Here is a 69,731-nt window from a genome sequence, read left to right as displayed (position 1 = left end):
GGCACGGTTGAATAGTTGTACATGGTCAGAGAATGGACAGTGAATATATTAAAAACATATATATATATATTAATATGGAAGCAAATGAGCTGCTGTGGTGACTCGAATAAGAAACATCTGATAGGAGATAAAGAAAAAGATAAAATTGTTATTCCATTAACAATGTTTACTAAAGATTGTTAATGTTTAACCACTGTTACTCTGTTTTTAGCCTGTGTATTAAAAACTAATTTCCTTATAGAGTTTAATTGAACTGGTTATTATATTTTAATATTTTATTTGTCCCAGCTGATAAGAAACAACAATAATTACACTCTAATTGGCTCTCGTATTATTTTTCACACTGTGTTATGACATTGCTGCTGGCATCTGAGCTTCTCACAAGGTGTCCTGTGGCATCAGCGTGATGACACATCAGAACAGCAGTAACAAGACAAATTTCACTCCCGGCTCGTTACGTATCGATGCTTCTTATAAAGACGCCTCCCCCGTCCCTCCCTCCGCTTCCTATTTTTACAGACCAGATGGCTTTAAGCGTCAGTGCTTTTAAGGTGCACTTATAATGCTGTATTTTCACCTAAATTAAACATAATCAAACAGCTAGTCCACACAAAAGTAAACAGTGGGGGAATATTCACTCATATTTGTTATCTTTAATGCTGTATGTTTTTATATTTTTAAGTTGTTGAGGATTTTTGGTACTGTGGATTTTCATGTTGTAATTTTATGGATTCCAGGCCATATTGTTGTACATTGTCTGACTGAGTGTTAATTTTCTTCAGATTCTGCCTTGTTTTGATGCCGTTGCCACTACACATGTGTATTTATACACTGGTTACAATATTAGCAATTTCACCCTCATATTAATCATCCAAGTGCAAATGTATGGGCTCAAAATGTGGTCATAAATATTTTGTACTTGTAAATCGGTTTTGTACTTGTAAATCAGGATTTGTATGTGTAAAAAAAATTTGTGTGTGTGTAAAAAAGATTTGTATGTGTAAAAAAAATTTGTGTGTGCGTAAAAAAGATTTGTATGTGTAAAAAAAAATTGTGTGTGCGTAAAAAAGATTTGTATGTGTAAAAAAAATTTGTGTGTGCGTAAAAAAGATTTGTGTGTGGCCTTAGCCAAAAAAACCCTGCAAGTTACAAGTACGAATTTTGACCCCATTTTTCTTCCTTTCATCTGATTGGTCAATGTCATGTCAATCACAAATGTAACAATCCAACCAGAGAACAGATGGGTTTGGCTGTCGGAGGGGCGCTTTTTTGAATTGCAGGTCCTTGAAGGGTAATACAGGTTGAAGCTGGAGGATCTCTATATAAATATCTGATAGCAGCTAGGTCCCCTAACTTTCAGTTGCTGTTGAAAGGATAAAGTTGTGGTATATCAGTGGTTAGAAATACCATTATTACTTTAGGAATAGTTTAACACAAAGTCAGGGCTGACCCGGGACCATTGCTGTGAGTCACAGTGCACAGCATAAAAGTCCTTTCACATCAGACGCAGGATGTGCTGCTAATGCTAACTGCTAACTAAAAGCAAAGGATCCAGAATTTGTTGCTGGCTGCTGAGCTCTGTGGGTTTTTGCAGCAGCTCTACCTGTACTAGATGCACCTGCTCCTTGTCTTTTCTATCTCTGACTTTATGTCCTCTACAAGAGTTTCTGGTTTTTTTTGCTAGTTCTTCAAATGTTCAATAAAAACATCTATGCTAATTCATAAGAAGAAAGCTTTGTAATGAAGACTGTCATTTCCAAAACACTGCCCGCCCCCACCCCGCGGTCCGCAGCGCTGTTGAAAAGGCTGTGGAAGTCCCTATATTAAACACGTAGACCTGTGACACAAAAATCACCAAACTCGGACGACCACAGACTGTTTCCCTTCGCGGTGATGAAGGAAAACGCTGGGTTGGCATGTAAAAGGGCATTTATTCCATTCAAAGGCCTGCAGTTCAAAAAAAGCGCCCCTCCGACAGCCAAACCCATCTGTTCTCTGATTGGATTGTTACATTTGTGATTGACATGACATTGACCAATCAGATGAAAGGAAGAAAAATAGGGTCAAAATTCGTACTTGTAACTTGCAGCGTTTTTTTTTTTTTGGCTAAGTCCACACACAAATCTATTTTACTCACGCACAAATCTTTTTTACACATACAAATCTTTTTTACACACACACAAATTTTTTTACACATACAAATCCTGATTTACAAGTACAAAACCGATTTACAAGTACAAAATATTTATGACCACATTTTGAGCCCATACAAATGCACTGTACAGTATTTCATTGTATTTACATTTTATAATGAGTTTTTTATTTAAGGAATATGTGCATTTATAATATTCAGTAGTTTATAAACAAATGATCAATCAAATTAGTAATTCTCAGTTCATTGTGTTGTTAACTATAAACTAAATATGAAATAACTTTCCAAGTTAACTTAAAGTGCAATCAGTGCTGTTAATTCATGCTTTAATGCACGGGAGACAGTTGATGAACTCCTTGAGTGTATGTGGCTGTGCTCTACTAAATGGACTGCAGTGCTATAGTATAAATGTGCTGGTACAGTACGTGGGCATTGAGACAGCTTTATTTTACAGCAGTGATAAGAGAACATGAAATACGAAATATTGTAATATTCTTAGCTTCTATTAAGTAGATAGTATCATAAATTAAACACAGATTCTTAGAGGTTCACATGGTAAGTTTAAGTTCTTTACGTATCACTTTAATTAGGAATAGCTCAGGTGCCTGACCTGTTATTTATCTTATGCTTGTGTGCTGCTGCTGCAATGCTGCAGAATGAAACACAGCGCAATGTGTTTCTAACTTTTCATCATGAGTCTTAAGTATTGACGTGCTACTGTGGGGCGACTGCAGGAGATGCGGTGCAGTGCTGTTTCTGCCCTTCACTGCTGCAGTCTCTGTGGTGTTTAACATCATTACTGCCCTCGTGTCACCACAGCAACCAGTCTGGTTACATCCTCAGCAAGGCCTTTGTTTAGATATTTATTATGGTCTGTGCATATGCGTGTGCCTGTGAATGTTGCGTGCTTGTTGATGCAGAGGTATATTGGTCACAACAGAGAGTCAATCACAGCTATCCACATGTCAATAAAGACACACTTTGACCTTTAAGTGAATGAATAACCATAAGTTTCATTACTTTACATCCTATCAGACAATCAGCTTTATTACCACTCCTCTCCTTCCCCCTTGACTCTCTCGTGGTATTTCCCAGGATGTAGCCACATGCTGTCTGCACTGCTTAAGCTTTAATAACACTAAAAGGTTTACTTCCCCCCTCCCTCCCAGCACCACCTCTCTTTTCTCTCCCTCAGTAACCATGGTCATTATTGAAATTATCACATCCTATCTAGTACCTTACCGATGACTCACAACAATCCTAGCACACAAAAGCAGGACTATGAGAAAAATCTTAAAATGATATTTCTTTAGCATCAAAATGTGGAATCAGTGAGATTAAAAGAGAAAAACCACAATGGGAAGTTCTCACTTTGTAATGTGGTACATTTGCTTCACTCAGGAGTCTTATATTGTGCAAGTGAACAGATTAAATATGTATTATTTATCAAAAGAAACCCAGAGAGTGCACTGATGTATCTCTCAAACATGTATCATTTCTCCGTGCTGAATAATGAATGTTAAAGCAGGTTTTGAGTCTATGCAGCTGAAAGCACAACATGATGGATTTACAGCACCTATGTAATCCACACAGCATGAAGCTACAGTACATTTAATGTTGTATCGCAATGTCATGTGTGCAGCTAGAAATGGAACTTACTAGCTTACCAAATTACTTCTTCTAAACCTTTACTTTATTAGTAGTAACTTATTATTGACACAATATCCTATGATCTCTGTCTTTTTTTAGCGCACCACTATTTTGGGTAATTTTATGTGTGAAAGTTTAGTTGATTTATTGATGAAGAAGTCGCTAAATGTGCAGCTGCTGTGACAGTCATGCTAATGTTAGCGTCTGTGTAACGCTGATTATGCTAGCAGATGTAGCCTCATTACGAGGTTACAGGGTTATATGTCAATAAAATCTTTTCATATCTGTGGTTTCAACATATAAATAATGCTAATGATATATATATATATATATCTTTAAAAGTAAAGGCGGGTTTACTTTTAAAGGAAGTCTGAAGGCTGTATCACAGGAATTGATGCTAACGAGATTATTTTTTGGCAGCTTCTTACAATGTATTTGATAAAAGACATTTAAATGGGTTTTAGTTTTGTATTTTTATCTAATTTCAAATACATAACAAATAATAATAGCTTTCTGTTTTAGACATTTTTTAGCACAACAAGTCATATTATGTTATTTAAGATTTTTATTTCAGACATCCAGCCAGCAGCAGGAACAGCAATGAATATAGAAGCAGCTCCCTCTGGAAAGTCACCTTCAACCACCACAGACAGCTACTTATTCTACACGCATGTAAGTTTCTGTTTTGCTTTAACTACACTGCTAATGCAGTTTTTGTTTAGTTTCACTTAGAGTACACTTTATGGACAGAAGTATAGGCCCACACCTCCTAACCTTTAAATTCTGGTGTTTTCAGTCCCTTGCTATGGGTGTATAAAAATCAAGCACCTAGCCATGCAGTTAGTCTTTACCAACACTTGGGTCATTCTGAAGAGCTTGTAATACTGTAATAGGATGCCACCAATGATATTGGCAATGTTTCTGGCGGTTAATTTTCTACTTATTTAAACAGGAAAAAGAAATGGACTAGTCAACTAGCCTAAAAGACAGAAAATCCTCATATAAAACCCCTAATTACATTTTCATTAGTCAAATCACATTCTAAATGTCGCTGAACATTTATAAAATAGGAATAACACATTTAACTAACTAGCATTTATGACAACAGCTAGCAAGAAAGGTGATGTTTAAACATTTAGTCACAAGAAATCAAATTTAAACCCTTCTGGATATTTCATGATAAGCTGTAAGTGGTATTGCAAAGTGTATAGTAACCATAGTAACTTACCCAAAAAGTGGGAGACCACATATAGTTTGGGGTCGGAGACTGCTGAAGTATAAAAGTCGCCAATGCTCTGCTGACTCAGTAACTGCAGAGAAACCTCCTGTGGCATTAACGTAAGCACAAAAATTGTGCACCGGGAGCTTCGTGGCACTGGTTTCCATGACCGAGCAGCTCCTGTAGGTGTAACGTGTAGCCGGTGTTCTGACAAAACATCCTACTTTGTCAAAACATCCTACCGTAGCGTAAATTTATAGTCATGTCTATCAATCCGTGCTACCTTATTAGAATATACTACCTTACGTGGTTTATGCCTCCATTGTACATATCTATAAGTAGGACGTTCTGATAGCCAAATCACACTTATCAAAACATGCTAACAGTGGAGCGTGGTGTCCACCAACTGCAGGAGGACTAAAATTAATTGGCAGGGTTTACGCTGTATGCCAGTTTACAGAAATTTAGAAGTACTAAATCAAGACTTGAAATATGACTTCAATTGAGACTCCAAATTGCAGTATTTTGGAAAAAAAAACAAAACGCAACTTAGCTTGAAAAGTTAACAAATTGACAACAGCTTACGGAAAACAAGTATCAACTGTAATAAAGAAGTAAAACACATAATGCTAACCATTTTTCACACGCACAAGATCGGGGTAGGATCAAATAATAGGCGTGTACTATTAACACCAAAAACATGGGTGTTTTGAGTTGTGCGCATGCACAGTAACAACATCTAGGACAACTTAATAGGTAGGGTGTTTTGTCAGAACACCGGCCCTGTACTTTTGTCCATATATTTTAAATGAAGACTTTTGAAACTCACCATTCTTTATGCTTGAACCTACACTGCACCGCATTAGCAGTAGTAATAGCAGTGAACATATGCTGATGTAGTGTTGTAGTGAAATTTCTTTTTGCATGGTGTACCTGCATGACTGTTATCAGCTAACACCACACAACGAAAGTAGAAAGGCAACAGTGCATAGTAATTATCACATGTTTGTTAAACAAAGCACAGCCAAAATCACTGCATAATGATTTATTCACATATTTTTTGTCACATACTATATATTATTATTATTATTGTTATTGCTGCAGTTGTGGCGCCTTTCAGGTATTTGCTTTCATTATTCCCATAACGAGATTCTATGCTCATATCTCTTTATAGTTTTCATCTTCATGCATGCTGAATATTACATTTCACAGGAGCAGGATGCAAATAAATTAAACAGTCTCTTTTTTAAAGTTACATCTCATAATCTATCCATTCTAATAATGCTTCAGTTACATGCCTTTTTCAGAGTCCATAGAGGGAAGTCACTTCTTGGAACATACAGTCTCCATCAGAGGGTAAAGGCATTACAAAGAGCACATTATTAATACATCTCATTAAAGCTGGCAATCTATGATTAATTTTCATAACCAACCAAGCCCCTATTCCCCCACCCAAGTACAGCCTATCTCTACCGCATAGTGAAAACACTAAGTGTAATTATAACATTTCATCTATGTACAGTAACTTTGAAATATGGCACCAAATCAGCTTGTGAAAAAAAGCTTGAGGTTACATGTTAAAATATTTGTGACTACAATACTTTTCCTGTTTAAAGTGTGTAATTCCATTCATAAGCTTTCAACAGCAATAACATTTTACAAGCCAAAGTGCAAACACTGGCACACTTTTCTTGATTTTTTGTTTTTTGTGTGTGTGAACGTAAACAGTGCCCTGCAGGCACTGGGAGCATTGTGGTGCATTGACACAGTGTTGGAAAGTAATCTACCTCATCTTCAGTGCACCCTGTGTCCTATTTTGAGCAGAAGCTCTCAGGTGATGTGAGTCTGCAGTCTGTTTGGCACCTAATGCGGTGAAGAATATGGAGATTTGTGAGAAATTTTAGGAAAAAAGTCTGATACAATAAATGATGTGTTCCAGTTTACTAAACATTTTAGTGCTGATCATTTTGTGTTGTTCAAAAGGTGCTTGTTTGTCCACTGTGTGGTCTTAACAGCGTGGACATTATTTTTCTCTCAGTAGCTCAGATTAGTTTAGCATTCAATTATCCTGACTTGAGTCAGAGATTGGCTTTTTTTCCCCACACACATGCGTATGCATGCACGCGCTTAAGCTCTTGCATATGCACACATAATTGGAAAATGAGAGGATTTCAAAGCTACAGCAAAGGCAAATAATGAAGAACTTCAGATAATTCAACCTCACACAACCTTTAAACCTACAGTCTATTAATATTATTTGTAATTGCTCAGTTTTGTCAGTTGGGTTCTGTGAAGGCACCTAGTGTCACCTAGGCAGAGCAGAGCTCTCAATGTTACAGCAACACAGTTACCTTTTTAGTTTCAAAGTGTCAAAAACTCTACTTGGTGAAGTAATGGTTCATCGTCACTACACAGAGTCCATCTGTGCTCCTGAATAATAATGCAGTTGTCAGTTTTGTGCCTACTGATGGGTGGTCTGCGGCCAGGGAAAAGCTCTTTTCCAATATTTAAAAAGTCTTTGAGCCCCCAGGCAGAGAAGCCTCTGTCAGACGTAGGCTGACTCACTAGACTGGGTCCTGCCCAGGTTTGGGGCTTGGGACATGTGTGAAACATCCTTCTTGCGCACTTCACAGATGGACTTTCTCCGGGCCTGCACCCCTCTGATGGCCGTTTTTATCTTCCTCCAGCCAAGGTGGTTGAGCTCTGCCAGGTTAAGTAGCACACATATGCCACTAACTGCAAACATAAAGACCAAAAACACAGTCTTTTCTGTGGGACGGGACACGTAACACTCCACCTCCTTCACGCATGGGTAGCGATCGCACTCAAACATCCCCGGCACGTTGAAGCCGTACAGGAAATACTGGCCCGCCAAGAAGCCGATCTCTAGCGCATTGCGGAACACAACCTGGATGACGTAGAAACGGGAGATGCCTTCTTGCCGTCGCACTTTGGAGCTCTTGTGAGCTGGAGGGAGTCCCCGGGGTCCGTTAGGGATCTCCTTGACCTCCAAGCAGTCATGATCCTCCTTACTACTGTCGGGGTGCACCAGGATGCCGTTGATGTTTCGGGCATGAAGCTTACGAGAGTGGTGGTCATGGTGGCGACCGTGGTGGCCATGACCATGGTGATCCATGTAAGGATGCAGCAGAGAGTAGCTTCGATCACGTGCTTTGGCTGACTGATGGACAGAATAGGTGATGAAGCACAGGCTTGGTGTGCACACCAGGATTATCTGAAAAACCCAGTAGCGGATGTGCGAGATCGGGAATGCCTTGTCATAACAAGCCTGGTTGCAGCCGGGCTGCATGGTGTTACAAATGAACATGATTTGCTCGTCCTCATACACCTTCTCCCCCACTATGCCAACTATTAAGATACGGAAAATCACCACCACTGTCAGCAGGATCCTGCAGAGACAGAAGGAGAGAGGGCAGGAAGGGGAAGTGGTGAAACAGGAGAAAGACAGCATCAGTTAATGAGGAGCAAATCCACAAAGGAACATTATATGTGGGCATGACTGTATGAGTGAGTCGGTATAAAGTTAATGGTGAATAGGTGCTGTCGACAATAGTGGTTTTGATTTTTTTGAATATGCGTTTCTGAAAATTAAAGGGACAGTGACACTACATTCACTTTGCATATGTGTGCGTGTGCACGCGTGTGCTTGTACGCAGCTGCCGTGATAAACAATACCCTGGGATAATGGAGCTGTGCTCTAGATAGCATGCGCACCTCAGGTCACTAATCATAAGATAAAGATGATTTCACACTCATTTTCACTGCTGGACTGAAATGGAACTGAATGGCAACAGCTATAATAGACACCCACTGATTTAAGAATCAGTCTCGCATGTTAGCATATTTCCCCTAGTGTTAATTAGCTTTTATCGAACATACCAAAATATCTCTGTTGCAAAGCAACTGAATAGTATATTGCTGTATAAATAACCTCCTTCTGTTTCATTGTTGACTCCCAAGTGAGGAAAGAAGCATGCACCATATTAAGGGGAAACAACTGTCACAGTTGCAAAGCTTTTAGATGTGTAGCTATTTAAAGAGCTCACAACAAAAGAACGAGTTGCCTCAACTATAGGGAGCTGCTCTCCCGAGGAGGTGGCATTTGCTAAAAACTGCATGGACTTCCCATTGAGCATCATTAGTGCTTTGCTGCAGTTATAGAAAGCTGTGTCCAGGGACCGGTGGATCTAGAGAGCAGTACAGCTGTTCTGTTATTTTCATGGTGTCGATCCAGTATGGGCACTGCGGAGGAGGACTCTGGCTTTAGGGCTGCAGTGTCAGCTCTTTCTAATGAGCGAGGAAAGCCTGCACATCATTGAGCTCCCTGGCATTTATGCCACAGCCGTGGATGTGAATGCTCCCTGTGTGGAAGAGCCAGTTGCTTAGCACACTCTTGTATCCAAGCACAAGAGGGGGCCACAGACGGGAAGTAAAAGGATAGAGATAGATGGGAGCTGGCCCTGAAGCGAAAGGCAGCTACGTAGGACAATAGCCAAAGTAATGGGATTTTGTTGTATTTTAAATATGCACGTGCATCCTAACTTGTTTGCTATAAAATGAGACTCCATACTTTATCTTTTAATGAGGGCTCAAAATGCCTACCGACCTTCAGTGACCAGTAACCACAGCAACCTGCAGAGGATGGCTGTATAGACACCCAGTATGGATAAAAAATAGCCTACAGTTGTTAGAAATATCCGACAAGTCAAAAAAAATACATTTGTTTGAATGATGTGAAAGAGGAGGCAATTTGCTGAAGCCAAGGGAAAGACGGGTGAAGGTAAGAGGTACACCAGGGGAACATGCGTTAGCATGAAACAGACTTAAAATAGAGCAGTGCCTTGCTGCAGGACTATCGCTGCTCCACCTGCGAATGCATGCCTGTGTGTGTTTTTTTGTGCGAGGAAGACAGGCACGAGGACACAGACACAAAGAGGAAGAGTCAGCCATGTGTATGACTTGTGCAAAATGGCAAAGACTCACAGTCGCCTGTGCTCAGAGCAGCTGCCAGCGTGTACGCTACACTGACTTCCATCATGGTTAAAAATCCAGCAGAATAAAGCCCCCCCCCCCCCCCCCCCCCCCCCGCATCTTTGGACTTTCAGAAGTTCAAATCTGGTCCTGTGTGTCATTCACATTAAGACATCTGTCAACATCTGCTCCTTTGCGGTGAGCCTGATGTGTACGGGCTCACTAGGGGTTTGACAGCAGTCGATATGGCTGAATGAATGATATTGATGGTTCTCTGCACCACAGGAAGATTTGACGCATTCTGCTCACAGGGACGGAGATCTGTGGTCGACACAGCTCGTCTGTATGCAAATATTTGTTTAAAAGATTGAGGATATATGACTAACTCTAGGTCAGTGTCAGTGTGAGAATCTGCAGTGCTGGATGTTCATTTAAAACCATGCAAGAGGCTCAAGAGCAGCTTTTCTGCATTATACCTTGATTTTCTAATCAAGGTAATAAAAGACAATGGCTGCTTCTCTGCTCAGTGATAATTACTTTGTCATAATTACAATTTAATACCACCGAATCTTCCTGCTGTCAACATCTGTGCGTAATGACACAGACACATGGGCAACATGTTTTTTCATGTTGAACTGAAATATTCTTAGTTCAGACTGTCCTCGGACTGAAGGTAAGAGGATTGAAGTTTTGTCTTCTTCTTAAAATGTCATGCATCGTGATTTCCGATGAGTGCATCCACATAGATGTAATATCAGTTCATCTCGACAAACTTTCCACTATGCTGTCATGTGTTCATCATTGTAACAGCTTTTTTAGTCCAGATCTGTTAACAAACATTTTAAATAGTGCTCTATACCAGTCTTTCATTACATCGACATAGGTCAGTATGTATTTGTCTGTAGTCACCACCATCTAAACGAAAAGACTGGGCTTTGTGATTGCAGTTCTCTTGTGCTCCTCGGAGTTTGTTCAATTTAAAAGTAAGAACATTCCAGTGTACCTATGGGCATTCCTTAGCGCAGCATTGCAGTCATTTAAAAATCCAGTCATTACTTCTGCTCTTTTTGTCATTACAAAAAAATCCCAAGGTGTTCCTTGTATTGAGTGCTGTGTGTGTTTGTTTGTGTGTGGTGGTTTTTGTGTTTGCTCTACTGCTGGATAACGGGATAATCAGCATGGGGCAGATTGCTGCATTAGCAGAAAGCAGCGCCTGAACGTTGTCTGCAAACATCAGTGCTTTAAGTCCTGCAGCATAACTAGCCAATACGGTAACTAGGAGGAGATTGGGACAGCGCGAAGGCCTGAACCTGCAGAATATTCAATAACAATCATGAATAATGAAAAAGATGTCAGAAGTTTTAGTGTCTCAAACCCATGGGACAGAATATTAAAATACTTGAAGAGTTGATTCATATAAGTGGGCATGAAAAAGATTCAGGCATTACGACATATCACAGCATGGTTCCTGTCACCAAAAGTTTCTTAAATGGCTGCTAAATTGTCTCCCACATCAGTCCCCACTCGTCACCTAATTTAGCATCCTGCTTAAAGCTAAGACTAATCATTACATTTTTAGATACCTTCTAAATCCCTACCACTGTCCAGGAGATTTGATAAGATTTAGAAGTCAATCCTTCTGCGTCTGTGGATCGTGTTCACGTCTGGATCTTCTTTTTTAATATCTGCTTTCTTGGGCTTCATCACTGACAGCTGACATTTTCATAAAGCGCAGAGACAAACAGCAGCTCATGGGCATGTTAACGTTTATGTCTAGAGGGACAGAAATAGGAGGAAGTAAAGATAACGAGGTGGTATTTTGTTGCGTTAACCTTCAAAGTGATCCTCAGGCAGCTGATTGACCTGTAAGATTGTGTGTGCAGTGTAATGTTAGCTGCTCATCAGCTGGTGTGTCGGCTGGACATGCAAGCTCTGTCTTTCCCAGAGGCTTTAACACACACACACACACACACACACACACACACACACACACACGTTCATTCATGCAGCAGCTGCTGTCGCCAGCCTCCAGGGAGAACAGAGGCCCACAAGCACAAATGCACCAGAAAACCTACACTTGCTTTCATACATAGATTGTAAATATAAGAAAGTAGCTGTTAATATATGAAGGTGCACAGACTGGCCTCTGAAGCGCTGGATAAGTGCAGTTAGCTGTGAAGAAACCTGGATAAAAATATTCCTGCCACCCATACGCTCTCAATAATAAGCTCCAATGATTGCTGATGGCAGCACATAATGAATAAAGACCTTACCGGGCCTTGAAATTAGACAGCTTAATTATCAGAGTGCAGACATTTCTATCCACCCGCCTCTCATCACTGCTCCTCTCTTAAAGTGTTTTAATAGTTTAAGGTCTTGCCCACATATCAGGCAGCTGTGCATGAATGCCTGAAGTGCAACTACGAGTCAGCATGACGAATACGGTAATTTAAGCTAAACTTGAGCTGCGGTGGTTCTCTTACCCCTGCTGTCTTGAAATACGTTACTTAGAGTGTGAAACAGAAACGGTTTTTAAAAATCTGCCCGAGTTTAGCGACGTCAGACTCAAACCATAACAGCTTTTTCATCCTGCTAGTTTCCACTGTGCCACGACTCAGAGTCAACATGGGCAGAAATGTAATTATATCACTTGCTCATTCAATATCTCAGAGGGAAATGGCCTCCAGCTGTTTTGCAGGAATAACGGAGGAAACGGGAAAGTTAATTGGGGGACACTCTACAGGTATCTGTGCCAATTATACCTCAGCTAACAGACAACAGCGAGATCGCAATCTTCACAGCAAAACCATTACAGCTGCGCTTGAGAAAGATGCCTTAGAACGGTTTATGATGAGTATTTTTATTTTATGCCAAACTACTTCACGCCACTCAAAGAAGGCTGGAGGAAGAAATTCCTACACACAACATTTCTGTTAACTCATTGCTTGGCCTAACCATGCGCAATGATAATGCAGAGCACGCCAGATGCAGCTTTCCTCTATCCCGTTTGTCTTTATGTCATCTAAAGTTACTCTTTCATCTCGACTCAAGCTAGCGGAGGCAAACATTATGCAGAAGTGTTTCTATCTAAAATAACTAGAAAGCTAAATAAATGGCATCAGCATTTCTTTGTGTATCCCGAACCAGCACGTTTTGCTGATCACATCAATATACAATTTCAGAAGATTCCATTTATATGACATCTTGGCCTACAGTACAGTATTTGGCGTAATGATGGGATTTTACACACATCAGATCTCCCATTTTATTCCTGTAATACATTTTTGTACAGATGGCCGCCCATCCCTGAGCCTGGTTCTGCTGGAGGTTTCTTCCAGTTAAAAGGGAGTTTACCTTCCCACTGCTGCCAAAGTGCTTGCTCATATGATTGTTTTTACTCTTTATGTATTATTGTAGGGTCTACCTTACAATATAAAGCCCCTTGAGGCGATTTTGATGTTTTTATTTGGTGCTGTATAAATAAAATTGAATTAAATGGAAATATTTAAATTTTTTGGTAAATAAATACACAAGGGCAACTTAATCTGGGCAAATGACTCAGCATCACTGTAATGGAAGTCTGGTTACTGAGGATGAATGAGTTACAGGAGATATTTTTTATATATTTATTAATGAAATGCTTGATATTGACGAGAAAAGAGATGATTACAGGTTAGGGCAGCTAAGTTTACGCAGCTCTGAAGTTTCACACAAGTTTCTCTCAAACTAGATAACAAGTAGTCAAAGCTATCCTTGATAAAAACAGGAAACATCACCGCGTCACCGAGCCTGACCTTTTCAGACCTACCCAAAATAGCAAGACTAGGAAATTGGACTCATACTTTAAATGGTATTTGTTCAGGACGTTGCATAAGACCCCTTTTTAATTTTGATAGTTCCCAGAATGCATCAGCTCTGCTCTGTCTCTCTAATATGTTTTAGTGCCAGAACTTTTAAGTCTTGCAGCAGACAAAAATCAGCTGCCTCATGTGGTTGCACTTTGTCTTCAGAGGATATCTTCTTAAGCATATAAATCTGGTGCTGAAAAGTAACAAATTGTTAGAAGTTTTTGTCCCTAATATTTCAAACAGCACTCACAAGTTTTCCTAAAGTAGCATATTTAACCTTAATTTTTATGTAGGGGCATTTCATCTGACTGTTTAATTGAGAAAAACTCATAAAATCTTAGTAAATGTCTGGAATGGTTATTTTTTATAAAAATATCTCCGCTGCTAGAATGTAGCCTCTACATAAGGTCAGTAAACAGAACCTTTGCTGCTTGTCAGCGCTGGTTAGATTGTGTGTTGGGTTGCAAAGATTTAATTGTAAGGCTTTTAGTAAAATTGTATGTAGCAAGTTTCTCTGTAAAAAGTATTAATGGAGCTTTAGCCTCGTGGAAAGAGGTTGGAAAAGCACTTATGATATATAACTTGCTAGTTATAAAACCAGCGAACACAGATCTATATTAGTGGGAGTTTACAGCTGTAAAAGCTTCTAATCACAAGCTAATTACTAGAAGTTACTGAAAGACCATATAAACACTTTGTGATTTCAGATGCTTTGTTCATCACAACGTGCGAGCTTTTGTTAATTTAAACAGTGGCTTAGAGTTACATACAATAACCTGTCTATAATATTTGTGTTTGCATATGTTGGGGTGTGAAACAGCTTCCTGCCTCATGGCTTTTCTGGCAGATTATTTAAATTCTAATCAGTTGTCCTTTCTGAAAGTTAGAGCACACTAACATGATGGTTACTTTCCAAATCAAGTGGCCTACTATTGTAGAGTACTGTCATTATGTATCACAGTAAAATATGATTCAATCTGCACATTAATGAATGTCCCTAACTTCCTTCTAATGTGTGTATTAATTTCTTATTTCAACTGAGGGAAATGTATTTGTTATTAATGAGCCTCAAACTGCGTGTTTTCTTTCCTAAACCTGCAATGTGCCATTAAAGACAGTCAGACTCCAGTAACGTGGTTGGCTCCTGTAAATTGACTTCCCACAATATATATATTAATATAACATGACAGCACCATCGCTCGATGTGCAAGGTGAACGCTTATTTCATGTCTCTCCCACTCAGCCATGCCCACGTCCTAACTCTGTCCATATTTTAAACCTTCACTAGCTGATGGCTAAGTTTGTGATTAGGCTAGTGGTGATACTGCAAACTTTGGTATCGAGCTGATGCCAGATCAATACAGGACCGATACTGCTGATACCAATACTGATACCGATACTTTGAACCTATAAAGACAGCATATGGAGGGGAGAGCAGTGGCGTCGTGATTTATGAGTTGAATCATCATCATTTTGACAAATGCTGAACACATTTTAATGACTACTAATTGACTGTGAATTTTAATTTCCACAATAATTAGTTAACACAACAAAACGCGCCTTTCAGCTTTTCACCTTCTGTTGTTTAAATGTGCCATAGGCTGTGAATACAATAGATAACACAATTCAATGGTCTACTGAACTTAGGATAGAAATAAGGCATTGATGCTATCGTGCTTGCATAGATCTAATACCAATACCAGGGTTGGCATAGATAATATCGATATTGGGATTGATCTGTCCACCTGTAGAATAGGCTGCTTATTACTTTTTACTGATTTATTCTTTTTATTTTAGATTGGAGCTTTACATATTGTATCATAGTATCATAGATTTGTTAGGTTATCGGTGTCAAACATTTCTAGTTAGACATCTTTGCCACTGGGATTTACCCAAGAGGAAGTTAAAGTTTGTCTTTATTTTAAGCAATGAATAATTAGAACACTGCAAATCGCAGTGCAGCCCACTTACACGCATGCTTCACTTCACATCTTTTAAATCAGCCCTTGTTTTTGTTAAAGAAAAAGAAATAAGCATTTACATTAGTCATTACTTCGGTCTCTGGTGCACATTTTTCTTGGACTACATTTTTACCTTAAAAAACAACATCTTCACAATGCTTTCTTTAAGGGAGTTTGGGTGTTTAATAACAGGCTCACAATTCATAAAAGTTTAACAAAACCTGTCAGAATCGAATCAGAAAATATCACTACATGTGGGAAGTCATTAAATATACATTTAGGCTATGCATAGGGGAAACATTACATGCCTGATAAAACTCTTACACACACCGCTGATGTGTTGCTGAAATGAATAATAGCCCGCGCTGAGTGAAAGCTGAGCTCAGCGCTAGTGGCAAACTGTGCAATCAATTTCATTCAACATCAGGGACTGCTGCACAAATAAACTAATGACAACTATAGATGTGCAGGAAAATGGTTTAATTTGAACGACAGTCCTGCTCCTTGGCGAACGATGATGGATTACTAATCCTTTCTAATGCTGCAATATGGACGCCGTTGTTTTGCTTTGCAACAAAACCTTCTCGGGTGGAATAAATCTTATCCAGGAAGATGGTTATCAATGATACATGAAGTATATTCTGTCAGAAGGGATGATGTCCTCAATTCACGCAGAGCATTCCTGCATCTCTGATTATTTTGGGAGAACTAGGGTGCCCTTCTCAAAGTAGGGTACCGCCTTCTTGTGGATATCCTGACCCATTTAGGAGAAGAACATGACCATGAAAACTGCAGGAGTGAACAACTTCGGGGCAAAGAGTGCATCTTGCTTTTAAAGCCAACAAACAAGAACGCAGATATGTTCGGTCACGTCAAACCTTTCCGGGCTGCCTGTCTAAGTGCAGGTTCTTCCAGCCATATAAACAGCACTGCAGAGCAACAAGGTGTATTTCATACACCACTTTGTTGCATTAAAAGGCTGGTCAACTCTGCATACATTTTTAATGAATGACTTGACATCAGTTGCAACGTGCAACAAGAGGCACGAAGCATTTATTATGATTTTATGGTTTATACTGCTTAAGTGGGGAGTGATAGATGATGAATAATGGATCATTTAGAGCTTCATCACAGAGGAAAAAACAAATAAAGGGTAAATAGATGCAGAAATCTAAAAGTGCATAAATGAATAACAGCAAACAGCACTTTGTAAACTAATTCTTAATCTGATTGAAATGCAGTTTACAGAATGTAATCTATGGAAATGTACTTTTGTGGCTTTAACAGCATAGACAGTGACATTTGCATGTACTTTATCTCAGACTCAACCTGAACATTTAAAAGAGCTGCTTCATGAACACTGCTGTCAACATTGTGTGCCGGGTCAGCCAGCAACTTCAGATGAAGGATCTCTGACACAGATTCCGAGCGATAAACCTCTGCAGAGGGAAAACTTTTCTTCCTCCCTCTGTCTCACCCCCACCCTCATCCATCCGTTGCAGCTTTTTTGTTCTGCCTCTACAGCGCCCATCATCTCCTCTCTATCCATCCGGTTACCTTTATTATTTTATCTTCCTCGGATCACTCTAGTGCTCCATTATCTCTGCCTCGTTTTTTTTCCAGCTCATCTTTTGCGCTGACCTCACTACAGCAATGCAGTCAAGGAGAGGCAAGTTATATATCTCGCACCCAAAAGGCTTGATCTTCACACGGTCGGACGCATTTTTGTCACGGTAGACATCACAAACATTCACACCTGTGATCTGCAAATGGTTTGAGCACCACATGTGAAACACACACATACACACACACACAAACTGTATTACTGTATGTGAATATTAAACCGTTTATTGCCTGTAGTTGTGTGCTTTAAAATATATTGTAATGATGTGATTTTTGTATACAGATTAAGGACTGGGAAAAATGACGAGCCTAGGTGTTAGATGCATGCCCTCCACATTCAGTTTGCAGTATTATATGGACATATAAATTATTTGTCTATCGCACCTACTTAAATACTTAATTTGTATGAGATTGTATAGACAAGAGGTGTTCATATGCTCGTCTGAACAGCAAGAATTACGAATAGGACAAAACAAAAAGTAAATTACTGCTGTAACATTTTTATTGTGAAGGCTGTAGATGTACAAAAAATGAAATTATTGTTTTAATTGTAACCAGAAGTCAGTTAATATGCATAGAAAACAACCACAAACATTATCAAGGCTGCTAGTGTCATGTTTTACACAAATGTACACAAATAGAGCTGTGCCATTGGCATAAGAATAAAATAACAATTTAGTTTTCCTAATTTTGGAGCCTGAATGTTTAAGTTGGAGAGGATAGTGCTAACAAACATCACGTATTCAGTGCAGATTTTGTTATATCTTTATTAGGTACAGAAAATAGATATACAGGTCTGTGTGCTGACATCCATTCTTATCAGAAATGTCATGAATTTGTTACAATTAACAGACTAAGACTGACTATACTATCTAATGCAAAAGATTTCAGGGTTATCATAACTGGTTTGGGATAGAGGTGGATTACTGCAGCCTTGACAATGATTTTCATTTCCATGTTATCATGAGTACAGTCATCGGTTATCCATGCACACATTGTACATTGTGCAGTTAGAAGTCAAGCTTATGAAAATTTCACAATACACAACATTAATAACTGAATGAGTCATAATACGCAAGGCACCTGTGGTTAGTCAGAGGCACAGAAGCAACTCTCAATTTGTCTGTCTCGATCAAAGACCATAATTAAGCTAACCTATGCCACAGTGTAGAGTTGGTCCGTTTCTATTTCAAACACTCTTCTGTAATCCTGGGCTAATTATCTATCCTATGCCAGGGCATAGGTTAGCTTAAACCTACAATTAAGAAAAAGCTTAATTGTAGCTCAAAAAGACAGTCTAAACATCTGAAAATGCTGTCGGTGTCTCACGGTGGATTTACATCCTCGTGTCGGCACTCAAAAAAAGATGACTGACATGCAACCATGTTCCAAAGTTTGGATGCAGGGGAGACCTTTTATGTCGAAACGTCACTGTTCTGTGCTTTGGAACCGCATCCATTAAAACTGCAAGCGAACACATGCAAACGTTGTCAAAGTAACGACACACAGGCTGAACATCCTACTTGTGATGCCATCTACCAGTCGCTGCATGCCACACCCTGTGAAGTGCAGGACTTCACGACGCACAACAGTGCAACACTACATCACGGTTGTGTTCACGAGTGCAATGGACCACAGCCAACAACCATTGTTGGCTGTGGTCAGTGGTGCAACAGACTTGAACCTTTCAACCCATAGAGGTCAGTGCAACAATTTTGACTCCACACATAATTTAGTGTGGGGTTTGGCATTAACAATCTAGGAGGCACCTTGACAGCACAAAACTGTGCCAGTGGTGAACAATTCTCCAACTTGCTGGTACATCCAGAAACATGATTCCTGTCTTTTAATTATTAAGTGTCACTGATTTCCTGACCATGCAGACACATGCTTAGGTTTAGGAGTCAAGGCATTTTTTGTTGTTGTTGTTTTTTGTCTTACTGCTGAGATAACCTAGGAATGTCTAATGTTTTCTTTTCCTTTCTATAGTTGAAAAGCAATATCACCACTTAAAAATAACTTGCTACAAGCTAGTCCACAGCCTCTCTGTCCAAGGTACTTGTGAGTTTTCCTGTACATCTTCAGATATCCTGCACACATGCTAACTAAAGGGACAAAATCGAAAGCGGCGTAGAGAAAATAAGAAGTTGTTCGGGGGCCTAAAACAAAAAATGCTAACAAATAATGTACAGAGAGACTCAAAAACAAAGGTTTCTTGGCTTACATAGCAGATGGAAGAAAAATGGAGGAAACCCCGCCACTGGGAAGCAGATAATGTTACAGCTAATGCTCTAGGGTCAACTAAAGAGCCTTGTAGGACAAACACTCTGAGGAAAGCCAAACACACGGGGATCATTTACAAAGCATTTCACTGTATTCAGCAGAGTCGAACATAGCTGTGGATTTCATACTACTATATGATGGAGATGCCCTTTTTTCTTACTATCATTTAACTATCCAATGTCACGTGTCTTTGGACAGTTTGACACATAATAGAAAATAAATATAGTAAACGCTATCACATCTCACACAAAAAAGTGCCCTGTTCTAAACTGTACCACTCGATTTACTAAACACATCTTTGGTATTCAGGATACCCTTTATTAGTGTTCAGCCAGTGAAGTGCATGATCAACAAATAGCTCAAACTATGCATATAAGAAAAAACCAGTGCATCATGAGAATAGTCTTTATGACTTCTGAAAGAGGTAGCAGACAAATTGAGAGTTGCTTCTGTGCCTCTGAAAATCTGTAGGTGGCGTGAATCATCCAGAGATTAATTTTCAGCGTTCTTTGTACCCTGTGCTCACAGGATTTTACTGATTCAGCTTCCAGAACTGTTATTTTAAAGCTGCATTAAGTAATTTTTGACCACTAGGGGGCGGAAAGACTCCAAAACAAGTTCACAACAGTTAGCATCTAGCTTATCAAGGTGTTATGGCTAACATGTTAGCAAACAGTTGCCTACTCACATATCCAGCAGAAACAGAGCAACACGGACATCCCTTCGGTCTCCTTTATCTGGCCACCTGTTGAATGTAATTCCAATATTCACTGGCGTTTTAGCCCTTGTTTGCTCTTCCAACTCATAATTGTTTGTTTTTTTTTCATTTGCTAAATCTCCAACTTTGCTTACCAGTTCCTTCGGCTTTTTTTTTTACACAGGGCAGTTAGCTTCGGTACCGGGAGCGACTGCCCACATTCATTCGAACCAGCATTGTTTTGGTTTTTCCACTTAAAGAAACCAAAACAACTAGCTGAAAGCTGTGTAGGGCTTCCAAGTGGGATATTGATTCTCAGTGCTACAACAGTACTCCCAAGTCATCAATGGGAGGGACTCACAAGCCTGTGAGATTGCTTAATGCATCTTTAAATCAAGTCAGCGTCCAGGTTATTGTTCCATATGAGGACTGGACCAGATGAATTCGTTGGTTAATGCACTTTTAAAATATAGAAATTAGTTGACTGAAATGATTTGGTTGGAAGGAGGATCTTTGTCTTAGCTTCAAATTGCCGATCAGCTGAAATTTTGGTATAAATGTGTAGCTCACATCATCTCTGTTACTCTGACGCAGTTCCAGTGCCACTGGAGGATGTTGGCTTATTCACAGACAATGAACACATGAGCCATTTTGCAGTCCTTTAACTTACACAGGGCAAGAAACACACACACTCACACAAAAGACCACTGAAGCAAAAAGAAGTTTATGCCATGCCCTTGTTGAGTTTGAGTTAATGAGCACAGCAGGGCGATCACAGTCATCACTGTTACTTTTTGTTTTTACCAAAGCAAAGCAGTTTTTAAATGGCCGACATATACATCCAGATTTCACAGGCTGAAGCATGTTGACTCTTCACTTTGCCAAATGAGCATCCAAGCGGGACATTTGGATTGTGTTCACTGGGTGGAAAATTCCACTTTTGCAATCAATTAATCACACAGAGATGATGTGGGGCACGCATGTGGGGCACGTATTTCACACCAATTTTACAGCAAGTCTCCGTGGCATGTCTCCACTGCTAATCAAACTAAAAGCTCGTCTGTTCAACTCTCCGCCACGAAACACTCTCACGCCAAATATAACAATGTCTGCTGGTCAAAACTAATTGGATTAACTTTTTTGTTTTTTTTAGGAAATAAAATCACTCAGAGTTCAGAGTCATTAACTCCCCCCATGATTCTTCCTCCACACCTGCTTGCTCACCATCCTTTCATCTTCCGCACCTCTGCTCTCCCCTCCTCTCACTCCTACTCCCCTCTCCTCCTTCTGTCCTATTGGTCTGTGGCCAGCAGCATCAAGCATAATCTATCAATAGCTTGGCTATTAGCTAGTAAAAACATAGGAACCTCTCTGAATTAACTGTAATGCCTGCTGCTGACTATGTGCAATTAGGTTATGCCTTAACTAATAGTGGGTGTGGAGGATAAGAGTGAGGAGAGCAGGGAGGAAGAAAGGACGGGGAAGGCAGGGAGGACTGTGAGGGATAGTGGAACAGAGGAGAGCACTGGGACAAGCCTTGAGAAGGGTAGTCTCTGTACAGATGCCATCCACAGATCCATACAAAACAGCATGTAATGTGCAAAAAAAAAAGAAAGAAAGAAAAAAATCCCAGCTCATCAGTTGACATAAAACCGCGGACACAAAACCAGAAAACACCACCTTCCCACTTAAATCCATGTCTTACCTTCCGATCATAGTAGAGTGCTGCTGGACAGCCGCCTCCAGCAGCCTCTCCAAAATCGTCCACTCTCCCATGGCGATGAAGAGGGGTCAGAACGGTCAGAAGAAACAGGGCTTGGGGACCTGACCCCCCTTTCCTCCAGGGAACTCCTTCGCCTTGCTCTCAGGACCAGCAGAGAGTACAGTCAAACCACCCACTCACTCCCGTCACACCTCGGCTCCCTTTGACCTCTACACGTTGACCTGGCCGCTTATCAGTTAATCTCTGTGCACGTGAATGAATGAGTCTCTTCTGCTGGGCCTGTCCCGCTCTGCTCCTCTTCCAGGTGCTGAAGAGGTGCTGAGCTGATCGCCTCCCCACCACACACACACCACTCCCCCCACCTTCTCTCTCCCGTAGTTTCTCCCCCTCCCCTGTGCAGTGATGCTTGTCCTCCCCCTGCCGCACCACTCTGCTCTGCGCTACAGCATATGCTATAGCTCACTGAATGACAGCCATGATCACCCTCTGTTTTCCACTTGCCTCTGTTCTCCTTCCCCTCTCCTTCTTCTGTCCCTGCCTTTGTCCTCCACCTTACCCCCAGGGCACTCCTTGTACTTTAGCTGCACTCACTGCCATCGGTGCTCCCCTGCAATCGTCCTCGCATTGTGTAGAAGCTTTGCCTTTGCTGCACCCTTGCTACTCCAACCTAAACACACACACACAACACATACAGCTGATCCTCCTTGGCTCACCTGAGCAAACGGCACTGTAAACACACACACACACTTGCACTCGATGACAGCTTTGAATCCCACTCTCGCACTTCCTACTGAGGACTGCAGATCCACGCCAGCACACAAAGCTCCTGCCTGCTGAATGTCATTTCATGACTGGAGGAATGGTCGCTCCCACAGCTCTGAGTGCTACAAGGACCCATAAAAACCTGCATACACACACATGCACACACACGTGCGCGCTCAGAGACACACGCTGCCACCCAGCCCCTCAGTAATAAATCAGCTGCTTTGCTGCATCCAGTAAGGCTGAACCCAGTCAATGTGCTGCAGACCTGCTGTCCTCTGTTGTCCTGTGTTGTCCCCCTGGCTAAATTCAGCACAGTCCAACACCAAGAGTCATGTCTTGCAGGGATGAAAAGCTGTCCTGAGAAACCTATTTCTGGGCTCCATCATCTTGCACCCCCCCCCTCCCTCCCGCCTCTCTCCCTCCTGCTCTCCTTCACCTTCACTCTCTTCCTCCTTTTCCTCACGTTTGTTCTGCAGATCTGAGTTCTTCCAACTACCTCTGTCTCAGCGTTCGGTTCCCATCTCTGCTCTGTGCTCTCCCCTCTCTCTCTCTGTGTGTCTCAGCATCGTTCATCGCTCTATCTCTGTCACACTGTGTGAGCATGCAACACCCCTCCTCCTCCTTTCATAGATCTGCTCTCTCTCATCCCTCCTTCTCGCCCTCCCTCCTTCTCTGCCTCCTCTTGTAAATGTGCTTGGATTGCTACTCTGATCTCTGCTTCGGTTATGCTTGCAAGAATGCCTCCCACTGTACTGCTGTGCCTGTTCCTGCCTGATGTTGCACAGAAAAGACGGAGTTGTGATCTAACTGTGCCTCCTGCCCTGTGTTCATTGCAGTCCTTTGTTCCAGTCTGGAAGCTTGACGGTGTTTCCATTCACTTCAAATGCTCTCTTCCTGGTCCCCCCCCCCTTCCCTCATCATCTAACCTCATGATTCCAGGGGGAGGATTACAGGAGAATTGTAGCTCTGCTCCGCCCCATCCCCCACATATCACCTCCCTTTCTCTAGCTTACTGTATTGGGGAATACAACACACCTATTTTAGCCTGGCCTAACCTTCATACCCCTTTTTTCCGATTTCCCCTTTTCATCTTCTCTCTGTTCATCAGTCTCTCCTCCATTAGAGCCCTTGCGTTCAGTCTCCCTCACGGGAGAGATGAGCACAGTGTTGTACTTTGGTGTGACATTGACATTAGATCAAGGTGGTGTGAGAATGTGATGGTCTCCATCCATTACAGTCAGATTCATACACTAATGCACAATAATCCCCTATACACTCTCTTTATCTGAATAAGAGAAGAAAAAAGAAGAAACAAATAAAGACTTCATAGCAAGTCATAGCAAGGTTTTCCCATCTAGAAGACTGAGTCAAGTTTTGCAGAAGTAAATGATGCGGTGGCCTGACATGAGACCAGCGCACCAGGATGAAGTCATGGCTTGAGGTGACAGCTTCGATTCTTTTGCACCATGCTTCCTTTTAGTCATGCTCCTTTGATTTTGGATTACACGCTTTTCAAGCTGACAGCTCATTTCTTGCAGAATAAGGTGCGTGACTTTGAGGAGCTTCGGGGGAAATTTGATAGCACCTCCTCAAATTCATGGTGCTGATGGATCTTTCAAAAATGAGCAAAAGGCAGTGACGTGAGCCCATTCAAAATGCACAACCTCTACAGAGGTCTACAGCGCAATCCGTCTTGCTGTGCGCGTGGAAACACACGTGCCGCATCCCTCTGTATGCTTATGCGTGAGAGACGGAGAATGACTGAGTGAGGGAGACCGGGAGCAATGGAGAATTTGTTAATTCAGCATCTTCAGTGGGAGGGGCGGGAGATTTGGGGTCTTTCCCTGACCAAGGACATGTGGCGTAGGAGTGCTGTTAAGGGGAAAGAAAAGAGGGAGGGGAGAGGCAGCCGGCTCAAGTTGATGGCTCAAGTTTAATGAGGCGTGGGTCGCAACCAGAGCAGATGAAGGGCTGGCATCAGCCCGTCAGCTGCTCTGCAAAGAGACTTCAGAGCTGCATGGCACATGAATGAGAGCGGGGCGCAGGTGTGTCTTCTCTTCAGTGACTTAGAACAGCTGGCTCAAGCAGGCATGTCCTCACATACTGTACCCATACACTAATAACGCATTGCCTTTTATACTTAAAACCCCTAAAATGTAAATGTAATCCAGGCTAGTGAACAGTAGTGTGAAGTCAGTTTCCTCTGGTTAATTAATAGTTGAAGAAAACACTTGCATCTGTAGGGTTCTGACATTTTAATTTATTTTCTGTTTGAGCTCATCTTTGATCTCATCAGGATGGATATGTCCACACAAATAATACATGCCCTTACACAGCACATGTATCTTTAATAGGAATTATGTAAGAATTAAATTACCCTAAAAACAAGGATGCTGGAATGACAAAATATTGAGACCAAAAGTGGTTATCAGTCAGTGGGAGATTATAAGTATCTTGATTTGGTATTTAAATGACTGCAGGTAAAAAAGCAGAGGTGTACTGGTCATACATGCTGTATATGAGAGTGAATCATTTATAGAATTTATTAAAACACTAACAGAATTAAACAGGTAGACAGGTAGTCATTCATACATCCCTCTATCCATAATCACATGCTGTGTATGCTACCGTTGTGTATAGTGCATTATTTTACTTATCTTGTATTTGTTTGTATTTTTTTTTTGTATTTTTTTGATTTTTCTTCTGCTATCTGTGCCTGATCTGAGGTAACGCACAAATTTCCCTGCTGTGGGATCAATAAAGTCTTATCTTATTTTATCTTATCTGTCCTTGGGTGGAGTAAGTAAACCACCTTGTATGTTGCCTCGGGGCTTCATCCTTCAGGACAGCAGCTGTCTGATGAGCTGAAGGTCATGAGTAATCCAATAAAAGCTACACAGGGTCCTGTAAACATCAGGACCCTGTAAACATCACAGCTTGATACCAATTTTTAAAAAGTGTCTGACATAATAGAACTAACAAGTCAGACATCCACTTTCACAGCTACAAACTGCTACTCTCAACTGTGATTTAATTTCCTTCACAAGGACTCTTAATGCCAGTTGGCTTGATGCTACATGGTTGCCAGCAAAACCTGGCATTAATAGAGCGAATATAAGGCTGAACATGTGCACATTGCAGTGAGGTTTAAAAATAGGCTGAACAAAAAGAATGCTATTCTTTCAGCACCAACAGGACTGATTAACACTGTCGAATGCTATATAGGAGTGTTACACAGTTTCTTTAAACAACGTTTATTCTACATTGAAAAAAAAAATGAAATAAAGTTTACCTAAAAACTCTGAGTAACAAAGAAAGAAATTCTAAAGAAAATTTTACTCACTACTGGGGACTGTTTTTAATAGAAATATTCATGTATTAGTGCCTGTTCCTTAATCTTCTGCTTCTGAGGGATTTCGTCATAAGTGCTGACCCCGTGTTTGCGTGGGTTCTCTCCAGGTACTCCGGCTTCCTCCCACAGTCCAAAGACATGCAGTTAGTGGGGATAGGTTAACTGGAAACTCTAAATTGCCCATAGGTGTGAATGTTAGTGCGAATGGTTGTCTGTGTCTCTGTGTTAGCCCTGCGACAGACTGGCGACCTGTCCAGGGTGTACCCTGCCTCTTGCCCTGAGACAGCTGGGATAGCCCCCCTCCCACCTCCCAACCCCGCGACCCTGAACAGGATAAGCGAATGAATGAATGGATGGATGGATGGATGGATGGATGGATGAATGGATGGATGGATGGATGGATGGATGGAAGGAAGGATGGATGTTAAAAAAAATCTTTCCATGTAATTTAACCATCGGTAAAAGTCACCGTCTAATTTTAAACTTTATTTTTAAACATTATTGGGGTTCCCATTAAAGTTGCTTAGTAGTAAAATCTTACCTGTGATGAAAGTGCCCCCTCTAGTGGGCTTTAAAAAAAACACACCGTGCCTTTTCCTTCTGTTCTTCTCTGTCCTTGGCGCGGTAGTTTTTTTCCCTCATAATTCCCTCATGCTTCCAACTTTGTGAAATAATATAAAAATAAAATCTACTAAATCAAATGTGTCAGTGCGTTGCTCTGCCAAAGGAGCAGTCTGGTTTTTCATTGTGGGTTTTTTGCTCCACCAGCAGAGGGCAGCACATCAACATGCCAAGACACATCTATCCATAAAGTTGTCTCTGAAGAAGAGCGGCCCGAGGTGGCTCGTTAGTTGGGTGTAATTGACAGAGTAGAAGAGTAACGCTAACTTGGCCGCAGTAGTTAGTGCGGTGCTTAATATTGACTTGGACTTTGAAGGAATACGCTTTGAGCACAAAATTTGCTCAAGTCAGCCACGAGTGGGGCTGTTCATTTTCGCTGCCTCTGGATATTTGATAACTGACAACAACTGGTTAGTTAGCATTAGCTAACTAGCTAGGAAGCTCCCGAAAAGTAACGTCAAGGTTTGATTCAGTCATGTCTTCGGCCGGAGACTTCGGAAACCCTTTAAGAAAATTTAAACTGGTCTTTCTTGGTGAACAGAGCGGTAAGTCTGTTGGTAATTTTAAATGTTGTGGGATGTAGGATATACATTTTTGCTCTGTTAGACATTTAGCTAACACCAGAGTTTGGTGGGTGATTAACGTCAACCAGCTAGCTAGCTAACGTTAGCCACGTATCGTTAACACTTGGCAGTGATGGCATTACGACACAGTAACTTGTTACGAACAGTTTCTTCGCCTTGGCCTGATTAAAAAGGTGATTCATTTCCTTCAAAATGAGTCAAGTCTGTAAAAATGGACTCTTACTTCAGTTGTGTGACGGGCTGTGATAACACATCATTAACGGAGGCATCGGAAATTACCAAGTGTCATTTAACAGGATGTTAAATTATGAAGCACCAGCATTATTTTTTTGGTATCTCTTCGTTATTGAAGGATAGGTGAACTCCAGACATACCCTGCTGTGTTTAGAAGATGTTCATAATACTAGAGTGATCATAAATTCATAATTTCGACCCTGGAGCAACTTCCAAATTGGCCGATCTTGCCAAGCAACATTCCTGCGATCTCCCTACTAATTTACACTCCTTCAGTGTCCACACAGAGGGTTCGTGTGGGCTGTTTTTCATGTCTTAGGTAAAGCTGTGTGGCTGTTCGTTGTGTCGTCCGCGGTGTCCACAGATTTTAGGGTTTAAAGTAGAATTTGGGTTATTGGTCCAGCGTTGTCTCTTTCTTTGGAATCTACTTGCAACATATTTGAACTAGCTGTTTCATGTTGCTTTATTAAAACAGTATGAAGTTGGAATTCCCGGTAAAGAGAAACTTGGATCAAACGTGAACTCAGATAGCCACCAAAGGACAATAGGGAAGACAAAAAAGGGGCTATTGTCAAGATGAGATTTTGCACTATTTATTCCTTCTTTTCCAGCAAGAAAGAAACAAAGAAGTCGTGGCTTCTCCTGCTGTGATGTGAGAATAATAGCAAACCCAATCACTCATAAAAAAGGAAGCTAAATGCATAATAAACATCTAAACTGAAGAAATTACTTACAAGAAATGTCAGAACCATTACATTGCACAAATATTTATTATAAAAAATACCCAAGAACATTAAAAAATGCAAATGTAGAAAGAGGCCCTGCACACCTTTTTCCCAAAACATAAAACTTGTCTTTCAGTCGCACTGTGCCATAGACTGCATATAAAATAATACAGATCTCTTTGGAAAAGATGTGAGTTGAGAAGCTGCTATGATAAATGAAACTAGGAAAGAATTAAGGAAGCCAAAATTTGATGACATTATTGACAAAACTGTAATAAATGTTTTTGCTGTAATATGACCTGTAAGTCCCACCAAGATGGGACAGACACACTGCGTTTACACACAGTGTGTGATAAGCTGTGGCTCCTTTAAGCCTTGTAAACAGCAGTGTTGTCTGTAGCCCTGTTACCATCCCTTGATGGACATTGTAACTGATAATGTAACTCGAGCTCAGCAAAAACAGTCTGAGAACTGGCAGCACTGTGCGAGTACTCAGAGCTGCTGTGTGACTGTCCCTGATGTGTTAAAGGTGTTCATAAATGTTTTTCTACGAGATCAGAAAAAAATTGAAGCATTTTACAGCTGCAAAGTTTGTAAAGCGTAGTTTTATGTGTTAAACAACATTACAGAGTTTTATTTTACATATGGACACAAACCCTCCATTGTGGATCAAATCAGCACCCTGGATACACGGGTGGGGGGAGTTCAGACATAAATGGCAAACTTTGCTTACAGCCCTTTTTCTCTCTCTGCTTTGCTCAACCCTCTGACTCCTGAATTACTTTGAACAGCTGTGCACTACACGCTTCGTGGACAAGAGGGCAGTGGGAGTTGTGTGACATGAAGTGGCTTGCTTTACTTTGTTATTAGTGGTCATCATCTGTGGAAAAGGGCCACAGCAGCTGCTTCGGGTTGAATAACTTTAAACACATTTCATTTCTGCAAGCTTTCAGAGATCTGCGTAGTTTTTATTTAGCCCCGAAATAATTATTTTGATTACAGCTGAAATTATTAGTGAACCAGTTAAAAGCGGCTGGCTAGCTTTATGTTATTGTAAATTAGATATGTGTAGGTTTTAGACAGTTGATCAGATAAAATAATCTGTTTGAAGACTTTGGGTGCTCAGAAAGTGTAAAAAGCATTTTCAGTTTTTAAATTTTCTTCGAATAGGGGGAAAATGTAGAATAGATTCAGTTATAAATGCAGTTCTTTTTTCCAGGGGAAAAGATGTACCTAAGTCTTCTCCAAAATCAAAGTGATCGTGTGGTCATTGCACTCTTTAAGAGTTTCTTGTTTGTGTTTGTGCAGTGGGAAAGACTTCATTGATCACCAGGTTCATGTACGACAGCTTCGACAACACCTACCAAGTGAGACTTAACACCTTCACTTTTAACTTTAATAATCATTGATGATGCCTAATATCAACAGCAATACTCATTGGAAATGACTGTGGATATTTGGTTAATTCTTTGTTTTTTTTCTTCAGGCCACAATAGGAATTGATTTCCTGTCAAAAACCATGTATCTTGAAGACAGAACAGTAAGTTTATTTTTGGCACAACCAGTAACTCCGTTTTTGTTTTTCTTCTTCTTGTCCAGTTACTTTTCTTTAGCCACTGAATTATGCTCTTTCTAACACACACAGAGACAGCATTTGTACGTTGCTACTGTGATCAGGAGTGTTGTATCCCCCTGGACAATCCTCCTTTTCTCTGTTCATTTCCTCCCTCAACACGAGTTTTCTTCCTCTCCTTCCTACCCTTCCATCTACTTTCTCATCACCGTTTTGAAATTAAACACCTTACTTGATCCAGTGAGGAGGGCTGATGACAAGTGAAGGGTGATTACTTCTTTCTTCCCTCCCAAAGGCCCAGACAGCTAGCTCTCTCTGGTGCTTATTCACTGCCTGCATGAACTACGTGCTCACCTTTCTCTCTCTTTATCTTTTCCCATTAGTCCAACTTTATTTCCTTTTATTAATTTTTTTGTCACATAAACTTACCCCATTTGTCTATTTGTTTTTCTTGTTTCATTTTCATCTTGTTTTTTTTTTTCTTTTTTTTTTTTTTTTTCCTTTCCATCCCCTTCCCCTTCCTCCCCCACAGATTAGGTTGCAGCTGTGGGACACAGCGGGGCAAGAGCGATTTCGTAGCCTCATTCCAAGTTACATCAGAGACTCTGCAGCTGCAGTCGTAGTTTACGACATTACAAGTATGTGGCTCACCTGTCCACTGGGAGTGCCCTAGGTTATTCACATCGTTGATGCTGAGGAATGCATTGATTCCATTTAAATACACTAGTATGACCGAAGCATATTTTTCTTTTTAATTTAAAAAAAAAGTTGCACATTTTACAGCTTGTAACTCTCTTTGCTTATTGCCTTGCTGTCACTAACCACTGTGTTTTCTCACCTGAGGCCTTTTATCTCCATCTGTCTTCTAGATGTCAACTCTTTCCAGCAAACCACAAAATGGATTGATGACGTGAGAACAGAAAGAGGAAGTGACGTCATCATTATGTTGGTGGGAAACAAGACAGACCTTGCAGATAAAAGGTAATCTGTGTTTCCCTCCTTCTGCCTTTGTTAAAGTAGGCACTCCATGAAGATCATAGAAGTGAAGTTATTGATTGTTACTGGTTACTGGTGGCCTCACTGATTTTTTTTCTTTCATGCATTATACCTGAAAGTGTCCTGTTTTGGGTTTTTTTTTGTTTGTTTTTTTTGTTTTTAAGCCTTTTTTTGAATTTGTATTGTCTCTTGCTGTGAGTCTTTTAACCGTTTTATCTACCACAGGCAAGTATCTATTGAAGAGGGTGAGCGGAAAGCCAAAGAACTAAATGTAATGTTTATTGAGACTAGTGCGAAAGCGGGCTACAACGTAAAGCAGGTAAGAGTGTGTGAGCCGTGCTCTGACGCCCTGCTGTAGATGCTGCCTCCTGGGTTTCACCTCCAAAGGTCTCCCACTGAAAATATAAGTCAGACTAGGTTCCTGAAGTTGCCCCTTTTCAGACATGGATTGCATACAATTTTTGATCTGGTAAAATGACGGCATTTTCTTATTTGGACATGGAGCTTTTCTTTTACATTAATACTCATCAAAGCTTCTTTCAAACATCCCCACTCTGACAGAACAAGCTATGGTAATCATGATTTTATTGTGTGCTATGCGCCAAATTTCACACTATAGTAAGTAGGATATAGTGTCCCAAATTATTCTGGGGGGTTATTACGCCACATTCTGTATATATGCAATTGCAACCAATTTTATAATAATAATAATAATGGATTGTATTTATATAGCGCTTTTCTAGGCACACAAAGTGCTCTATGATTCCACTATTCATTCACTCTCACAGTGAATGAGAGTGAATGAATAGTGGAGGCGAGCTACAGTTGTAGCCACAGCTGCCCTGGGGCAGACTGACAGAAGCGAGGCTGCCATATTGCGCCATCGGCCCCTCTGGCCAACACCAGTAGGCGGTAGGGTAAAGTGTCTTGCCCAAGGACACAACGACCAGGACAGAGAGCAGGGGGATCGAACCGGCAACCTTCCAGCTTCCGAGCTTCCCAACCCCCTGAGCCACGGTTGCCCCAATTTTACTAAAGTAGTAGCTTATAAATGACCACTAAGTGAACCACTAAATTCACACTGTGGGTTGTGATTTTTATGGACCAGTGTAGATGCTGGACTTTGTCCAGTGTGGAATAAAAAGCCTGTTTAACATATGTAACAAAGGAGTGGCTTTGTGGCTTCTGCAGTATTTCTGGCAGTGAGACCATGGAAAAAAGCTGAAAGCTGATGTCTCATGCCAAAACTTTATTTTTTCCTCCCCTCACATTATTATAGTTTAGGAGATTGTCCACAACAATCATGTCTTTTAGTGAGCTGAGCAACTCAAAGGTGGAGAAGTGATGTGCGTTTGTAACCTCTGCGTTGGGATGCCATCTGATTAACAGAATTGAGTGCATGTCTGAAAAGGGCTTCTTAGTCCAAATTGCTCTTGTTTGTACGTATTTCTTTAAATAAAACAAGTATTCATCACTTTCTTGCTAAAGGTGATGAGAGTGTGTGGGTGTCAGTCTCGTGTATGGCTTTTCCCTGTTACCTGCAAGTTCCTCTAAAAACTTATTTACAATCTTTTTACTCGTCTTGGCCTAGCAATGCCTTGGATCTCCAAAACCCTGTTTTTCAGCCAAACACAGAGAATATAACATTTATGGTTGAGATGTTGGAAGTTTCACTTCTCTTCCTGTTTTGCCAGGAAGTTTACTGGGAAACCTTTGGTGCTGGGCAGTGGTGGCAGCCGCAGCAGGAAGGGCACGGCTTGTTAATGCTCTTCAACATAATCACAGTGTCTGTGTTTCTTTTCCCCTGTCTCTGTGTTGATGTTTGTGGGGGTATGTGCGTGTCCTGGTGGGTGTTTGTGTGTTGTTCGCGGTGGCTCATCACAGACAGATAACCACAGAGGAGGGAGAACAGAGAGCGAAAGAGATGAATGTTCTGTTTATTGAAACAAGTGCAAAGACAGGCTACAATGTCAAACAGGTAGAGCGTGTGCACCTACATGTGTATGTGTTCTCATAGTGCTCTCTTCTGATTGGCTTCTATTTCACACGCATGTGTGCGAAAAGGTGTGCTTTAAACATCAGTTTCCACTGGTCACTAGTGAAGAGAACTGGTTGTTTTTCAAGCTCTCTCCCCCCTGTAATGATTTCTATTGGCCAACCTTTTATCACAAAGTCTTAGAGATGGGGACCAGAGTTTGCAAATCAACAACCTGCACAGCACTGATCACCACAGCAATAGTGTTACTGCTGCTGTGAACTCTGCATGTCATAAATCTGCTTCCATGACGCTCTTTGGTGGGGGCAGGGGATGCTGAGCATCATCATACATTTCTCTTGAATTTTATGAATGGATCCATTCATCGCTTAAAATCCTCCAAGCTTTGTCAATGGAAGATGTCACTAAAGCTCAGCTCCATCCTCTTTTCAAATCACTGATGCAGCACAGAAATTGGTTTATAGTGTCAGAGACACAAGCTGCTAAACTGAGATCAAATTTGATAAATCTCTCTTGGGTGTCTTTCTCTGTGTGAGTTTCAAGTGGACCTTATGCTCGATCAGTTAATATTAGGATTATACACAACATGCTGTGCCGATTTCATTTTGTATTTTTTTATCATGCCCTCAGTATATTCCTTGTCTGAAAGAATACATGCGGTTCTCTTTCCCTCCAGCTTTTCCGTCGTGTGGCAGCTGCCCTCCCTGGCATGGACACCACACAGGACAAGAGTAGAGAGGACAGTATCCTTTTGTGTACATGTCAGTGTCTGCATCTGACATGACAGAACAGAGTCAGAGGTCTCTTTGCCCTCTTATGTCTGTCATATGGATAAGCACGGCCACAGGGAGAATCAAGTGCAGAATTGTGACATCTCACTATTGTTGCTTAACCCACATGTCGTTCTAGATTTGTTTTACCAGTGAGGACACCTATTGAGATTCAGCTGGATGCCTGTTTTAATGAGTATAATATCAAAGACACTCTGCACTGATGGTCTATTTTTGGAGGGTATGAAACAGACTTGAAAGGTTTTGAAGTTTGTCCTGATACAGATCAGAGCAGACAGTGAATGCACATTAGTCAGTCATGCTCCTAGAAACGTGCCTAAGTCTGAACTCAGACTGAGTTATAAAGATGTTGTTATGATGTTTACTGACTTCAGCTTTGATAAGTTTGCCATGTAACTATAGCATAAGCATTCATGTGTCCATAAGAATATTTAAGATTACTTTAATATTCTGTCTGGTCTGTGTCCTTGTTGTTAGCAGAATATCATCTTATAAAGGACATACCTGTGCACCAACATGCTAAAAAGAGCACTTTTTTCAGCTAGCAATACGTGGTGAAATACTGACCTCAGTTAAATGGAGACCAGTATGAGTCGTCACATTGAGTTGAAGCATCTGATCTTGTAAAATATCTGAATGATGATAATTTATTCCTGCCATTAAAGGGTAAACACTTCAGCTAACACCCACAGAAGTTCATGTAGAGCTGAAAGACTTTCCAACTTTGGCACGCCATATACACAGTACAGTGGGTGGATAGCGCTCTTAACTCCCAAGCAGCCCAACAACTAGAAGCTTTTCTGGTGGAAGACAAGCTTTGCATTCTGTGTCACAGTGAGAGAGAATGCAGTATATGTTAACAGTATTAGTTTTAAATTGTCTTGCTTAATGACTCAGCAAATAGAAAAATATTTAGTTGGGGGAGGGTCTTTAAAATTAACAAGTTCATTTTTGGAACTAACAACTTTATTTTAAAACTTAAAACCTCAACCCTTTTGCTGCCTGGTTCTGCCAGAGATCTCTTTCTGTTGAGCTATTTCTTACTTCCCACCATCAACAAGTGCTCCATTATAGGGGAGTGCCTTTGTAATTTATTGTGAATGTGTCATAAACCGATACATGTGAATTGGGCAATACCACTGCTGGAGTGTGAAAATGGCCTCTACCTGTACAGCACATGTGGTCATGGACTACTTTAATGATCATGAAAATAATGTAAAACGTGCTGGCATTTACAATCACGGTCATCTCAGGCTAATTGAACATCAATGGGACATTTTGGACCATTGTGCCAAAAAAGTGTGACTGTCTTTCATTGAGCAGAAATATAGAGCTATTAATTAATTAATTAATTAATTAATTTGTTTAATCAATGCCAATGCATCTTGACCTAGCACCAAGGTAGCCCATATAAGACCTACTTTTTATTAATGTGTTATTGTGCACTTTATGCAATATTTCTGTCTTGGAAAGACTTTGTCTAGTTTTGTCCGTTTCTGGCAGCCATTGCATTTCAGAGTTCCTTTTCAATGTTGTTTCTTAACTCCTAAACCTTTCAGTGATTGACATTAAGCTGGAGAAACCACCAGAGCAACCTACCAGTGAAGGAGGCTGTTCCTGCTAATGTTTCTATCTAATACATTCAGTTTTTCTGCGCCCATATCCTTCACTACACCCTCCACTGTCCCCCAGCCTGAAAGAGAGCACTACATCCGTTATCCTCGCCATCATGGAAGTCTGGTAGCCCATCGGGCTGCTCTGAAAGTCACTTCAGTTGTACTTAAATTGAATATTTGCACTGTAACACACATTCATTGAAACATATTGAAACATTGCCTATTTATGCTTGAACTAAGCCTTCTGTCATTTCAGCAGAGATGGTAGTACAAGAAAAATGAGAATAGTTTGTGCATAAAGATGATTTTGAACCAAACTGAAAGACTATGTGCATCAAAGTCATCAAATCAATGTATTTGTCTAAGAGTGAGAATCTTTAAAAAAAGAAAAAAGAAGTAAATATTGCTTTAAGCTTAATAAGCACAATGTGAATGTGTTGTGTGCATTTGTCAGTTAACACAATAAGTGTTTTTGTATTTGATTGGCCCAAGTTAATTTAGGTGTTTTCTTCAAACTATTTTGTTTTTAACATTTTGGGATAAAATGAGGAAAAGGTTGTAGGATTGTTTCAAAGTAAATCATTATTTGGAGTGCTGGGTGTAGACATGTATACTACACCCATGAAGTGTGAGCTAGGAGCTTATTTTAAACTTGAGTCACAGTTCTCCCAACACGACCTGCACAGTCACGCAGTCTCACACCTACACACCATGGAAACCAGCACAAATGCATAACATGACTGCATCAAACACATTACCGTCCTTCCTCCTCTACCCACACGTCTATTGAGATGAATTATTTTTACCTTGGCTTCCATTTTCTATTACTTTTTATTTGGATAGATTTTTTTCCCTAAAGACTTTAGCTGACATAGATTAAAACTTTCTTTGATAGTGTTTGTAGATTTTCTCATAAATCCGACAATAGACATTAGATGTGGAGATATATGCCTTTTGGATTTGAATTGTAGAGGGCTTCCTTGGCTTTGGATTTATCTAATTAGGTTTGGTATGCCGTTTTATCAACACTTCCTTGTTTTTATTTTTTGGCATTGATCTCTTGTTAGTGATGATTCTACATATGTATTTAATCCACAATGACTTGTAATATTTATTTCTATCAGATTTCTTTTGTATGGCTGTTAATATCTTCACTTTGGGTATGAGTCGCTAATAAAATATGCATCCAAACTGGACCACCTTTGACACTCAGCAGAGAGCAACTGCTGTTTCACGTGCTGCCTCGAAGTGGCACTTTGATCATACTGAAAATATTGTGCAATTTTTGTGTAAAACTACAAGTGAGAGTTCAGTTTGTATAGCTTTGTAGTCCTTAACGTTTCTGGAATGGATTCAAATGAAAGAATAAAAGTAAACTGTCAACGCTGCTGGTATTGATCTGTGTTTCTGACATGTATTTTTGATAAATCAGTTCAATATTTTAATTTTTTAAGTGCTGAGATGTTGATCTGTTTCTGTATAATTTCTGGCAGCAATTACTACAAGATAATGAAAGTTACAGAAATGTAGATGTTTAGCTGTGTACTGAAAAAGTGATTATAGTCAGAGACATTCAGTGTTCAAATCACATTTAACTTTTTGATTTTATACATAAAGGTTTGATGTCCAATAATATTACAGTTAATTTACATAAATTCTCAAAATGACCAAGGTGCTTCAAGATCACGGTATGCTGAAGCTAACTGTAACTGGCTTGACTCATTACCTACTGTTTGTTCTGCAAGTCCACAGAAGAAATAATGCAATAGTGGCCCCCAAACACGAGACATGCCAGCAATCCGCTATGCAAAATGTCAAGTGACCCTATTTACCTGACCTAGTTGGGATCTAGCATCAGATTGTTGCACAGCTATTCATTAATATCGTGGTCCTCTGCATATGATTCTAGGCTATATTACAAAGCAGACAATAACTAACTACGCGGAGACATTAAATAATGCCACATTATAAAAGCTTTCGAAAGAGGTCAGTAATAATTACTTCACTGCGAAGTAGCAACTCCCGTCAACGTTTATCACTTCTAAATTTCTTCTTATTTATTTGAAGACGAGCAGTCTTCTCTGGACTGCAGTCTGTTTCTTGTTTTTTCATTCAATCGTTTATTTTAAATCAATGTCCGCGAGTGTTTGCAATTCTCGCGAGAGTCTCCCAGCAGCCGTTTCCGTGGAAACCAATTCACCCACCCGCACTCCGTGTTTTAGCTGGATATTTCTTTGATGTTTAAATGTGGTTTTAAATACTTAGTTTCACAATGAGTAATGATTACTACGAGACTTTGGAAATAAATAGAAACGCAACAGATGCAGACATCAAAAAGGCGTAAGTCATTTAATACATATGAAACTCACATGTTTATTAATGAGGCTTGTTCTGTTTTTCCTCAGTTATTTCTTTCTCTTTCTTAGATATCGACGCCTTGCACTCAAGTTTCATCCGAAAAGAAACAGAGAGCCTGGAAGCTCCCAGAAATTTACCCAGTTGGGTGAAGCCTATGATGTTTTAAGCGACCGTAAGTGGAAGAATATCGAGACTGAAGTGTGTTTTATTTTGGAAACCGCACGGATAAAAACAATAAGGGGACACTCGATGATCACAGTCTAAGGCATAAGTGTCAAACTCCCCGCAAATGTAATTAGGCCCGCAGCCTAATTACATTTGGCCTGTGAAGCCATACCAAATTACTATTAGAACTGGCCTACTGGTATTATAAAGCTAATATATATATATATATATATATATATATATATATATATATATATATATATATATATATATATTGTTTAGTATTAAGCTTTGCTTGTTCCATATTCAGTTTTTCAGCAAAACTTGTTTGACTCCATAAGAAAAGATTCATTCTTTTATCTGGAGGAAGATTTTTTTTTTCAATAAATATTAATGTTAGCCCGCGACTTTGTTCCAGTTTTGAATTTTGGCCCACTGTGTATTTGAGTTTGACACCCCTGGTCTAAGGCAAAGTCAGTTAATCGTGGTGAATCCATTTCAGCTGCTTTGGTGCAAATGAAAGTGGTCGTTCCTTATCCCTCGTGATTCAGTTCATTCTAGCGTTGCTTTTTGTGACTTTACTTTTCACGTCTGGTGGAATGACATACCTGCAGCCCATTCACCTTGCACAGCTGCTCCAGGACTGCAAATCAGGAAGAGCCGATGTAAGAACGTGTATCTGTCAGCAGTGTCAAGAGTGTGGAGCTGCTAAGAGCTGGGCAGTTAGGGGCATCACCACAGCAGCAGTACCCATGTCTGTTCCTTTGTATAAAAAGGGGCGGGAGGAACATTTCCAGTACTCTCGAAAATTACCTCAAGAAGGCAACAGATGTGTGTGTTTCTTGGCAAACTCTTTTATCACCTACCTAACAGCACGTGGAGGTCTGTGGAACCCTCCAAATCTGTCATGCTGAAGGATCAGGCAAACAGCCTAACATTCACCACAGTGTCTCAAGACCCTTTCATGTCTGTCACATGTCCTCACGGCTTGTGTGTGTCTCTCGTGTGTGAAGAGAACTGAGCTCGACTACCTGTGCAACCTGCATGAGCTGCATGTATGTCTCACTGACAAAAACAGCAAAAACAGTCAGGTTTTTGGGTGGGTTGTCTCGTTGATGCTTCTCCAGCGTTACTTTCATTTGGACCAAAGTAAGTGAAACGGATTCACACGGGTTCATGTTTCCCAACTGAACAGACTGATATCCCTGAAGTTTAACTGATATACTGTTATACTGTGATGATCTATTATTATTCTTTTTTAAGCAGCACAAATCAATTGAATTATCAAAGGAAGGTGTACAACATTCCTGCAATACGTGATTTTGCATTCGGTTGCAACCAGCAACCTTCCTGTTCTATATAAATAAAACCAGAATATAGCCACTTGGGAGCCGGTTGAGTCAGTTATTTGACTTTCTCTCAGAGAGTGATTGCAGTCAGTCTAAGTCAGACTGAGACTGTTTGCAGAAAAGTTGCCTCCTCTCAGGTGACCTCTGCAACTGCCTTCCAATCAAAATTGACCATTTGTGTTCGACACCCTCATGTTCTGGGCAACTGTTTAGTCAGTTGCAGAATGTGAAAAAAATTCAATTCTATAACCAGACAGTCACCGATTCTTAAAAAAATATTTTGTAGCTGCAAGGAGGTTGCTGTCCTGTTTTTACTTATGAGCCATAAGCTCGCTCATAATTAGCATGTAGCTTTGTCAAGCTAAGTGTGTCCAGTCCTGCGTGGTTTGTCAGTGGAGCTGATTTTACATTCAATTCAATTCAATTTATACGGCACCAAATCATAACAACAGTCGCCTCAAGGTGCTTTATATTGTAAGGTAGACCTACAATAATACATACAGAGAAAAACCCAACAATCACATGACCCCCTATGAGCAAGCATTTTGCCGACAGTGGGAAGGAAAAACTCCCTTTTAAAAGGAAGAAACCTCCGGCCGAACCAGCCTCAGGGAGGGGCGGGGCCATCTGCCGCAACCGGTTGGGGTGAGAGAAGGAAGACAGGATAAAAGACAATGAGATACATAAAATCATCTCAATGTAAGATGAGTCTTACTGTTCATAGTACTCCCTGAGTATTTATATTTCTTTATAAAATATCAATATTTGGTGACTCTCTATCGATACAATATCACCACGCAAAGTATCGCAATGTATTGTATCTACCCTCCCACTCACGGTTTTAAACAATGCTATAGATAAACCCACAGCTGCAACTCAGTTTAAAATTGGTTATATTATAAGCAATACTAACATTTTTGTAAAAAGAGAAGTGGAAATAACTGCAGATTTGTATTTAAAGCTTTTTGTTTAAAAAAAAACATTTAGCAGGAAACTGTTATAAGGATCAGAAATAGAAAGCTTTTTTTAAATACCAGTTAATATTAAAATAGTAATACAGGCTTATATACAGTGAAGTGTATTTTGGTCTGAGGAAAGGCTGTATTTATTGTATGGAGAATGTACCATATGTGTGTGAATCAAATCCAATTTTCTGTGTGAAAGCTCAAAAAAAGGCAACTTACGACAAGTTTGGAGAGGAGGGCCTGAGAGGTGGTATTCCACTTGAGTTTGCCAGCAATGGAACTTGGTCATCAAAATACGTCTACCATGGGAATCCTGACCAGACATTCAAACAGTTTTTCGGGGGTGACAACCCATTTGCAGGTGAGAAAAAAACATAATCAAAGCCCGACAGTGAATGTGCCTTTTCGATTTTAATCCTTTAATCCCTTTTTTTTTTTTTGCTAGACTTCTACACGAATGATGTGCCGCTTCAGTTCGGTGGCCTGCAGCCACAAGTGGCGAAAACGCAAGATTCCCCAATAGAGAGAGACCTTCATTTGTGCCTGGATGATCTCTTCCATGGATGCACAAAAAAGATCAAGATATCTCGCAGAGTAAGACATGTTTATATTTTCTCCCTCCCGTGGCTTTTGTTGGATTCACTCATCTATAAGACTGCAAGCTCCTCATGGGGTTTAGAGCTAACTAAACAACAGCATTAAAAAAAAAAAAAAAAAAAACGCCATCACAAAGACATACTACACCACTGATTTTGCCTCATATATTGTGCGATGCTTTATTCATTTTACAGGTCATGAATGACGATGGATGCACATCCAGTATCAAAGACAAGATTCTGAGTATAGATGTCAAGCCTGGATGGAACGAAGGCACAAGAATCACTTTCCCCAAAGAGGGAGATCAGGTAATTAACCAGCCTACACATCATTTTAAAATGGGGGGTTTGAAAGTGAGCTTATGAGTTGGTATAGTGTATTATTTCTATCCTTTTATACATAAATATTTCCTACAGAATGAGTTGGGCTCGTGGCTCTGATGCCGTTTCCGAGCTAATACTGTGTGGGCCTAACAGAGCTGATTAAATCCTGTGTTAACAGTTTAATTCAACCCTGCATTGTCACAACACCTCACCCTCTGTTACATTGAGTTTTTTTTACATTTATTAAATCATTTTTATTTTGTTTTACGTTGATTTTATTCATTTATTGTGCTATTTTGCTTCATAGAACCAGCACAGATCTATATTGTCTTGCATTGTGTTTTGTTTTGTTTTATTTCGGGATTTTTATTTCTTTTTTTCATTTTCTGTGTATACATATTGAGCTGTTTTGTAACCACCCTTGTATGCTGTATATGGCTGCTATAACCCAGAAATGTATTTTTTGCTGTAATCAATCCTAGGCTTCAGTGTGCAGTTAGCTTTAAAGGGAAATTTAGCAGGTTGCCATTGTTATTGTGGTCTATACATTACTGCAGTGCAGCAATTAGTGAAAAGATAGTAGAGGTAAGCATTAAAAAGGCTGAATGCAACAAAGGAGAGGGGAATTTTTTACAAATTATAATTATAATTTACTCCTTTTTCTGCTATTGCAAGTATAACTGATGACTAACTACTTGTGAAGGTTCTCCTGAAATTGGCACTTTGCATAGACTGCACACAAGTACGTTGTTCCTGCAGATCTTTTATAGGTTCACTGAAATGGAACACGCTTACTACCAAAAGTAAGCATGTTTGGTTTTAACACCCGATTACAATAAGCAAAAGGCATTTTGGTTATTGTACTCTGGGCAATTTTAGTCAAAAGAAATTATGCGCTCAAAGCTATTCTTCTTATTACTCTGTTTTTTTTATTATGATGATGTGTACTGACTGTACCACTGCCTTGTTTGTGTATATTCTTTCCTTTACCCAGAGAGGGAATGTATAAAGAACTGTCTGTAAAGACTGCTGCATGGTAATCTTTTTATTTTGTTTTGCTGTTTTACCTTCAGGGACCAAACAGCATTCCCGCAGATATTGTGTTTATTGTGCGACAGAAGACTCATCCTCTGTTTGTGAGACATAACAATGACCTCATCTACAAAGCAAAGATTACTCTGGAGATGGTGAGTCATGTCATGGATTGATTATTGGCCATGCAAAAAGGTTTCTTTAAAGCTGTAAGCTGATTCCCTTGTTCGCAGGCTTTAACTGGCTTCTCTGTGGACGTGCAGACACTAGATGGCAGGCTACTCTCTGTTCTTATCAATGACATTGTCCAGTAAGTGCTTTCAGTCACTGTCTTGAAAAACAGTTTTTTCCCGGTCTGGTTGTTTTTACATTTATGTAGTGCCAGAGTGCAACAACAGTCAACAACTCCAACAATTATATGATCACCTATAAGCAAACACTTGGCGACAATGGGAATGAAAAACTCCCTTATAACAGGAAGAAATGTCCAGCATAACCATCTGCTGTAACACTTAATGATCATTGTGTTTTTATTTTGTGCATTATCTGCATTAAGTTTCCGCTCTCTGATTTGTTTGTCATGTCATATCAGCCCTAGATACCAAGAAGTCTTGTCCGGAGAGGGAATGCCGCTGTCCAAGAATCCTTCCCAGAGAGGAAACCTCATAATTACTTTTGACCTTGAGTTCCCCAAGACGCTTTCTGCTGAGAGGAAGTATCTGATCAAGCAAGCTCTGTCTTTTAAAGATTAATCACATTCCAAATACATGTGTAATCAGAATGATTGATTGGACTGCTCATGTGGCTACATGTCTGTCAGAAGAGAGTAATACTGATACATTTACAAATCGTGTCTTTCTGTTTTTATTTGCACTTTGCACTCTGTCAGAATATTTCTGTAAACACGCTGGAAGATAACAAAAATGAAAGACAATGTGAGTGTGGTCGAACACGAGCCCATCGAGAGACAGTAGAGATTACAGATAAGCTTTGCAGCTGTGATTCGCTGCCATCATTGCTCGTTTCAGCTGCTCGTACGTCACAAACATGACCACGTTCCAGGACCCCAGGCGTAAGAAAGACGGGATAAACCTTAAGAAAATGGAAATGGAGGCAAAAACATTTTTGGTTTTGTTTCATTCACATTAAGAGTTGTCAAATGAATGTGGAATCACTGGGTTACCCTTTGTAAAAAGCACGTGGGCCTTCAATGGTCATCATGGCAGCAGCACAGTTGAGAACGCTGCTGTACTGGCCAAGAGCAGAGTTCATGTATCTTGTCTTGACCACATCAACAGGGGAGGCGATCACTGTTGTGCACAACCCCGCACCAAAGGCTGATGCAAAATGGCAGGGCAGATTATCTGTGGAGTGCACAGAACCCAGGGCTTAGTGCTGTATCATACACATGCGTGATGTTGCTGTGAAGCCACTGTGTTTTACCTGTCAGCGGCGTGGACCTAAGGAGCATATCCTTGATGAAGTCATAGGTCACCAGTTCTGTGCAGTTAACAATAGCGTTGCGTGCAGTGTTTGGAGCTGTGCCTGTGTGACATTGAAAACAAAGATGCATCATAAGAAATGAAGCAGCAGCCTTTTAAAAACACGCATTTTGGAAGCTTGAGCTACCTTTCCACAGACCACAAATGCCTTCCTCCTTGGCAATGGTCTTGTAAGCATCCACTGTGCTACAGTAGCGCCTGGCACGGCCAAGAGATCTGGCCTGTGCCTGGAAGCGAACTTTCACCACGTCTGTGGGCTGAGCAATGGCAACCGCCAAGGCACCTGTGGTAGATCCAGCCAGCAGCCGACTCCCAATGCCCACATCTAAACCAGGGAAGAGAGAGATATCAGTTGAGACTGGTCAAAATTTCCCCTCAACCAAATAAACAACTGTCAGAATCCAATCACAGATGCTCACGGTCAGAGCCTTTAGTGTAGAACTGTTTAACAGAGTCGTAGAGACCAATTCGGACAGACGCAAAGCTCATCTGCCTCTGGAGTCCTGCCACCAGCCCACTGTAAAGACTCAGAGGACCCTCAGTACGCACCATGGTGGCGATGGTGCCGAACACCCCTCGATACTTCACCGTAGAGCCCCTCCCTGTAGCAGCGGAGCCTCTGGCCTCTCCTTGGATCTGTGCAATGAAAGTTCAGGCTACTAAGGTTACAAGAATTGGCTTTGTGTTTGTTACACAAGAATACTTTAATACCTGCAGTCGCACTTTGGCTGTGTCTAAGGGAAAGGTGAGCAGGTCAGCGATGCAGGCTGCAGTTCCTGCTCCCACAAACTTTACAGCTGCCGAAGGTGGCACATCTGCAGGCCTGAATCCAACCATTTTCCACAGTGTTTTTTAAAAAAAACACAAGCGTTGTATTTGTGAACGTGAACACAACAAGATGTTCCTGCAAAATCTGACAGAAAAAAATTTCACAAACACACTGCATTCAGAGACAAATGTTTTTTATTTGAAACTGCATCTCTAAATTTGACACATGAGAGTTACATCCCACCAGGAAGACAAGTGTTGCTTGTTTTATGGATCTGCTTTACACGCTTGATCCTGGCTTCTTTTACTCACTATGCTAGTAATGCCTCCAGCTGGTGTGTGCCATGAGCTCATTTAACACCTCTATTCAGCAAAAGCAGCCCCCCCCCCCCCCCCCTCCAAGTACAGGCTTTAATGAGACTGCTGTTCACTATGTTCTGTGTACTTGCATGGGTTTAAAAAACAAGCATTGCAAATTTAATAAAATCAAATTTTAAGTCATTAAGTCTTACCTTTATAGGAGCAGTTTGGGACAGATCTTTTAGAGATCAGGATTCTCTAAAGGCGTCCCTCTGGCTGAACTTTGTCCCAGCTATAAACAACTTTTCTTGTTTTTCCATAGATTTTTTAACAGCAATGAGGCGTATAATCATACTCCAAATCCTGCATAAAAGAGTCATTTTAAAATCATTTTTAGCAATCCAACAAAGCTTTATTGATTAATAATATTAACAGGAAAGTAAACAGTAAAAGTAAAAAGGTAAATTTTGCCTGTACCGTGATATGATTTGTAGAGTTGAAAAGCCTTACCAAGGGACAATAACCAAACCTCTCGTCGAATCTCAGACAATAAGTGGAACAGATGCAGGAGCGGGGAAGATGTCGGCCTCTTTAAATACTGCCCATGATGCTGTTACATCATAGCATGGCATGTGTTACATGGTGGGGTCCCACCCCAAATATGTGGGCCGACTGTAAACCTCTGCGTCGGCACGGCACAGAGTCTGCATTTGTCATGTGTGGGAATGCGTGTAGTTTAGAGCACGCCTTCCTTTTGTCTTCTTGACTTCACAATCAAATGTATCGAGTCCCCAAACCCACATTAATGCACAAACATTAATTAGATCTTATTCCATAAAATCAATGTTTTATCTTTGAAGATAGATTTTTACCACCACCTTGCGGCCGCAGCTCAATGCAGCAGCTTCGGCAATGGAGGCGCTGAACATGGTCCATTCGGACTCAATGTCCCCCGCCTCCCTCGGAATGCTGTTGAAGCTCTGCCGGAGGTGTGCGTTGAAGATCTCGCGGACTGGGGCCTCTGCTAGTCGTTCCCAGCACACCCTCACTACGCGTTTAGGTGCACCAGGTCTGTCCAGCGTCCTCCCCCGCCACCTGATCCAACTCACCACCAGGTGGTGATCAGTTGACAGCTCAGCCCCTCTCTTTACCCGAGTGTCCAGAACATATGGTCGCAGGTCTGGTGATACGATTACAAAATCGATCATCGACCTACGGCCTAGAGCGTCCTGGTGCCACGTGCACTTATGGACACTCTTATGTTCGAACAAGGTGTTCGTTATGGCCAAACTGTGATTAGCACAGAAGTCCAATAACAAAGCACCGCTCGGGTTCAGATCAGGGAGGCCGTTCCTCCCAATCACGCCCCTCCAGGTCTCGCTGTCGTTACCCACGTGAGCATTGAAGTCTCCCAGCAGGACAACAGAGTCTCCAGGTGGAGCACCTTCCAGCACCCCCCCCCCCCCCCCCCCCCCCAGGGACTCTAAGAAGGCTGGGTACTCCGAACTGCCACTCGGCGCATAAGCGCAGATGACAGTCAGGACCCGTTCCCCGACCCTAAGGCGCAGGGAACAAACCCTCTCGTCCACCGGGAAAAACCCCAACGTACCGGCAGCAAGCCGAGGGGATATTAGAATACCCACCCCAGCCCGCCGCCTCTCACCAGGGGCAACTCCAGACTGAGACAGAGTCCAGCCCCTCTCCAGGAGACTGGTTCCAGAGCCCAAGCCGTGCGTAGAGGTGAGCCCGACTATATCTAGCCGGTACCTCTCAACCTCACGCACTAACTCAGGCTCCTTCCCCACCAGAGAGGTGACATTCCATGTCCCTATTGCCAGTCTTGGCAGCCGGGGGTCAGTCCGCCAGGGCCTCCGCTCCTGGCCGCCACCCGGCACACAATGCACCCGACCCCTATGGCGCCTCCTGCGGGTGGTGGGCCTGCGGGAGGATGGGCCCATGTCTCCTCTTCGGGCTGTGCCCGGCCGGGCCCCATGGACTAAGGCCCGGCCACCAGACGCTCGCCCTCGGGCACCCTCCCCGGGCCTGGCTCCAGGGCGGGGCCCCGGTAACCCTATCCCGGGCAGGGTAAACTGTTCCCTCTGTGTTTTTTTCATAGGGGTCTTCTGAATCGCTCTTTGTCTGGTCCCTCACCCAGGACCAATTTGCCATGGGAGACCCTACCAGGGGGCAAAAGCCCCCAGACAACATAGCCCCTGGGATCCCTGGGACACACAAACCCCTCCACCACGATAAGGTTGCAATTCACGGAGGAGGCAGCCGACAGGTATCGACAGGCCAAGCGGAATGCGGCTCGGGCAGTGGCTGAAGCAAAAACTCGGGTGTGGGAGGAGTTCGGAGAGGCCATGGAAAAAGACTTTCGGACTGCCTCGAAGAGGTTCTGGCAAACCGTCAGGCGTCTCAGGAGGGGAAAGCGGTGCTCTACCTGCACTGTGTATAGTGCTGGCGGAGCGCTGCTGACGTCGACTGAGAAAATTGTCAGGCGGTGGAAGGAATACTTCGAGGACCTCCTTAATCCCACTGACGCGTCTTCCAAGGAGGAAGCAGAGTCTGGGGATGAGGGGAATGACCCGCCAATTTCTGGGGGCGAGGTCACTGAGGCAGTTAAACAACTCCTTGGTGGCAGAGCCCCTGGTGTTGATGAGGTCCGCCCCGAGTTCCTGAAGGCTCTGGACGTTGTAGGGCTGTCCTGGCTGACACGCCTCTGCAATGTTGCGTGGAGATCAGGGGCAGTACCCGTGGATTGGCAGACCGGGGTGGTGGTCCCCATCTTTAAGAAGGGGGACCGGAGGGTGTGTTCCAACTACAGGGGGATCACACTCCTCAGCCTCCCCGGGAAAGTCTATGCCAGGGTGCTGGAAAGGAGAGTTCGTCCGCTAGTCGAACCTCTGATGCAGGAGGAACAATGCGGTTTTCGTCCTGGTCGCGGAACACTGGACCAGCTCTTCATCCTCTCGAGGATACTTGAGGGTGCATGGGAGTTTGCCCAACCAGTCTACATGTGTTTTGTGGACTTGGAGAAGGCATTCGACCGTGTCCCTCGGGGTGTCCTGTGGGAGGTGTTGCGGGAGTATGGGGTGTCTGGCCCATTGCTACGGGCCATTCGATCCCTATACAACCGTTGCAAGAGCTTGGTTCGCATTGCCGGCAATAAGTCGGACTCGTTCCCGGTGGGTGATGGGCTCCGCCAGGGCTGCCCTTTGTCACCGGTTCTGTTCATAATTTTTATGGACAGGATTTCTAGGCGCAGCCAAGTGGCGGAGGGCTTTCGCTTTGGTGGCCTCAGGATCTCATCTCTGATTTTTGCGGATGATGTGGTTCTGTTGGCTTCATCGGGTGAGGGCCTCCAGCTCGCACTGGAGCGGTTCGCAGCCGAGTGTGAAGCAGCGGGAATGAGGATCAGCACCTCCAAATCTGAGGCCATGGTTCTCAGCCGGAAAAGGGTGGAGTGCCCACTCCGGGTCGGGGATGAGGTCCTGCCCCAAGTGGAGGAGTTCAAGTATCTCGGGGTCTTGTTCGCGAGTGATGGGAGAAGGGAGCCGGAGGTCGACAGACGGATTGGGGCTGCAGCTGCAGTAATGCAGACGCTGCACCGGTCCGTCGTGGTGAAGAGGGAGCTGAGTGTAAAAGCGAAGCTCTCAATTTACCGGTCGATCTACGTCCCTACCCTCACCTATGGCCACGAGCTGTGGGTAGTGACCGAAAGGACGAGATCGCGGATACAAGCGGCGGAAATGAGCTTCCTCCGAAGGGTGGCTGGCATCTCCCTTAGAGATAGGGTGAGAAGTTCGGCCATCCGGGAGGGGCTCAGAGTAGAGCCGCTGCTTCTCCACATCGAAAGGAGCCAGCTGAGGTGGTTTGGGCATCTGGTAAGGATGCCCCCTGGGCGCCTCCTGGGTGAGGTGTTCCAGGCATGTCCCACCGGGAGGAGGCCCCGGGGCAGACCCAGGACACGCTGGAGAGATTATATCTCTCAGCTGGCCTGGGAACGCCTTGGTGTTCCCCCGGATGAGCTGGAGGAGGTGGCTGGGGAGAGGGAGGTCTGGGCCTCTTTGCTTAGGCTGCTGCCCCCGCGACCCGGCCCCGGATAAAGCGGATGAAGATGGATGGATAGATTTTTAAATTTGTTTAAACACATTTTAATCAAGCCAGCAATTTCTTTAGGTGGTCTGTGCAGCAAAGACTTGTAAAGTAAATGCTGAGTCATGATGAAAGTACAAGAAGCCGCGCGCATGTACACTGCACCCCAAATTGTAGCCATATGTTCAAACCGGTAATTGTCTCACTGCAGCTTTTCGTTAAAACGTGTTTCGTAACTTGTTGTTCCTGCATTTAGTAGTGAGATGGAAGGTTGAAACATGCAGTTAGTCGTCAGACAGAATTGTTTGTTTAAATGGCAGAACTGCAATCCAACTATGCCACTGTAGGGGACTCCAAAAAAGTGCAGCGTTATAATTTGGCAAATACAAGGACTGTAAATTTCCATGTTATGAGTCAGTGCATGGGTGCATGTTGTCCTGCATGTGTAGTGGTATGGTGGCGCTATCTTTCCATATCTGACTGACCCAGTTATGGGACTGCAGCAGCTGAACCAGGTGTTTGGACCACAGAGATTCATCATGAACTGTCATAAAAATATCAATTGTGAAGTGATTTTTTTTTACATTTATCCTAAAAGGTTTAAATGCTCATTTCTGCTATTGTTAGCTTGTATGATCTCAATAATAAGTGCAGTTTATTTTTCCTGATGATTATCCTGGGATAAATTATGGAAAAAAGAAGTGATGGATAACTGATTACTGTATAAACAGTATATTTATACTGTCAATTCCCAGTATATATATTTTATATATCAACCAGTTGTCCATCAATTGTATGTATGTAGTAACTTATCCATACCCCCATATCTGTACTATATGTGTGTGAGATAATATGTCAGTGATCCAAGTGTTTGTCAGAGTGATGGTCTGTGCAAAGAAACTGCACAGATATCGTACCTGGCAAGATCTTTTTCAGAGACCTATGGAAATGATACAGCACTCAAAGAATTATGGAGTTGGAAATATTATTCGTAATTGAAAAAAATCATATTTTAGGTTTAAACTGGTGGTTCTGTGCCAAAAGAAATGCTGGGAGGTGTTTTATGACGGCCTGTTTCATGATTTGTTTGTTGTAACAATTCATTTTTATTTGTATAGCCCAGTAGCACATATCATGTTCAAAGGGCCTCACAGGCATAAAAATATATTAAGAAACAAGGTCACTTCCATGTTAAACAAATAAGCAACCCATCAGAAATACATACATGCAAAAAAAATCCATGAGTGAAAAAAATTATATAGTAACATATGAAATCTGGCAGAAGGCCAACATGATACTGATGAAGAAGACATGCATATGGTCCGTATTACCATGTGTAGGTAAATGTGGCTGAACTCCGGAGGTACATTTCAGGAGTATTATTATTAAGTGGAAGCACTAATAAATGCTAGATTTTAAAAAGGAGGTATATTTTTAAGAGATCAGCAGCATTTGCTTCCCTAAAATTCTGAGGCTTTTCCAGAAGATTTTAGGAAATCCGCATTCCCAATTTCTCCCTGTGAGGAGTGTTGTATATCTAACAGGTTAGGAGTGAGAGTCGGGATGTGAAGTGACATTCAGAATAAAGTTACAAAGCAACACTGGCATTCAATAGCAGACAAAAGGATGGGCGAAATTGCAATTTTTAACTAATTAAAGTACTTTATTTCACAAAATATACATGACTCATTGACCAGCAACAAATCATACATACTTTTCACATCTAGTGGCAAATACATTAAACTACAACTACAAAAGGTAAACAGTGTAAACGATCCAGAAAGACATATTGTGGTCATTTTAAGGTATGTAATGTTGGACATAAACTGTCTTCTGCTTTCATGGAAAGCCTAAAGGAAGTAAAAACTAACTTGAAAGCCTAACATTATTCACATGATTATTTCATTTAAACATGGAAGTTTACACCAGAAGGAGCTTCTTGTAATGGAATTTCTGACCATTAAAATGCATGAAGCCTCTGTAAGGTCTAACCTTTAAATTATTTTAAATATTGCAACAATGTCCCTGAAGTCTTCCTGCTCAAACTCTTTCTAATGTCAACTCTTGTGTTTTCATGCTCCTGTATTTTCAGGTCTCCAACCAAGAGTCGTCAGTAGTCACCCCTGCACTGTGGTGTGCGTTAGGCTGTTGTGTTTTGCGGTCCTGAGTTGAAAAAAAACAAGTCTGACTAGTTGCGGTCAGAACGGAGACTCCCAGTACTGCTGTGCCCTGCTCATGCCTTTTTTAATTTGCTCATAGGTGACAAACATCACAATGTTCCAGGAGCCGAGTCGCAGGAAAGAAGGCATGAACCTAAAGAAGAGGAAAGAAAGACAAGTGAAGAATTATTCAAAAGGACTTTTGTAACATCTCTGCTTGCCTCGTGGTCATGTTAGAGTGTGTTTACCCTTTATAGAAAGCCGTGGATCCTTCGTTTCTTAGCATTGTGAAGGCACAGTTGAGAGCGCTGCTGTACTGGCCGTGTCCTGAGTTCATGAAACGTGTTTTAACTACATCCACAGGAGAAGCCACAACTGTGGTGCAGAAGCCTGCGCCGAAGGCGGCCGTGAAGTGGCATGGCAGGTTATCTGTGGGAGGACAGAAGTTTAGTCACAACTTTCACGTTCATTTGACAGACGTTTGAGGGATGTTTGTCTGTATCTTTCATTCATGGCCTCACCTGTCATTAGGTTGTAATTCAGGATGAGTTCTTTGATCATGTCGTAGGTCACCAGCTCTGCGCAGTTTACGATGGCGTTACGAGTGATGTTTGGCATGCATCCTGGAACACAAAAGAGGATCGTAACTGTCAGAACAGCCGAGGGCATTTTCATATAAAGATGAATGACTTGAATGCAAAGCAGGTACCTCTCCACAGGCCACGTACACCCTCATCTCGGGCAATCGTCTTGTAGGCATCTATGGTGCCGTTGTATCTCCTCTCGCCGTCAGCCAGTCGGACCTGGGCTTGAAAACGCACCTTTACCACATCTGTTGGCTGTGCAAAAGCCACAGCCATTGCCCCGGTGGTGCAGCCCGCCATGAGCCGAGTAACGATCCCTGCACCTGTGTGCCATACGTATGTTGGTCACGAAGAAGCAGTGCAATAGAAGCAGACTTGTTGCTCGTTCACTGATACTCACTCTCGGTGCCTCGCGTGTAGAATTGCTTCATGGAGTCGTAAAGGCCGATACGGACAGAAGCGAAGCTCATCTGTCTCTGCAGGCCTGCCACCAGTCCATTGTACAGACTCCTGGCCCCCTCTGTGCGCACCATGGTGGTGATGGTGCCAAACACGCCCTGATACTTCAGTGCACCAACACCTTTGGCTCTCTGAGACTCTCCCTGAAGCTGCACGACATGGTGCAAATAAAAGAGGATTTAATATGACATCTATCATAAGGTTAAAGGCATCTGGTTAACACTGTTTGTCTAACCTGCAGTCTGACTTTGGCGGTATCCAGTGGAAAGGTGACAAGGTCGGCAATGCAGGCTGCCGTGCCTGCTCCGAAGAACTTAACTGCCGCAGAGGGCATCACATCTTTGGGTTTCATGCCAACCATTGCTGCGCCTCAGCTGAGGACATGAATGGAAAGATATGCTCTTACGATCCAAAGACCTTTGGTTGTGTAACACAAAGCACCAAAGAACATCGCTGCCTGGACAACCAAATATGGGATATAACCGTGTAAAGTAAAAATAGACTACATGCATAACTGCTGATATTTTCTTATATTACACGACTTTTGTTTGATCTGTTTAAAATGACTAACTGTGACAAACCTGGGTGTATTTAGTGCACTGGATGTGCTGGAAATATTTTCATGCTGTTCACGCTGAAAGTCATACAAACCTGTGAGTAAGGATTATGACAAGTTTCAGGTTTTCTCAAGAAACAAGCTAGTCTTTCGAAGTGCTTCTGTTGTGGAAATGCCTCGGGCCATAAAATCTCCTCGAAACGAGCCAGTGAGCATACCACCACTCGCTGCAAAAACAACCATATAGCACAACTCAGCAAATCATCATTCACTCAGTTTTAGCTGAAAGCGACCCACAGCTTGAAGCAAATATAACTGACATTTTCAATTAACTGCCAATAAAAATTTACAGAGTTAAAAAAAAATCACAGCTATGTTGATATGCAAGGTTGTTGTTGTTTTTTTACCTTAATAGTTTTCCAAGTAAATTATAATCCAATGAACAGGAAAAAATGTATATAGTCCTCTTTGGTAGTTAATCCTGTACGTTTTCTCGTCTCCTGTGTGCCTACTGTTCCAGTATGGAAGAAGCCTCCCCAAATTTATAGGAAGCTTTTCCACGTGACTACACACGCTGTAGCCAAACACGTTGTACACCTGTCATGAGAATATCATGTTTATCAGTCTGTGAGCCTGAGCCAGATATCTGAGCTCTTGTTGATCTCTTCCTGATGCCGTCATCATGGCAGCCTGGCATGAAATCTTTGAGTACACGTAAACATTCAGGTCTATTTGGAGTCCGTTTACACAGTAAAGAATTTACTGCTGAAAGTTTCATGGATTTTTAAAAAAAAACATTGTTTCAGGTTTGGAATCCAGAGTTTGGCATTTGTGTGAAATTTCAGCTTTTCTTCCCCAGATACCAGCTCACATTACTCTGCTGACATCACGGGGTATTTTTCTATTGGTTGGTTACATGCAGCCAATCAGACTGGAAGGCCTGTCTGGATTCATGAGATGTTTGCACCGCATCATTTCTTACTGTTTGTGCCCAGGGAACAGAATTAGTTCTAGAAGTTTAGAAGCTTTAGGAATCCCCCACCTCTCCATCCCTGCAAGCGATAAAAAGTTAAAGTTATGCTTCGTAGCCAATCCATACCATGGGCCAGGGTGGTTGGGTGCAGAGAGCATCTGAATGCAATCATTTGGGTTGATTTGTAACAGGGACACAAGCTGCTTCCAACAAGAGGAACAGCTGCCAAATGGAAAGTGTCAGGGGGAGGAGGTGCATTCTTTGTAGGTGGGTGTTGGCTCTCTGTGAGTGCATGCCTCCTTACGTGTGACTTTCCATTGCATTCTGGGTCACAGGTCGCCAAGTTTTTCTCAAGTCAGAAAGCACAGCCTCATATTCCAAATATCAAAGGATTCACCTGCTGCAACATGTGTCAGGAAGTTGTTCTGTTCCCAAAACGACACTACAAAATTTTGTAACCATACTAGTACTGTGCAAAAGTCTTGAGCCTCCCTTGTTTCTTTATATTTTGTTTCCAAGGAGCCAGATAAGATAAGATAACTCTTTAAGATAAGACCTGGTGCTACTGAGCCATAGTTTTCCAGGCTGCTTTTTTTGCTTACATTCATTCAAGTCTTTTAATCATTTTTAGAAGAATGTTTTTTATCTGTTAAGCCACTTAACACTGACCTGTTAATGAATTAGAAAACACACCCAGCTAAAGCAATTAACACCTAAGACAACTTAGCCAAGAGCCAGTTTTGAATTGTATCATTAGGATCTTTGGTAAGCCTGTCATAAAAATATCTAATTTCTTCTCATTTATTTTGTTGAATCCACAAAATATACCAAAGATAACACAGTTTGACAGACAGAAAACTGTGTTTTTGCACCTACAAGGTGATTTTCAAAGAGCTATTCAAAAATAACTTGTCCCAGCATGGTGTGAAGGTTGTCTTTAAATACAGAAACCAGATAAGAACTGTACGATTTTTTTTTAAATGAAAAAACAGGGGACTTGACCCTTCATCATCCACCTATTCTTCACTAAAACCTCATCAGAAATGGTCTCAGTGGAAGGATGGCTGACAAGAAATCATTCTCAAGGAAGGAAAACAGGTAGGCTGAGGTAATCCAAATTACACAAGAACTGGACTGAAAATCTGAATCTGAATTTGGAATTGTTTGGTTCACATCATTGTCAGTATGTGTAGGGAGGAGATCAAGAGGGAAGTACAACAGTGAATATCTACAGCCACTTGTAAAACTCGGTGGATGTTCTTTCATGGTTTGGGGCTTCATTTCAGCCAGTGGTGTTGGAAATCCTATCAAAATTGCTGAAATTATAAATGCAGAAAAGCCCGGCTGTGTTGAAAAATAAAAGTAGTCATACCAGATATTGACTTTCAACCTTATTAGAATTGTATAAATTCAGTCTTTGCCTTGTATTTCTTATATTTATACACTATATTTCCATAGCTCAAGACTTTTGCACATTATTGTAAACATCTTTCTCTCCCATAAACTGCTGCTTTATAGAAATATTGCCCTGTACACATAAAACAGTGTCATAATTCATCTTCAGTGTGACGACTTACTCAGAAACTCTGAAGCAGTTTTGATAAACAGGGTGAAAGTAAAGCCCTACACCTGCATATTTTCCACTCCTCATATTTACAGCTATAAAGGTTCTATATTAAACAAGGCATTCGTAGGAGATTAGTAAAGTGAGAACATATTTACGTTTAGCAAACATATTCAGACTGGGTCCTGTGATGTCAAACGACATTACAGGACATTTGAGAGGTAATAATCCATTTATACTGGACTCCATGAAAAGGTTAAGGAGATGGTGGAGGTGGTTTCACCACCTGCTCTCTAAAAACAGTTTCCTGGGAACACTCTGTGAGAAATATTTAAGCACACGGTCGGGCCAGTAAACAAGTCAGTGGGCTGGCTTCAACCAGTCTGTAGTGACCTCCCCTTAAAAAGACACTGAGCCCCCAGACCCGATCACCCCTGTGCTCTGAATACTGTGAACTTTAATCGGTACTCTATAAATATGGTCAGCCGCTGCATCACTTAAAGGTTAGTAGGGCACAGGTTTATGGCTCAGCATCTTTGCTTCATTCACAAAATCAACTCAGACTTGGATTGTCCTGGTTCTGCTTCACTGGATGATTAAATAGGAAAAGAATAAAGGGACACTAAAACTGCTTATTTTTAATATCTGTAGTTACCTCAAGTTTATAATGTGTTTCCAACTTCATCAACAGCTTTTATCATTTATGCTGACTTACAGTTTTTCACCGTACACAAAACAGATATTCCACTAAGACAGCAAAAGGCCCCGCATAGCAGAGATGACTCAGGGGTTTGCAGACTGTTCGGATTTAGCTTTGGCTTGCATTTTTCTTAAAACTTAGTGCTTATTTTGGCTCTCACTGGCTAGATGATATTTTATAATATTAGGTTAGATCAGTGAGCAAAGATCAGATCACACATGTTGTTAACGAGTTGATGGGTTAGAAAACAAACACAGGGATTATGAGGGATAATGTAACTGTTGAGAAGATACGGAAGGAAGAGTTCATGTAATGCACATGATGAAAAATGCTTGAATAGTCTGGAAAATTGCCTAATGTTGTATTCCAGAGAGCTTTTTTTGAACAATATCACAAATTTAAAAGATATCTAGCATGATAACTGGAAAGGTTCTTTATGCAGATACTCCTCAGTGTTTAGACCTTTGCCCTACTTCAAACGTGCGTCAGTGCTGACTGATTAGGATGATAATCAGCTGAGTCCTCCTAAAATTACATGTGACTCTTATGTTTGCTCACCAGCACCTGTTCCCGTCCTCTCGTCTACAACTGTGAAGAACTGGCTGTCATAACATGTTCATTTTACATAATGCGATTCATTCTCTCTGATGTCTCCCACTATGTCGCTCGACTTCAGTGTCTGGAAGGTTTCACACTTTAACAACTTAAATTTCCTCTTAACAGTTTTTGTTATTGGAATGTGTGTGTTTACTTTTGCACTTTATATGTGTCAGGCTCTAAAGATTACATTTCAAGTAATGTAACTTGATGTCTTCTCTCACTGGAAACACCCACACCTTTAAAACTTCTTGCACCCATTGTCATACAGACTGAGCCTTGGAAGACATTGAACTCCTGTTCACAGACTGAGTAGCACTAAAATTACTGTGAGGAAGCGGGACATAGTGGGTCACATTCTTGGATGGGCACTGCTTCCAGTCTGTGTTCAAGAATTATATAGTAAGCTAAAATATATATATATATATATATATATATATATATATATATATATATATATATATATATATGTATATATATATTTTAGCTATCTATATATATATATATATATATATATATATATATATATATATATATATATATATATATATATATATATATACACGACTGTGACACCACAGATGTAGTGGGTTGCTGGGCTTCATGACTAAAGTTAACCTCTGCTGAATGTAACAATACAGGCCCAGTGATGTTTATTAAGAGTGAATCTCTGCTTGCAACAAAAGTTTAATGCAAGTCAATGTTATTTGTAACAATCCAGTTAGAGAATCAGCAGCTGTAACTGTGTCGTTGAATTTGAGAAGGCAGTTAATTACATTACTCCTTTACATTACTGCTCACTAAGTAACTAAAGTAAAATAACAGTTCTACACTGTTTAATAATTATTTAAAATCACATAAAAAAATAGGCTAAGAATATTAAGTTAGGATAACATAAAACAGCATGTTTAAGTTCTGTTAACATAATCCCATTGTTAATGAAAAACAGCTTTAGTATTACAAAATAAAAAAAATAAATAGGATTACCTGAATTTAGCTGACCAAAAATATGGGTGGAATTAAAATATCTACACTTTTTGCCCATTACTCCATTTTCATCCATTTATCCAGTTAGGGATCACAACGGGGGATTAAGGCTTTTCGCGCTGTCACAGGGCAAGAGAGGGAGATACAACCCGCACAAGTCTGTCCCAGGGCAGACAACTACTCAAACCAGCAGCTAGTTAAAAATCACTTGTTTCTCAAACATGCGTGTCTTTAAGTTGAGGCCGCGGTACGTTGAGGCCAGGTAATGCAGACTGCAAAGGGGGCAGAGGGACTTAAACCCACCTCCTTTTTGCTATAAACTGACAGAGCTAGCCATCGCGCTACTATTCTTTACTCGGTTTACACTTGATATTCATAATAATCAGTCTCAGTTTTTAGTGTAAAGAGTCTGACTTTCATTCACGGTACTCCGAACTGCTGAAAGCTATGAAGTGTAAGCCGCTTTTGAATTGCAGTTGAATTTGTAGCCAGTAGATGGCGACGATGCTGTGAAATAATCTGCGTCAATCATCTGAGAAAAAGAGACCGTCATTTCAGCTGCAGAAGAAGAAGAACGCTAGCCGTTAGCTTGCCAGGCAAACGCAGTTTAACCAATGTCTGGCTAACATCGGTGTAGGTGTCGAAGAAAATCATATGCTGCGAAAGCGAGAGAAGGTCACATCAAAGAGTCCCTGACAAAGACCGGCCTCACTTTTGACAACATGGAGAAACAGTTGCATTTGAACCTGTTAGCCTCCAGACCTCCCATGGCAGGTGGTTTTCAGTCTGGCTCCAAAATGAAAATGGGGTGAGTTAGCTAGGATCTTAGCAGCTTTTTTATCGTGACGTTTAGTTGTGTGCACTATCACGCCGGTTGTGTTTTTTTATTCCCAAAGCCGGGGAGTGTAATCGTATATTTACACTCACTGAATTGCACTGCTTAACTGATTGCTTTAGCCCGGCTAGGTTAGCTGCATCTGCTACCAGAGTTTAGATAATCAGTGTTATACACCACTGATTGATTTAGCCTGGCGCTTTTGCGTGTTAGCATTTAAAATTTAAAAGGATATCCTTTCAGTCTGAAAATTCTGTTTTGTTTTTTATTACATTTTTTGTCTTTTTGTTTATTTTTCTATTTTTTTTATTATTGCAATGGTTGATGATGTGAAAAGAAGGGGAGAGTTATTTTTAGTCTGGAGGGTTTTTTGTCTTTCAATTGCTTCTACAAAGTTTAACAGTCCTGTTGCAGTGTTGAGTCACATCAGACATGGATTCGGTTACTTATTTGCTTTTGTTCTTTTTTACAGACCTGGGCGTAAGAGAGATTTCTCTCCTCTGCCCTGGAGTCAGTATTTTGAAACCATGGAAGACATAGTGGTGGAAAATGAAAACGGCAAAGATATATCCTTGACTGCTGTTCCAGTTTGTAAGAGGAAATTGAGCATGAATGACACACACTTTGGGTCCAAGTCTTCAGATTTAACTCCTGATATCATTGTGCTATATGACTAGAATATATGCAGAAGATTAATGTGCATTATTGTTGGACGAGCATCTTCTTACTTCATTATTCTTTCAATTAGTATTTCTTTGACCACTGTGAACATTTTCAGAATTTACTGCAGTGGCTCCCATGGTCCTGTGCTGCTCCTGCTTCACGGAGGAGGCCACTCTGCACTATCCTGGGCGGTGTTCACTGTGAGCTTCATAACTATTACAGACCCTTTATGATCTGTTAGCAGTCTACATTAAAGTTAACAGCAATGTTGGGCAGAATATTTATAAAGCTTTTTTTTTATATGTCAACATATCGTCTGTGATCTATTTAATTGAAATGATTTTTATCTATGTTCTCGTAGGCCATCATATACAGTAGGATTACTTGCAGGGTGGTAGCTATGGACCTCCGAGCTCATGGTAGGTTGCAGGACACAGCAAGTTTTTATTTTTGCACGTGGTTAGAGGATTATGGCCTCAGCGTACATGGAACAAATGAGTTAAATCTCTGTCATCACCTGCAGGTGACACTAGAGTGAAAAATCCTGAAGATCTCTCTGCAGATACGATGGCGAAGTAAGTCTGTAAGAGAACAGTTTTTGTGGGAATGATTTTTAAACATCTACTTCTTGGGTTTACATCACAGGAACATATGGGACGCCACAGAAGGTGGTGATGATCCAGCAGGCATGAGTTTAATTAAGAAAGTTTTGATTTCACCGCTCATTAAACGTGGGAAGAGTGTGGTGACTTCCTGTGGCTAACATTTGGATTATTGATTGCGGTGTAAAATGTAAAAAGTAGTTACAAGCTTCCTGATTAGAGTTTCAATCATAACTGAAAAACAGGCTGACAGGTTATATTCATGCTTCTTCTTTTTTTTTCTTCCCCAAAGGGATATTGGCAAAGTGGTGGAGGCACTTTATGGAGACAACCCACCTCCAATCATGCTTATTGGACACAGCATGGGAGGGGCCATTGCAGTTCACACTGCCACTGCCAATCATATACCATCCCTGCTTGGTCTCTGCGTCATTGACGTTGTAGAGGGTAAGCTCCACAGATAAGTGCACATTTCCAAAGTCGTTAAAGACAAATCCTGCGAGTTGCTTTGGTAACGCCTCAAGTCACTTATTTGGGCAGTTACTTTGAGGCCCTTACCTAAATGACTGAGGAGACTGAAAATGGCTTAAATGATCACCTAGACATAAAAACTCTATTTATAGAATCACCTGGCCAAAGGCACCAGATGGTTGGTGACTTTGTCTAAAATCAGGTTTCCAAAGTTTTTCCCCACAAGTTGTTCTTCTGTTCCGAATGGGCAAAGTCACATGTCAGTACAACTTCATTAACAGTCCAAATTTGATCAGTGACTGGCTTGTTCTACTAAGAGCACTTGAACAAATATTATGCGAATCAATGCTCTCAATACTGGGAACAAAGAAAAACAATGAGTATACTTAAACACTTAAAACTGTGTGCACGAGTCTGTGCAACAACATGAGCAGATCACATGATTGGGTCTTTTCCAATACAGAATGCTCTCATTGATTTTTATGAGAGCATTCGTCATTTCTTTCATTTTTTTTTTTTTTTTTTTGTTAGTTGTTTAGTTTTTTTAATGATGTAAAATGTAAGTTATTATGCTGAATATTGTTAATAAATGCCATAAGCACTAATTGTGGGTTTGTTAAATAATTTTGTTTGTGTTAACACTCAGGGACAGCAATGGATGCTTTGAACAGTATGCAGAATTTCCTCAGAAGTCGGCCAAAAACATTTAGATCTCTGGAAAATGCGATTGAGTGGAGGTAAATGTTAAACAGTGAGCCGCACTGCTGCATCTTTTTGTTTTATTAGATTACATCATACATATATATTCTGTCTTTTAGTTTGCAAATTGTGCCAAGTGTTATTTGTCCAAAGCACACTGAAATAACTTGCTTTATTTATTTATTTATTTGTTCATTGTAGTTCCTTACCTTGAAGAGCTTCGATTCTTAATTGTTGTATACAAGTGCCTAAAGGTTTTCTTCACCTTTTTCCTTTCAGTGTGAAGAGTGGCCAGATCCGAAACATCGAGTCAGCCCGGGTGTCCATGGGAGGCCAAGTGAAAAAGTGTGTCTGGGCTCTCTCTTCTCTGCAGTTTTTTCTGTGTGGGTTTGTGGCTTTAACTGACCGTTTCAGTTTCCTCTCTTGTGACTTTTACAGATGTGAGGAATCCAGCAGCAGCTCAGGGGTGTCTAATAGCATTGGTGAAGGTATTATAGAAGAAGAGGAAGATGAGGAAGCAGAAGAAGAATCCAGCAAGAAAAGAGCAAAGGAGGATGACCAGGAGGTTTGGTCTCTTAGTTCTTAGTTTTCTCTTGTCATCTGTAAGTGTTTTGGAAAGAGATTGAAAGCTATAAAAGAGTATTTGAATTCTTTCACACAGACGAAAAAGGAGAGCATCTTCACCTGGAGAGTAGAGCTTTCCAAGACAGAAAAATATTGGGAGGGTTGGTTCAAGGGTCTGTCGGCCCTCTTTCTCACCACCCCTGTGCCAAAACTGCTCCTTCTCGCAGGTTCGATTTATTCATATTTTTTTTTCTCAAATATCTAGTAGTTTAAATAGGACAGACACACTGACTGCACAGTTTTACGCCTGACTTATCTCGTTGTACAGGAGTGGACAGGCTTGACAAAGATCTTACCATTGGACAGATGCAGGGTAAAGTGCACAGATTGTTTCTCCCTTTTTGCAATTTTTTTGTAAGAATACACGCATTTAAAAAATATTATTTGTTTGCAGGAAAGTTTCAAATGCAGGTCCTCCCTCAGTGCGGTCATGCTGTTCACGAGGATGCACCTGAGAAAGTGAGCGTTCTTACCCGAATTTACTGGCGCTGTACTCATGTACTGTCAGAGGCCCATAACGTTATATATTTATGTATGCGTGGTGTTATGTCTGTTTTCAATTTTTTAACTTGCTCCTCTGACATCTGTTGCTAGGTAGCAGATGCACTAGCAACATTTATGGTTCGGCACAAATTCACTGAGTTTAAGGAGGGATACCTGTGGTAAGTGAGCTCACTACTAAGGAATGAGGTTGTTAAATTTCCAAGAGATGCATTAATTATATGTAGAATAATATGATAATCATTTCAGTTCTGCTTTAACAATAAAAATCTAGATTTTTTAAATTGGTTGATAGGGACTTTATACTTGCTTGTTCCTGTCAGAGAGGCTGGAATAAATGGTAATGGTAGAGACACATGAAGAATTCACCTAATCTTACTTCATTCCATTTTTCTTATCTTTTTCTGCAGCTAATTTCCAGTTTTGCGTCTACATATAGCCAGCAGCCGTAGAAGAAATGTCTCAAGATTCATCAACATCATTGTCCAATTAAGGAAAATATAGCTGCTATTATTATTATTATTATTATTATTATTATTATGCTTTTGTCATGTTGATATTTTTGCCTTTCTGCTTTGCCTTATTTTTATTTTAAATCATCAGATTTGCTTGTATGTTTCCTTTTTGTTTATATATATTTTTTAAATTTCTGATTTGTAATGCTCTCCTGTTTTATTTTGAGTGATTGCATCATTATTAATGTGTGTTTAATGTTTGAATTTAAACAGTGATTAAAGATGGATGCAGCCAGTAGTGTCACCCAGTCTTTTAATATGTGTGTGTTAATATGCATGTTGTACTTCTAGTTTTCTATCGTTTCTACGCTGTTCGCACTAGAATAACTACTAGAACGTTCTGCTGTTCTGAGTGAGTTCTGGTTGTTACTTTTTTTTTTTTTTATCCAGTAGGTGAAGTAAGTTGACCAGGTGCCCCAGTTTGTAAAAGCCTGAATGGCACATTCAGCTCTTGTCCAGCAATGTTTCAACACACCGTTTACAACACCTAGATTATTGAATCTTGGACACAGTTGGGTGTTCCAGCAGGGAAATGATGTTAAAATTGGTTTTGGAATGGATAAAGCACGCTAACAGTGAGTATCCTCGACCCTACTGAAAATATGTCCACTGCATTTAAAAGGTGGTCTGTGCCAAGAAACCCAAAATTTAAATGATTTCTGTCAAAAAGAGTGGTAAAAATATCCAGCCAGAATTATGCCAGAAGTTTGTTGATGGCTACCAAAAGCCAACAGGGGTTCAACCAAATATTAATAGAGAAAATGTGCACATTTGAGCCCGTGTGGATAAGAGATTTATGCTGTACTATCATTCATGATATTACCATAGTATTCATTCCCATCATTATTTTTTGTGAAGCATGTGTAGCTCATGTATGCAATTAGCCGGATCAGTGGCAGTATGAAATTGTATTAAACATTTCTTTTACAAAATCATCACAGATATGGAAATAAGTCTGAGATTCTGCAGATTAAAAATCCAAGGTTGGCTGCAGTTTCTAAACTTTATGGAAAAGGTGACATCTTTTTCCTCATGTCCTTCATACACTCCATGGAATAACAAAAGGTTTTTAATTGTCCCGCAGTGAATTATCAGAGTGAGAAATATGTTGCAGAGATGTGCAGTATAAACACCTGAATTATTAATGAGCCATAATGACTGTCCTCCAAAGAGCTGAAGCCTCTGAGATTATTTTGTGATCTGAGTCTGTAAACAGAGCTGACGTGCGCCGCTCCCAACAGGGGCAAAGTTTATGGGCCCGGCAAATTATGTTTTATTTTATTTTTATTGATTTATTTATTTATTTTAGAAAAGAAGAAAAGAAAACGGCAAAAAACAACTTTGCTGTCAGTGTTAGTTACACAACTACAGCCTCATGAATATGCAGGAGCTGTCCATGATGCAGTGGTGCTGAAATGCTGAAACGGGGTCAACAAATTGGTTCCTTCTATCAATAAAACTCTACTATATTACATGATATTACCTTATAGTGAATATCTGTCCAATGTATTGATGGGCCAGGGTGTTTAATACCTAATCTCGCAATATGACACAATTCATGATCCTCAGAGGATAAAACAGACCTGATGTGAGTAAAAAAAAAGTCACACTATGTAGTGTAATGACATTTCTACTTTGAGTTCAATTCTACATACGTAAGGCGTAATTGACGACTCCTTTGAACAGACATTACAAATAATAGCAAATTAATAATACATTAGCTCACTGAATTGGCACTGCGTGATCAAATCTTTAGGATTCCTGCTATAAACAAATGTAAAATGCCTTTATATTGCTTGCCTTCAACAAACAGTGCAGAACTGAGCCCAGCAAGCTCACTAGATTTAATGTAATGGGCACTCATGATATAACATTGTCCTCTGGAGCTGTACCTAAGGCGCAGCTTTCAAGACAGTTTTCCTCTGCACAAAATAGAGCAGGTATCAGTGGGCCTGGGCCACAAAAATAAATAAGAAAACTGTAGTTTTTAGTGTCTTTTTGTTCAGGGTTTTTGTTTGTTTGTTTGTTCTTTGCCTTAGCTTCTCTGATGACTCATTTGACTGAAATGATGGCTGCTTGGGGCAAAGTTTATGGGCGCAGCAAATTATGTTTCATTTTTTATTTGCTTTGTTTTAGAAAAGAAGAAAAGAAAATTACAATCGGTGTCACACTGCACTTCTGTTCTCTGTTGGTTTTAAAAGCATAATGTACATTAATCAAGGATCCATGAAGAAATGCCCTGGAGTTACCTGTTTTCTCTTACAATCTGACTGAAAAGATCCAGTTGGATTTTATGATCGTCTAGGTGAATCATCTTATTATGAAAAACAAGAGTGAAGTGATATTAGTGCTGTCAGCAAAAAGAACTACAAACAACAAGCCTCCAGCAGCGTTAGACCCAAAAGAAAAAAAAGAAATAGGTTTTAAAAATTCATATCTGCTGCCACAAACGGCATATTAAATATATGTTTGTCGTGTGATTCCCTTTTCAGGCTTATTTGTGTCATCAACTATTCACAGAGAAAACTCAAACAGCATCACTGATCTCTTTAATGACTCACATTAAATTGCCTATTAAAAGAATATCTGATTCTGGAGTGTTGGTGCAGCTCACTGGGTTGAGCAGGCAGCTTGTGTGCTGTAGAGCATGCACAACAGAGGTCTGGGTATAATCACCCCAGGTAATTTGCTGCACGTCTTCTCCCATGCTCTTTTTGAATGATAATAATAAAATTTCAAGAAAACAAAATATGTTAAAATGGATATCTAATTCCTTCACGAGAAGAGAAGAGCCCTTTATTGTCATTGTACATGTACAATAAAATGATGGGTGTTCCACACCAACTGTGCATGAATAAAATGTAAATGGTAAGACAGCAGGAATAAATAACAAAACAGGAGAAATATATACAAAACAAGTGAAGGTCACAGAATGTAGAACAAACTGTCTGATATCTTTTAATGGTAAGTGGAGTAAAAAAGTAGATTGAAAGATAACATCAGTTAGACAACTTGGCCAAACTTTCACTCCACAGCTAATGCAGAGTGTTGAGTGGTTGTGAAGCTGACACAGATGGTGATGTCAGGACGCGGCTCACCTATAAAAAGGACACGACAGGCTGCTCTTCTTTCCTCACATTTGTTCACCGAAACGTGTTTGCCAAATGAAGTCAAACCACACAGGTGACATGTAAGTAATATGTCTACAAAGTAGGGGTGCAACGATACACAAAATTCACGGTTCGGTTCGGTTCGATACTTTGGTGTCACGGTTCGATATTTTTTCGATACAAAAAAAATGTTCATGCCTTTTTATTAATTTGTCATTTATTAAATTTTCACGGCACATTCTGCACCACATCTCTGTGCGTTCATCATTTGTTTGAAGCCAGCTCACCTCCTGCAACCACTTTTCCGAGAATACGCGCTTCTTTTGTGGTTCGGACTCCTTCTGACATTTCTTTGGAGGTGGAGGAACATCACAGTAATTGCTTAAAGGAGCTTCTTCGACATCTTTAAGAGCTCTGTCTGTCCTCCTCCAGAAAATCTTAAGTACGCAAACACGCGTTGCAACTTCTTATCTTGTGCGGGTTTTTATTTTGACAGCGAATGCGCACCTGCGGACCACTTATGTGCAGCCCTGGTTATTTAGCTCGTCATATTGCAGCCACAAAAATTCTTTTGTCCATGAAACCATAAAGCTGCTCTTTCTTTTTGCCTTATAGTCTGATTTGTCATAACGTTTCCGTTTTGTGGTAAGCTTTTCTTTGGCTGTCACTTCTTCACCCTGACCTGTCTTATTTGGCTCAGCAGAACTAAAATATATATCCTGCTGCTTTTACACACGCACTAACATAACGCTCAGCGATTCTCTGCGCGATCAACCTCTCACATGTTTAAGCTGCAGGAGATTTCACTTGTCATGTTTGCATAGTAAGCTAACGATTGATAAGACGATGTCAGAGGAATTGGTGCGCAAATTATCATCACTCACCAATCAGTACTGTCGCTCTCTATACACAGTTCACGCGATTGCAAAGTGAAAGCAAAAAACAAGCGCAAATTCAAACGCGGAATCACTCATCTTTGGAAAAGAGAGTTTATTATGGAGAAATGTCTCTTTCCAAAATAAAAGCTATACTATACGCTTCTTCTGGGCTATATTCTCAGCAGCATATTAAACATATCAGGTCCCCATAAGGAGAATCATGTGCTAACGGCTGTCTAAATGACTCGGGTAACGTTTGTAGCATGCCTGCTTGTTTTTGTCTGCTTCCACTTGTCTTTGCACTAGGATGATGTCCGAGTAAATGTGCAGTCATATTGGTTGTGTTCCCACTAGTGCTGTCAGCGTTAATCTGAAATGACATTAACGTCACAACACGGCAAATCTCCATTAACGAGCTACCGCGGATCACCTCATGAGTGGGGCTGGAAGACGTCAACACATTAACGAGCTAACTGCGCTAACACACTAGTTCCCACCAATTGAGCATTGCTGGCACATCCAACATACTGTTTTACTTTTGTCCATGACTCGCTTACCTTCAGGGTCATACATCACATGAAAACCAAAATAGTTCCAAACGCCAGATCTGAATGAGGGTGGGGGAGGTTCAATTTGCCATGTTGCAACTAGCCTAGCTTCTGTCTCGCTAGCTTGCCCTGCGCTCAGTGAATCTGTGTTCGACTACGCCGCCTAGGCTGCACTGTCGAGCGCAGATCCACTGAGCGCTCAACACAGACAGCATCGTCAGAAGGAAAGTTGATAAAATAAATTAAAAATGTTGTATCGTTCGATACATATGCGTACCGAACCGAAAGCACTGTATCGAACGGTTCGATATCGATACGAGTATCGTTGCACCCCTACTACAAAGCATATAACTTCATAGTTTCTATCTAGGTTTGGCACATATTTCTCACTTTGATGCTGTTTTTTTGTGAGATTTGACAGAATCATCTTGCACAATCTACACTTTTCAGAATTGTTTATAATATTAAAAATCAGTCCGTGTTTGTGTTTTTCATGCCTTTGCAGACACAGTGCGAAACTGCAGTCATGAATGCCACAACGGCCGAGTTCCAGTCATCGCGGTTTCAGACTTCAGTCAAAGCTGCGCTGTCTATGTTGCCGTGTTTCTTCTTCCTGTATGTAAATGCCATCATGATGTTTGCCCTGTTGAAGAAGCCTCTGTTACTAGAGTCCTCCCGGTACATCCTGTTTGGTCATTTGCTCATATGTGACTCTGTGCAGCTGCTGCTGACTATGATGCTTTACATCTTTGCCGTGATGACGGTCAGAATGATCAACTATGTTTGTGTTTTTGTCTCACTGGTTGCGGCCGTCACTGTTAAAATGTCTCCTCTCAACCTTGCCGTGATGTCTTTGGAGAGATATGTTGCAGTTTGTTTTCCACTGAGGCACCCCAGCTTTGCCACGCCGAGGTCGACGGGTAAAACCATTGCCGTTATGTGGATGGTGGCGTCCTTAGACTCATTCATACAACTTTTCCTGTTTGTCAGGATGGAGAAGACGATCTTCCCTTTGCAGTCGTTCTGCATCAGAAACAGTGTTTTTCGCCTAGAAGTTTATGTGACTTTAAACATGGCCTTCACCATTCTCTACTTTGGGTTTGTGACTATGATTATTATCTATACATCATATACACTGCAATCATGATCACTGTGAAGTCAGCCTCATCTAGAGGACGTCATACCAATAAGGCACCCAAGACAGTGCTGCTACATCTGCTTCAGCTGTGGCTGTATCTCACCTCCACCCTGTTTAATATGATAAACCCCAGCATGATGTTGAAAGTGCCTCCTGATGTTGCTGTTCATGCTCAGTACGTCCTCGTTGTGGGTCTCATCATTTTCCCAAAGTGCTTGAGCCCGCTCATATACGGCCTCAGAGATCAAACTCTCTGCCGTGTCTTCAAATACTATTTTACATTTGGCTTTAGAACCAGTGTTAAACCATCACCGTTGTCCTGATTTCAGCGCTAACTGTGTTCTAACTGTGTGGTTTAGGGGTTACAGCCTATGATATGTTTTTATAAAAATTTGATCTAGCCAGAGACAAAGATGTTTTTTTTTGTTTATGTTACAGAATTACAGATATTGAAAGTGCAACATAGTTTTGAATATTTATCCTTGTATATGAACTTAAGCTCTGCAGGGTAGATTTTATTTATTTATTACAATGTCTGTCTTCTACTAGCTTTATTGTCTAATCTCCTGTTATAATAAAGAACAAAAAACATGTTAAAAATGACATCTGATTCTGGTGTAGTTGCTACATGGACACACTCTAAATGTGGCTGATTTCACAAGAATCATGACAAGGTTTTAGAAATGTTATCTAGTGAGAGTTATTTTTGTGTATTTATGTTACAGAATTGGAGATACTGAATATTTTTATGCACATTTGAAGTGCCACTTAGTTCAATCCATAACAGAATTTGAGGACATATTCTGTACTCATATCCTTTCTAAGATCAGTTCTTTTTATTGCACTATTAAAGTTCTGCAGGGTCGACTTTGCTTAGTCATTTCAAAGACATAAAGTGCAGCAGCCTTTCAGTCTCTTTTTTATTGTTATATGTTGCTTATCAGGTAATTTGATTATCAATTTTAGGGATGACTTTTATTATTTAATAGTAATAATGACAAATGTGCAAAAAAAAACAACTTATTTGTAAGTTAATTTATACTTATGGGTTGGGGGTGAGTAAAACTAAAGCAAAGTTATGGTACAAACATGTTGATTCAAACAGTGCAATTAACTATCTCTATATTACATGTCGTGAAATATAAAATCTATACAAGAAATAATAATATCATTTACTTTTTGACTGAGTTGCTCATGTGTGATTATGCATTAACATGTGTCATAAAGGGAAAAACAAAAAACATACTTTTATTCAAGTCTTTCTTTCCCTTAATTATGAAAAACAAAAGCATTTCAAACACATCTGCGTACGTCATCTTATCCTTTGTGGAAATACTTAATGCATTCAAGGTCGGGCAAGAATAACTGCTGATGTAAAAAGAAGGAAATTGTTTGTCTGCTAACTAATCGCTTTACTTATATAAGAAAATATTAAATACTAAAAGAGATACATAGACTTTTCTTTTCAATTAGATTTTTTAAAAAATGATGTAAGCTCATAATAGATCTCTGCCTTTTGATTTTTTTTCCACACAAACAGACCAACTGATTTTAAGATTTAAAGATAATAATAATATTTCAAGTCTACAATTGTTAGTGGCTTTTTTATAGTCTTTACCATTTGCTGGGCGTGTGTTAGTTAAACCGGAAAGATGAAACACATGTTATTTAACCTTGAATAAAACATTATAGAGTCACTATAAAGTAACT

General features: G+C 40.8%; 6 protein-coding genes and 1 pseudogene across 10 annotated transcripts; 4 read left to right on the top strand and 3 right to left on the bottom strand.

Moving 5' to 3' along the window:
* Positions 1–5,220: 5,220 nt before the first annotated feature.
* Positions 5,221–23,985, bottom strand: LOC146509662 (gap junction delta-2 protein-like). Of its 2 annotated transcripts, XM_085175130.1 has the most exons (3): positions 22,131–23,985; positions 20,417–20,473; positions 5,221–8,431 (listed from the first exon to the last, which is right to left on the bottom strand). In XM_085175130.1, exons 1-3 carry the CDS (start codon positions 22,199–22,201, stop codon positions 7,567–7,569), a joined length of 993 nt encoding a protein of 330 aa, XP_085031256.1. In that variant the 5' UTR covers positions 22,202–23,985; the 3' UTR covers positions 5,221–7,566. The 2 variants fall into 2 exon arrangements, with proteins under 2 accessions (XP_085031256.1, XP_085031257.1); XM_085175131.1 differs by lacking the exon at positions 20,417–20,473 and having other exon boundaries at positions 22,131–23,981.
* Positions 23,986–27,073: 3,088 nt separating this feature from the next.
* On the top strand, positions 27,074–36,779 carry rab6a (RAB6A, member RAS oncogene family). 3 transcript variants are annotated; one of them, XR_014876483.1, is made up of 9 exons: positions 27,074–27,431; positions 29,738–29,796; positions 29,916–29,969; positions 30,535–30,640; positions 30,872–30,983; positions 31,224–31,317; positions 32,883–32,976; positions 33,671–33,737; positions 35,345–35,484. XR_014876483.1 is itself a non-coding variant. In XM_085174995.1 (8 exons), exons 1-8 carry the CDS (start codon positions 27,362–27,364, stop codon positions 35,407–35,409), a joined length of 627 nt encoding a protein of 208 aa, XP_085031121.1. In that variant the 5' UTR covers positions 27,074–27,361; the 3' UTR covers positions 35,410–36,779. The 3 variants fall into 3 exon arrangements, 2 of the variants coding, with proteins under 2 accessions (XP_085031121.1, XP_085031120.1); XM_085174995.1 differs by lacking the exon at positions 32,883–32,976 and having other exon boundaries at positions 35,345–36,779; XM_085174994.1 differs by lacking the exon at positions 31,224–31,317 and having other exon boundaries at positions 27,075–27,431; positions 35,345–36,779.
* A 717-nt stretch (positions 36,780–37,496) lies between these two features.
* On the top strand, positions 37,497–43,038 carry dnajb13 (DnaJ heat shock protein family (Hsp40) member B13). Its single transcript, XM_085174990.1, has 8 exons — positions 37,497–37,741; positions 37,828–37,931; positions 40,438–40,599; positions 40,684–40,832; positions 41,030–41,143; positions 42,232–42,345; positions 42,424–42,500; positions 42,783–43,038. Exons 1-8 carry the CDS (start codon positions 37,674–37,676, stop codon positions 42,940–42,942), a joined length of 948 nt encoding a protein of 315 aa, XP_085031116.1. The 5' UTR covers positions 37,497–37,673; the 3' UTR covers positions 42,943–43,038.
* Positions 43,039–45,435, bottom strand: LOC146509659 (dicarboxylate carrier UCP2-like). 2 transcript variants are annotated; one of them, XM_085174991.1, is made up of 8 exons: positions 45,238–45,435; positions 44,973–45,123; positions 44,404–44,605; positions 44,112–44,328; positions 43,820–44,017; positions 43,634–43,735; positions 43,374–43,554; positions 43,039–43,282 (listed from the first exon to the last, which is right to left on the bottom strand). In XM_085174991.1, exons 3-8 carry the CDS (start codon positions 44,527–44,529, stop codon positions 43,168–43,170), a joined length of 939 nt encoding a protein of 312 aa, XP_085031117.1. In that variant the 5' UTR covers positions 44,530–44,605; positions 44,973–45,123; positions 45,238–45,435; the 3' UTR covers positions 43,039–43,167. The 2 variants fall into 2 exon arrangements, with proteins under 2 accessions (XP_085031117.1, XP_085031118.1); XM_085174992.1 differs by having other exon boundaries at positions 45,271–45,435.
* Positions 45,436–50,500: 5,065 nt separating this feature from the next.
* Positions 50,501–53,144, bottom strand: LOC146509658 (dicarboxylate carrier UCP2-like). Its single transcript, XM_085174993.1, has 8 exons — positions 53,024–53,144; positions 52,712–52,843; positions 52,296–52,434; positions 52,002–52,209; positions 51,727–51,924; positions 51,539–51,640; positions 51,266–51,446; positions 50,501–51,171 (listed from the first exon to the last, which is right to left on the bottom strand). Exons 3-8 carry the CDS (start codon positions 52,419–52,421, stop codon positions 51,057–51,059), a joined length of 930 nt encoding a protein of 309 aa, XP_085031119.1. The 5' UTR covers positions 52,422–52,434; positions 52,712–52,843; positions 53,024–53,144; the 3' UTR covers positions 50,501–51,056.
* A 4,821-nt stretch (positions 53,145–57,965) lies between these two features.
* ppme1 (protein phosphatase methylesterase 1) lies at positions 57,966–62,582 on the top strand. The gene is made up of 14 exons (XM_085175435.1): positions 57,966–58,245; positions 58,745–58,840; positions 59,045–59,135; positions 59,297–59,354; positions 59,459–59,510; positions 59,830–59,984; positions 60,655–60,745; positions 60,987–61,052; positions 61,146–61,272; positions 61,369–61,498; positions 61,600–61,644; positions 61,726–61,790; positions 61,926–61,993; positions 62,243–62,582. Exons 1-14 carry the CDS (start codon positions 58,160–58,162, stop codon positions 62,244–62,246), a joined length of 1,134 nt encoding a protein of 377 aa, XP_085031561.1. The 5' UTR covers positions 57,966–58,159; the 3' UTR covers positions 62,247–62,582.
* Positions 62,583–67,225: 4,643 nt separating this feature from the next.
* On the top strand, positions 67,226–68,979 carry LOC146509656 (odorant receptor 131-2-like; annotated as a pseudogene).
* Positions 68,980–69,731: the final 752 nt, after the last annotated feature.

This window comes from Neolamprologus multifasciatus, chromosome 10, assembly GCF_963576455.1.
Source record: "Neolamprologus multifasciatus chromosome 10, fNeoMul1.2, whole genome shotgun sequence".
Taxonomy (NCBI): domain Eukaryota; kingdom Metazoa; phylum Chordata; class Actinopteri; order Cichliformes; family Cichlidae; genus Neolamprologus; species Neolamprologus multifasciatus.
This window is presented reverse-complemented; position numbering and strand designations above follow the sequence as displayed.

Coding starts and splice junctions, on each gene's coding strand:
- LOC146509662 (XM_085175130.1), bottom strand. CDS start 22,201: ATGGGAGAGTGGACGATTTTGGAGAGGCTGCTGGAGGCGGCTGTCCAG. Junction 20,474..22,130: donor CACTCTACTATGATCGGAAG/GTAAGACATGGA, acceptor TACATTCAACAG/GTGGCCAGATAAAGGAGACC. Junction 8,432..20,416: donor GCTCTGTTTCTGCTGGATAT/GTGAGTAGGCAA, acceptor CTGTCTCTGCAG/GATCCTGCTGACAGTGGTGG.
- rab6a (XM_085174995.1), top strand. CDS start 27,362: ATGTCTTCGGCCGGAGACTTCGGAAACCCTTTAAGAAAATTTAAACTG. Junction 27,432..29,737: donor CTTTCTTGGTGAACAGAGCG/GTAAGTCTGTTG, acceptor GTGTTTGTGCAG/TGGGAAAGACTTCATTGATC. Junction 29,970..30,534: donor TGTATCTTGAAGACAGAACA/GTAAGTTTATTT, acceptor CCTCCCCCACAG/ATTAGGTTGCAGCTGTGGGA.
- dnajb13 (XM_085174990.1), top strand. CDS start 37,674: ATGAGTAATGATTACTACGAGACTTTGGAAATAAATAGAAACGCAACA. Junction 37,742..37,827: donor GATGCAGACATCAAAAAGGC/GTAAGTCATTTA, acceptor TCTCTTTCTTAG/ATATCGACGCCTTGCACTCA. Junction 40,600..40,683: donor GGGTGACAACCCATTTGCAG/GTGAGAAAAAAA, acceptor TTTTTTTGCTAG/ACTTCTACACGAATGATGTG.
- LOC146509659 (XM_085174991.1), bottom strand. CDS start 44,529: ATGGTTGGATTCAGGCCTGCAGATGTGCCACCTTCGGCAGCTGTAAAG. Junction 43,736..43,819: donor CATTTGTGGTCTGTGGAAAG/GTAGCTCAAGCT, acceptor AATGTCACACAG/GCACAGCTCCAAACACTGCA. Junction 43,283..43,373: donor CCACGTGCTTTTTACAAAGG/GTAACCCAGTGA, acceptor CATTTTCTTAAG/GTTTATCCCGTCTTTCTTAC.
- LOC146509658 (XM_085174993.1), bottom strand. CDS start 52,421: ATGGTTGGCATGAAACCCAAAGATGTGATGCCCTCTGCGGCAGTTAAG. Junction 51,641..51,726: donor TGTACGTGGCCTGTGGAGAG/GTACCTGCTTTG, acceptor TTTGTGTTCCAG/GATGCATGCCAAACATCACT. Junction 51,172..51,265: donor TCCACGGCTTTCTATAAAGG/GTAAACACACTC, acceptor CCTCTTCTTTAG/GTTCATGCCTTCTTTCCTGC.
- ppme1 (XM_085175435.1), top strand. CDS start 58,160: ATGGAGAAACAGTTGCATTTGAACCTGTTAGCCTCCAGACCTCCCATG. Junction 59,985..60,654: donor CGTCATTGACGTTGTAGAGG/GTAAGCTCCACA, acceptor GTTAACACTCAG/GGACAGCAATGGATGCTTTG. Junction 60,746..60,986: donor GAAAATGCGATTGAGTGGAG/GTAAATGTTAAA, acceptor TTTTCCTTTCAG/TGTGAAGAGTGGCCAGATCC.